General features: G+C 41.0%; 1 protein-coding gene across 6 annotated transcripts; it reads right to left on the bottom strand.

The window, feature by feature from the left end:
* Positions 1–19186: 19186 nt before the first annotated feature.
* EHHADH (enoyl-CoA hydratase and 3-hydroxyacyl CoA dehydrogenase) lies at positions 19187–69187 on the bottom strand. 6 transcript variants are annotated; one of them, XM_059391365.1, is made up of 7 exons: positions 69043–69187; positions 63875–63978; positions 56771–56943; positions 52801–52912; positions 44026–44130; positions 28835–29176; positions 19187–22342 (listed from the first exon to the last, which is right to left on the bottom strand). In XM_059391365.1, exons 1-7 carry the CDS (start codon positions 69114–69116, stop codon positions 21081–21083), a joined length of 2172 nt encoding a protein of 723 aa, XP_059247348.1. In that variant the 5' UTR covers positions 69117–69187; the 3' UTR covers positions 19187–21080. The 6 variants fall into 6 exon arrangements, with proteins under 6 accessions (XP_059247348.1, XP_059247349.1, XP_059247350.1 ...); XM_059391366.1 differs by having other exon boundaries at positions 63875–63973; positions 69043–69147; XM_059391367.1 differs by lacking the exon at positions 69043–69187 and adding an exon at positions 68904–69034.
* Positions 69188–72089: the final 2902 nt, after the last annotated feature.

The raw sequence follows: 72089 nt of genomic DNA, 5'->3' as shown, positions 1-72089 counted from the left end.
ACAACTCTGAGGCACACTGAGCCAAACCCAAGAGTCAGAGGCTCACCTGACTGCCAGCAGGTGCCGGCCTCCAAACTATTTTTAACTTCAGCTATTCCAAATAGGAAACTAAGGCTACAATAGCTATGTTGGATTTCCAGTCTAAATATGATGGAGTATATACGGAAAACAAAGAAGAAACACACTGGTATTCTTTTTTTTTTTTAAGATTTTATTTATTTATTTGACAGACAGAGATCACAAGTAGGCGGAGAGGCAGGCAGAAAGAGGAGGAAGCAGGCTCCCTGCAGAGCAGAGAGCCTGATGTGGGGCTCAATCCCGGGACCCTGGGATCATGACCTGAGCCAGAGGCAGAGGCTTTAACCCACTGAGCCACCCAGGTGCCCCAACACACTGGTATTCTTTTTTTTTTTTCTAAGATTTTATTTATTTATTTGACAGAAGGAGAGAGATCACAAGTAGGCAGAGAGGCAGGCAGAGAGAGAGGAGGAAGCAGGCTCTCTGCGGAGCAGAGAGCCCGATGTGGGGCTCGATCCCAGGACCCTGGGATCATGACCTGAGCTGAAGGCAGAGGCTTAACCCACTGAGCCACCCAGGTACCCCACACTGGTATTCTTAAAGAAAAAACACACTGGTTTTCTCAAATCAGGATCTCTTGTTCTAGAAACATCACTAATAACTATTTAAGAAGAAAATATTCTGTATAAATATTAGAAAGGAAGAAGCAAGAGTATCTGTTTTACAGATGACATGATTGCAGACCTAGAAATCGAAGGAGATCAAAAATTACCAAACGTGGGGCACCTGGGTGGCTCAGTGGGTTAAAGCCTCTGCCTCTGGCTCAGGTCATGATCCCAGGGTCCTGGGATCGAGCCCCGAATCGGGCTCTCTGCTCAGCAGGGAGCCTGCTTCCTCCTCTCTCTCTCTCTCTCTCTCTGCCTGCCTCTCTGCCTACTTGTGATCTCTGTCAAATAAATAAATAAATTTTTAAAAAAAAATTACCAAACGTAATGAGTTCAGCTGCAGAACTGACACTAAAAAATGTGTATGTATGTATATACTGTATTTATTATATATGTATAATGTCAGTATATATACTGATACACAACAAGGAAATACAATAAAAATGGATTTCTATTGTTGCTCTTACAACAAAAGCAGATTGAATGCACAGGGGTAGACTTGTTTATCTAGAGAAATTATAGAGAGAGTTAATAAATTGAGTGTTATGCCTGCACTTGATTAGGAAAATAAATACAATAGTCTGTCAAGCTTAGGATGTAGATTTATGAAAGCCTCACAGATTAAGGTGCCTAAAAATGAAGAGTATGATTCCTCTGGTATAATAACAAGAAAAATGCTTAACAATGCTTATCTTAAAAAGCATAATGGTGGCAGACTTACCCTACTTAATATTTTGCTTTAGTAAATTTTGAAACATAGTACAAAGTGAGAATTATAAAGGCAATAAAGCACTATGTTAAAAGCATAATTAAGTTGTTACATCAGAAAAAATAGAGATATAACAGGTTAATTCAAAGAGTTTGAGTAGGACACATCAGAAAAAGTGCTGTGAGGAAAGGCATCACTAACAAATGCTATTAAGACCATCAGATACTGGCATAAAAAAGCATTCACTTACGCAGTGGTTAAGAACCAAATTAGAATCAGCTCAACTATGGCAAGTTCTTAAAATTCCTAAGACTCCTTTTCACTCTTTGCACAATGGGACTGATAACACCTATCTTGAAGGTAGTTTTGAGGAGCAACTTAGTAACACAGTAGAACACTTAGCACAGTGCCAGGAGCCAAGTGAATAATATTATCATGAATCAGAGCGTTACATATAAATGAGAACAAACTGGTTAAATGATCTAGAAATATAAATGAAAAACACTTATCCTAGTGGTGGAGAAGAAACAAATTTCTGATCATAGAAGCATGAAGAACATTATCAGAGACAGGATGGACATACAAAAACTCAAAGGAAAAAACCAACTCTTTTGAACGAAATGTATTCTTGAGAATAAACAGGTATTATTGAGCTCCTAAGGGAGGTAGCTTTGGGAAGTGTTGCCAGCTGGGGCAATAGGAGGGGGTGAGAGGTGCACGGGAGGGGAGCAGTGGTGCTGGACTGACTTTCGGGATGGCCTGAAGTCTCACTCTATCTGTTAAAAGGCCTTATCCCAGCAGTATGCCCAGGACTTGCTTTCCACGTGAGCCCAGAGGTGCTCTAACTCAGCGAAGGTGGCCCCCCTTCCTGTCTAGCATCTGCTTTGGCTAGGTTTGTCCAGAGCCCTGTGGTCCCTCCTCTTCCAGCTTGGGGTCCAGAACAGCTTTATGTGGACAAGACAGATCTGTGGTTCTCTCCGTTCACACTGCCAGCGGAGGCCCAGCTCAAGCCAGTCCAGCTGCCCCAGCCAGCCACCTCCAGCCTGCCCAGTTGTCCCATCCACGTCCTCTATACCCCATCACCCCACCAAACTAATGTCATTGCCCCACTTGCTTTTTTCTCTATAATTCCAAATCGCATTGTCATTCTCCCATCCCCACCCCAACGAATATACCTTCTGTATTACTCAGGGTTCTTCAGAGAAGCAGAACCAATATATAAAGAGTTGTTTTGTTTTGTTTTAATAAGGAATAGATTCGCACAGTTATAGAGATTGTGAAGTCCAGATCCAAGAGAAACAATGGTATAGTTCCAATGCAAGGCTGAGTCTGAACGCAGGGCAAAACCAACACCCCAGCTCTAAGATATAAGGCAGAAAGAGAATTCTCTGCCTATTTTTCTTCCTATTCGGGACTCAGTCGGGGAGGCCCACCCCCCTTGAGAAGGACATTTTTCTTTATTCAGTCTACCAATTCAAATGGTAACCTTATCCAGAAACACCCCCACAGACACACCCAGAAATAATGTTCAGCCAAATATCTGGGCCCCCCGGTGGCCCCATCTGGTTTACACAAAAAATTAACCGTCACAGCCTCACTGCGTGGTTCATACCTCTAAGCCTTTGTGGGGGACTGTTCCCTTTCTCGTCTTCATCTGGATTGTGACTTTACCCTTTATGAGCCGGTAAGTCCTCCAGGAAGCCTTCCTTGATATGTCCTTGCTGAACCAAAAGCCCTCTTCGAAACGTCACAGCAACCTATGTGTTTCTCCCCAACAAGGTTGTAAGTTTCTTGTGGGCAGGGAGACAGTCCTAGCTCTTGAACGTCTGTGTTCTTAGCACAGTATGGGCCCACAACAGTCCTAAGAAAGGTCTTGCACCTCTGCTGCTGTCTATCTCATTGCTGGCCACTAGTTTTGACATCACTCTTAGTCCTACAAAAGCTGCTCACATGAATCTAGACAGTAGTTCTCAGCCCTGATGCACATGGAAAACTCATAGGGACCTTATAAAAATACCAGTGCCAGGGCCTCATCCAAAGCCAATTAAGTCAGAATCTCGAGGGGTGAATCCAAGTGTCAGTATTTTTTCAAAGCTCCCTGGATTGATTTGCCCGTGCTGTCAGAGTTGAGAACCATCAGTTTAGGACATACTTCAGAGCCTGACCAAGAGCTGATCTTAATTCTGAGTCTGACTAGACAGACGGGGGAAGGGTACCCCTGCTGTTTTGGTTGCTGTGCAGGGCTTAGGGCAGTCAGGAAGCAACTCTGCTTCCCCCAGGGCCTCGAGCTCCAGGCTCCTACCCCCAGGAGGCTGAACACTTACAGTTATCACCTTCACATGTTCTTGAAGGCTGGCTGTTTGAAGCCCTTTCTCTGGGAACTGGCTTTGAACTCTGCCTCCCTCCCTCACAGGTTTGCCTTGACTTCTGGGGGGGATGGGGCACTTCCGTTGGCCTCAGGTCACTTGAGCCTTTCCAGAGTTTGATTTATTGTGTCATTCTGTTTTTTTTTTTTTTTTTTTTTTTTTAAAGATTTTATTTATTTATTTGTCAGAGAGACAGCGAGCGAGAGTGAGCATAGGCAGACAGAGTGGAAGGCAGAGTCAGAGGGAGAAGCAGGCTCCCTGCGGAGCAAGGAGCCCGATGTGGGACTCGATCCCAGGACGCTGGGATCATGACCTGAGCCGAAGGCAGCTGCTTAACCAACTGAGCCACCCAGGCGACCCTATTGTGTCATTCTGTACCAGAGAATTTTCATTGACAGCTCTCTTTACAACAAACAAGCGAGGATGTGTTCTCCTAATTTTACAAATGAGGAAACCCTGGGGTTTGTTACTTATCCCAAGTCACACATGTGGAACTAGAGTTCAATTCAGTTCTGGCTGGTTCCTGACCCCAGACTCCACCAAACCAGCAGATCTCAACAGCCATAGAGGTTATATATGTGCCCAGCCTGGGATTAGCATAATATGCAGGCAAGTCTCTAAGTATACCAGGTATTGTATGTACATGGAAAAATGATTGTGACTTGCATATACCCAGAATGTTTCCTACAGTGCACTGATGCTATTGTAGCTAATAAAATGGTTTCATTTAAAAGCATGAGTGTTACTTAATAGCCTAAATCATAGTCTCCTTTCTCAATCAAGAGATATGGAAAGTACAACTCTTACATGAGCACTTGCAAATTTTTTTTAAAGATTTTATTTATTTGGGGCACCTGGGTGGCTCAGTGGGTTAAGCCTCTGCCTTCAGCTTGGGTTGTGATCTCAGCATCTTGGGATCGAGCCCCGAATTGGACTCTCTGCTCGGCAGGGAGCCTGCTTCCTCCCCTTCTCTGCATGCTGCTCTGCTTACTTGTGATCTCTGTCAAATAAATAAAATATTTTTTAAAAAGATTTTATTTATTTATCTGAGAGAGAAACCACACACAGTGAGCAGGGGGAGTGGGAGATGGAGAAGCAGGCTTCCTGTGGAGCAAGGAGCCCAATGCAGGGCTCAATTCCAGGACCCTGGGGTCATGACCTTAGCCAAAAGCAGACGCTTAACGAGTGAGCCACTTAGGCACCCCAGCACTTGCAAATTTTTTTTTAAATTTTAAATGGGACCCTAATGCTGGAAAGATCTGGATGCCCACTCTGTGAAGGGTGCAGTGGTATAGCTCATATTCCCTGGGTCTGCCATGGCCAACCTCTTTCCACAGGGTTCCATAGTCTCAAAGAGTGGTCTCTAAAATGGGAGACTATAAAATAGTCCGTTGGGTAAAGGAAGAATATATCTGAAATTCTATTTATATTTATTTTTACCCTTACCATTAAAAACATCCATGTATGGGGGCTCCTGGGTGGCTCAGTCCATTGAGCATCCAACTCTTGATTTCAGCTCAGGTCATGATCTCAGGGTGGTGAGATCGAGCCTCATGTCAGACTCAGCACTAAGTGCTGAGTCTGCTTGAGATTCTCCCTCTCTCCCTCTCCCTCTGCTCTACTCTGTACTCAAGCGCTTGCTCTCTCTCTCTCTCTCAAAAAATTTTTAAAAATATCTATGTATATTTATGTTTCACAAGGTATATACACATGTTTGTAATTATAAGTAAGTACATACTGCATGACTTAAAAGTTAAGAACACAGACCCTGGGATCAGACTGCCTGGGTTAAAATCTTGGGTTTGCCTATATATGTCCTTGGAAAAGAATCCTTTCTCTGCTTCAGTTTCCTCATCTATTAGACGGAGATAATAATACTACTACAGAGAGTTGTTGTGAAAATTAAGTGAGTTAACACATGCAGAATATTTAGAACAGTGTCCTGCAGTAGTAAGTGTTGCGGAAGCTTTTTTTCTGTGATTAAAATGAAATTGAATTTAAATACGGAATTTTAAAAAACAGTAATAAAATAAAACAAAAATTTGAAAAACACACAATGATTATTTCACATCTATTAAAGCATATTAAGGGTGCACTCTCTCAACCAACCAAGAAAGGTGTGATCTCAAAAGTTTGGCATTTATGGCTCTAACAATTCAACTACCTATTGTAGAGGGAGGCAAAGAAGCAAATGAGTCTGGGGGAGCAGATCAAGATGCCTCTCCAAGCTGCCCCCTCCTGCTTAAGCCAGATTCTGGCTTTGGGTTCTGGGCTAGACCTGCCAAATTGCCTAAAGGCCCAGGAGTGAAAAGAGGGTGTTCATATGCTGGGATTATTTCTCTTTGTGTTGTTCGCCTGCCAGGGAATGGGAGACAGGCTGCTACACAGAGCTTTCCTCTGATAACTGGGGATGAAGAGACCAAGCAACAAAGCTCCACTTACAGCAGTTTTCCACTCCCTCCAAGGAAGAAGAAAGAGGTCTGTGTGCTGGGGCCATGATCCCCCCGCAGCCTGGCTGGACAGCTGCTGATCCCTGGACCCGAGGTCCGGCTGGTCTCACCCCAAGGCTGAGATACCAGGAAGTGGGAACATCAGCTGCAGAGAAAAGAAGTACATTGAATTTTGCTTATGCTGTCTACTTTTCTTTCCTCTTTTGCTCTTTCCAGTGACGATTTCACAGTCGGTATCCTCCCGCAGCCTCAATGCCCTTAAGCCGGGAGATCTACTGGTCTGGCTCTCCTGAGTCCCCAGAATGCTGTCATCCAGATTCTCTGCTTCCTGAAGGGAAGTCCCTGGAGACCTTTGCGAAGTCCCAACCCCCACTCCACGCTCCTCTTCTCCTTCCTTGGGTCTGCTACTCAGAGAGATTCATAACTTATGCAAATACATGTAGATGAGTAGGCAAATGATTATGTAAATGATGCCTTTCCTTTCCTCCAACCCCGTTCTGGTAACAGTAGGAGAAAGGAACAATAGCGATTAAATTCTGACATTCGAGACAAACATGGATAAACCTTGAGGGCATAATGCTAAGTGGAATAAGTCAGACACAGAAAGACAAATACTGTATGATCTCACTTACATGTGGAATCTTAAAAAACCAAGCTCACAGAAGCAGAGCGTAGATTGGTGGTTGCCAGGGGCTGGAGGGGGAAGGTGATCAAAAGGTACAAACTTCCAGTTATAAGATGAATAGATTCTGGGATCTAATGTACAGCAAGGTGACTCTAGTTAACAATAATGTACTATACACTTGAAAGTTGCTAAGAGAATTTATCTTAAATGTTCTCACCACACACATATACGAAAGGTAATTATAGGAAGTGATGGATATTAACTAACATTATTATGGCAATCATTTTTCACAGAGCATCACCTTACACTTATGTGATGTTGAAAATCACTTATATCACAATAAAGCTGGAAAAAGTGATTAAAAGATGGGAAATAGAATCAATGTGTAAACAGTAAAGAAGCTGGAATTATCATCTAGAAAATAAAATGTAATGCTTTTTCACAGCAAACTTTTATTTCCACAGAGGATAAAGTAAAGGAAGTCTTTGATCCTTAAATTTCCATAAAAGCCTCAAATCCATAGCAAATTGTAAAATCTGACTATCTAGCTCATCGTGTTTTCCCACTGAAATGGTCTCTAAGGAAGTGGTCAAGAGGACTAATTGCTGTATTTTATCAGTAACTCCTACTATTACATTTGTGTATTACACACGGAAAAAATCCTGAATTTTCTGCCTAATAGACAAAATATCTTCATAGAAAGAACCATAAATCCACCTGTTCAATTTCTATTTTAAAAACTCTTGCCCTTATTTTAAACAATTAATAAAGCTGGCTTTTCATGAACCACAAGAATAAGTAACTGGGTTTTTAAGTTGAAATAGTATTATAATGTTCACTCTTGCAGATTGAATGACATTTGCAATTCAGGAGGCCTGCTGAAGCTTCCGGGAAAAGTTACTGGAAGCCAAGCACATGATGACTGCTGAATATTGAATAATTTCAAATGTTGTTGCAGCTGAAATCCTATCTCTGATTTCCACCTACTCAGACTGTCTATTATTGATGAAACTGACCCACATCATATCCACATACCAGCTCTAGAAGCCCACAGAATGTTTTGTCTAAAGTTATAAAAGCAAATGTTATTAAAGAACCATCCTTAAACATATGAATTATATTCCATTGCTTAGTTAAAAGTGAACCCGTGAAGTTGGAATTTTCTAGAAAACTTCTTAGCAGCACCATCTAGTGGGGAGTGCAGCAAAAAAAAAAATAAGAAAGAAAGAAAGAAAGAAATAGAAAAGAAAAAGAAAAAAACAACAAAAAAACCCCCAGTCTGAATACCTACTTCTTGGAATGATTTATTTAAATTTTACTTAATAAGGTTTGTTCCATCTTCTGACATAGAGTCTCAATGATGAGATAGTCTCCAGGACCACTTGGATCATTGAAAATATAGTGATATAGCACAACAAAGATTTTCTTCAATAGTTCAAATTTCAAATTTCCATGTATTCTAACAACAAATATTCTAGAATTTTAGATTTCTTTTTAGGTAATGTTATTTTCTTAAGTAAAGAGAATTTGTTAATTATACCATAAAATGTAATTTGATTTTTAGCCTTTTTGTGGCATTTTTTAATTTAAGTCACAAATTAGGAAAAATTTTATTGGATCATGTGTTCTAAAGTTGGGGGGAACCTGGGTGGCTCAGTCAATTGAGTACCTGACTCTTGGTTTAGGCTCAGGTCATAATCTCAAGGATCATGGGATCAAGCCCAGAGCCCTGACGTGAGCTCTGTGCTCAGTGTGGAGCCTGCTTTGTCCTTCTCCCTCTCCCCCGCCCCTGGCCCCCCACCGTGCACGTTCTCTCTCTCTCTCTCTTTTTCTCCAAAATAAATAAATAAAATCTTTAAAAAATAATAAAAATAAAGCTAGGGGTAGGTAGACAAGACAAAATTCAGGTTGCCAATGGAAATTTGGTTCTTACACCACTTTATGTTAGGGTGTGCTAGATATTATTTATTTATTTAATTTTTTAAAAAGATTTGACTTATTTTTTTGACAGAGAGAGACACAGTGAGAGAGCAAACACAAGCTGGGGGAGTGGGAGAGGGAGAACAGACCTCCCGTGGAGGCTCGTGGGGCTCAATCCCAGGACCCTGGGATCATGATCTGAGCTGAAGCCAGATGACTGAGCCACTCAGGGGCCCCCTAGATACTTTTTAAATAAACAGTTAATGAGCAATCTTTGTTTCCAAAACACCTGCTTTCTGGGAACTTGCATTTGGAGAGGGAGCAGAGAAAATAAGCAAAGAAACAAAGAAATATATAATATGTCAGTTATTAATTGAACTATGGAGAAAATGCAGTGTCAAAGAGATAGGAAGCATTGGGGAAAGGAATTATTGCTATTGTATGTGCAGTAGACAGAGATAGTTCTAATAAGGTGACATTGAAACAGAAAAAAAAGAGAGAGAGAGAGAGCAACCTATGCAAACAGCTGAAGGAAGTGAGTTTCAGGTTGCCAGAAGAGGAAGCGGAAAGGCCCTGGGGTGGGAGCTTGCTTGACATAGCTGAGAACACCAAGGAAGCCAGGTTGGTGAAACAGAATGATTCAAGCAGAGAAATAGGAGAGAGGACAGAGAAGTTATGGGGCTTTGTGGCATTGCATTTTTACTTGCCGGTAAAGCCACCAAGATTTGCTGATAGATTAGATATGGAGAGTGAGAGAGGAGAGTCAGAGAAGATCCTAAGGTTTATGATCTGAGTAAATAGCCAGAAGGGACTAACTGAAAATGGGAAAGAAAAGCCTATACGTGGGGGAGGGGATTGACAGGTATTAAGAGCTCAATTTTAAACATAATAAGTTTTAGACATCCATTAGATATCCAAATGTAAATTTCAAGTAGACGAGACAAACAGGAGAGAGGTCCATGCAAAAGGTGTGAATTTAGGAGTTTTCAGTGCATAGATGATATTTAAAGTTGTGCAATTGAGATCACCAAGTGAGTAGGTGTACACGAACAGAAGAAGAGGTTTAAAGACTGAGCCTCAAGGCCTTCCAACATTTGGAGTTGATGGAGATGAAGAACCAACAGTGGAATCCAAGCAGGACGCTAGTGAGGTGGGGGAAATCAAAAGAGTGGTGATATCATGGAATTGGGTAAAGCAAGCTTTGGAAGGAAGAGGGAATGAAAGATGAATCAAGTAGGACGAGAATCAGTATTGACCATTGGATTCAGCAGAAGAGAATTGGTGACCTTGACAAAGGCAGTATTGGTAGAGTGGTAGGGATACAAGCCTGACTCGAGTAGACTGAAGAGAGCATGAGAGGCAAACAATGGGAAACCAAGAGAATCATCAGAAATAGAAGTTTTGCTATGAAGGAAAGAAAGTGTTGGTAGCTAGAAGGGGAGAGAGAATCAAGATTTTTTAAGACAGGAGGAAGTGTTTTTTTTTTTTTTTTAATATGTATTTGTAATGGAACAAATTACAGCTTGCTTATAGGCTGATTGGAAAGAAGCCACAGAGAAAGGGAAGTCAGAGCAAAAGAAAGAAGAAACTCTGCTGGGAGAACGGATCTGAGTAGGTGAAAGGGGAAGGGATCTAGAGTCAAGTGGAGGAGTTGGGTTTGGACAGATCGCTCGTTCACAGAAATAGGAGGGAAGACAGGATATATGAGCACAGATGCAGGGAGGTGGGTAGATGTGTTGATGGCTGCCTGTGGAAGCTCTCTTCTGATTGCTTCTATTTTCTCTGTGAAGGAAGCAAAGACATTAGCTGAGAAGGAGAATGGAGAAGGAAGGATGGAACGCAGAAGAATAGAAGGTATAGTCAACCAGAAGGAGAATGGGGAGATGGATGCATGAGGAAATGTAATAGGATAACTTCCTTGAGGCTAATGGCATTAAATTTTTAGTGACCATCTCCTTCTCTGAATTCCAATACTAATATTCTACATTATTCATTTCCCTATGACACGTGTTCCATTCTATTATCGTTTATCTGATTTTGAGAGTCCTCTCTCTTTTTTTTTTCTCTTCATTATTCCTCACCTGTTTCACACAGGGGTCTGAGATGACTTACATGCAGTAGAGAAATATTTTAAACTACATAACTGAGGGAGGAGATAAATGTTTGGTCCAGCACTGCAGCCGCTGTTTGGGAAGATCTACTTCTGGAATACAGTGCTATCCAGTCTGCAGACTTAATGTACCAAAACCCACATCATTCCACCTGGACTGTCCTACTGGTAAAGGTGGTATTTGGTGCCCATAGTTACTTCTGATTTATTCCTCAATTTATTCTGAAACTGGCTGGTGAAGCCATTCACTAGAGACCCCCTTTGAAGACCCGAAGAATTTAGGTCAAGACGACAAAGGAATATTCAGAGAACATTTTGAGACTAGAGGAGATTCCACAGATGCAAATTGTGAATTGAGTCCTTCGAGGACTCAGGGGAAGGGTTTGCAAGGCTGAAGGAGACAAGGCATCAAGTCAGGAGATGTACAGAGCTGTATGGGGGTGAGAATTCAGGGGTGAGGTGAGAGATGGCTGGGAGTGTGGGCTTTGGGCAGTGAATGATCCAAAGAGGGATAAGGTGTGATGAGAGCAATGTGAAAGCATGGCAGAGCTGTGTATTGGACGCTGTGGTGCATTGCCCAGGTCTTGCCTTTCTGTCCCTTCAATTATTCCCTCAGCTCCCGGGAGTGCTGGCTGCCAGTCGAGGCCAGGGACCAGAGTTTCTCCAAGGATATTGACCTTAGATGAAGTTAGATGCGTTATTCAAAGCCATGCCTCGCTGGGGGCAACTTACATTCGAAAGCAAGGAGGGCATACAAAGCCCAACCCTTTGCCTCAATTCAGGGAGCCTGAGGAAGCTTTGCTGCACCTGCCTTGCAGTTCAGCTCCTCCTTCCTTTCAGTCTGCGTGGGAATCTCTACTCCAGAGTCTCTTTCCTGGGGATCGTGGCCTATGACAGTTGCTGACAGGTCCTAGGAAGCAAACTCTAAAATGGGACTTTGGACATGCCTTATAAACCAGGCAACTGGCAATGAAAACATTATCACTGGTGGAAAGTGGAATATTGAAAGCTTCTAGCATGCTGTAGCTGTGAAAAAGTTAAAACTTTCATCAGTGGAGGGCTCCATGCTGGCATTGAACCTATCTAACAGAAAAAACAAACAAACAAAACCCACGAACTTTCATCAGTGGAGAAGTTGAAGTGGAATTCCCATAGAAGGTAATGAGGGCCGTATCTCGGGCATTTGAGAGGTTTATAGGAAGTTGTAATTACATGGAGTCAGATGGCTGTTACTGGGGGCTACCACTGCACTAGAGACACACAATAAGAGGTGTGAAGGTCATTAGTTACCAATGGAAGATGAACAGCGAATGTCGGAGGCCTCCCCTGGCAGCATGTGGGAGACTCCTCTACTATAGTCACAGGGCAGAAACACAGAGGATCAAGCCCAGGACTAAATTATAAGGGAAATGGAGTTCCACAGAGGGTTGCTTTCTTGTGCCAATTCTCCTTTGCCAAAGTTAGGGCTGTGATTGGGAAGAAGTGTGACACTGTGACTTGGAACGAGGACATGTGGGTTAATGAAATTGAAACTATCAAATTCCATGGAAGAGGCTCGTCTGTCCTTGCTAAAGACCTGTGACTTCTCCTCCCTACCCCTACTTGCTCTAAGATAAGTCAGAGGCTTTTGTTCTGCAAGACACATGCCTAGCTCAGGAAATACCTTCCCTCCTGGCCAACAGAACAATGATTATAGTTGAGTCACAAAATAACCCATTTAGGGCAGTGCTGAGACTAAGGAAGGAAAAGTCTTATATCCCCCAAGGAGTTACAGGACTAGCCAATAGGTATCACTAGAAACCAGGAGAGTGCATTTCGGAGTGAGCTCTGAGTGTGCTGGATCAAACTGGGGGGCAGACATGAACTATGGTAGAGCTTATTGAATGGAAGCACTCTCCATGATAGAGAATTTAGTGCCCAGGTAAAGACTCTGGGACACACTACTAATACACTGCTAAGCTGGATCTTGGAGGTTTGGAGAAAATGATGGCATAATCAGTGAAGTAGGTAGAACTTTCATGGCCAATGGTGGAAGAAGGAATCAAAAGACTCAAGAGAAGAAACTCGGGGTGAGAATATATATGGGCAATGGCAAATTGCCAAATAGTTAGATGGTTGGTTGGGTCCTAGAAGGAGACATATAGGAAGACAGGGGACAGCAAAAACTGGGCAATTGAGGAACAGAACTATGGGATTGGGCACAAAGTGTGAAGAGCTGTGCATCACATGTTAATGTCATCCAGAAAACCTCTACCATAGAAGATGAATTAAACAAACAAGTAGGCGGAGTGGCTGGGCTGGCTGACATCAGTGAGCCAGTGTCCTTGACCGCTTTGGCCAGGCACACATAGCCTATAAACAGAGTGGGCTGTAAGGATGGAAGTTATGCCTGAGCCCAACAAAACAGCCTCCCACTCACCAAGGCTAACCTAGCTGCTGAATGTACGGCTAGTCCCAGGCACTGTCCTATCCTCAGACAACCAGCCCCTCACAGTAAGCCAATTACATTGGAAACTCTTCAGTCAGCAGATCAGCGATTCATCGTGCCTGAAATCGACATACAGTCCATGTGTGGATTTTCCTTTCCAGACTGCAGGATTGCACTTTCCAAGGACTTAGAAAGCATCTGATCCCATGACACGAGAGCCCACAGCATACTGCATCAGACCAAAGGACAAACTTTACAACAAAGGTGGTGTGGAACTGAGCATACGAGCATGGATTCCCTACCTCATTTGTATACGACACCACCCAGAAGCTATTGGCCTTCCTAATGGAATAACAGAATATCTCTTTCAAGTCAGCCATGGGGTGCCAGCTTGGAGAGGACATCCCTGAAGGATGGGGTATAATCATCCGGGATGCACTTCACACCCTTAATCAATAACCGTTATGTGGTGCTACGTTTCTAATAGGTAGAATGCAAGGTTATAGGGACCAAAGAGCAGAAGTAGAAGTGGCCCCATTTGCCATTACTGCCAGTGACCCACTTGGAGAATCTTGCATCTAATATCAGCAACTAAAGCTCTAAGATCTGAAAGTCTGTTCCTAGAAGGGAAGCACTTCCACCAGGGACTTACTAAGAGCCCTTGCACAACGCACATGCCTCTCGGTCACTTCTGGCTCTTTGTGCCAAGGAAAGGAGTCACCACTCTGGCACAGGTAGTTGTCCCCAGTCACAGGAGGACTGTGGATAAAACAAGGAGGACTACGGATAAAACATCATCAAGGCTAAATAGAAAATTTGACACACATAATTTAATTAACAAGCTTGATCTTATGAGAGAATCCCATATTTGTCAGAGAATGCACATTATTTTCTAGCACATCCAGAATATTCATAAAAATTAATGATCTGTGAGAGCAAAAGAAATCTATTAGACCAATACCAAAGAGCTGATAGAGAGTATATGGACCCAAACATTTCTGATCATGCAGGTTCACTGTCATAGTTTGGGTTCCCTGGGAAGCAGACTCTAAGACAGAGATTAGGGAGTGCTCTTGGGATTAACACCTGTGAAGCAGAGAGGAGGAATGAGCAGAGGGAGAGCTTGCATTTCAGTGCAGTAGCAGTGAAGACCCCAGGCCAATATCACTGGGAACTCTAGAGCTGGCAGCCCTTTGGAGCTGGGGCAAGAGGACCAGGCATTTACACTCCTGCACTGAGCAGTCATTGGATGCAAGCTCCCTTTGGAGCAAGATGTGACCTTGAGCAAGGCAATCTCCGAAGAAGGCCATTTTCTGGCAGCACTGCTGGCAGCTAGGAAAATAAATCTCTCATTCCTAAAGGAGGGTCTGGATAAAGGATCACATAAATTTTAGTATACATCTCTATTATGTAGGATGTTTATAAATTGTATAGTTCACTATTATACTGATATGTATGCACATTAGAAAACAATAAAATAGATATTTATAAATGAGGACACCTAGGTGTCCAGTTCTTGATTTCACTCAGGTGTTGAACTTGGGGTCATGAGTTCAAACCCTATATTGGGCTCCACACTGGGTGTGGGCCTACTGAAAAAAAAAAAGGAATTTATAAATGATGAGATAATGATGAAATAAGTCATGTTAAAACACTTTGTTAGGTGATGGTTTCATCATATTATTAACTAATATAAGACACAATACACACTTAGGGCAAGCTTCATCATGAATGGTAGATTATATATTAATATTCCTAATAATCGTCTCAATCATTTCAAAGCTTTTCGGTCAAATTCTTGCCGAATCTGACTAAATAATTCTACCTTGTGAAGCGCCTGACAAAAAACTGGTATCAGACCTACCAGCTCTGCAGTTTTCTTGTTGTTTACCTTTGTATTATTTGCATTATTTTCAATTTTGCTTTCTTTCAAGGAATCTTTTGTGAAGGTTAGTTTAGTTAAATTAAATAATTAAATCCAAATGTCCACTTATCCAGCATACATAATCTGCAGTATTTCTCAATATGCTGACAGCATGGGTGCCTGGGAGGTTCAGTCAGTTGAGCATCTGTCTAAGGCTTGGGTCATGATCCCAGGGTCCTGGGTCATGATCCCAGGGTCCTGTGTCAGGCTCCTTGCTTGGTGGGGAGCCTGCTTCTCCCTCTGCCTGCCTCTCCCCCTGTTTGTGCTCTGTCAAATAAATGAACAAAATAAAAGAAAAAAAATGCTGACAACAAACGAAAGAGGGAGGAAGCCACTGTCCCCATCTCTATATGTTGGAACTTGTCCTCTCCCCGCAGGATGACTTCATTCCTGACATATGACTGTCGTGAGATGCAGCCTGGTGAGGCCAACAGTGTCCATATAGATGTGAAAGATTAACAAAGATTAATTTCTTATTTTTTTAGACAAAGATAAGTAGCAGTCATTTCTAATATTTTCTGCCTGAACCTCTGTGAGTCATCTTTTACACTTCCTCCGGTAAGGGTGCCCCATTTTGGAGATCTCTGATCTACTGAGCAGAAAGTCCATACACTCCTGATTTATCACCACCCTTTTGGTCAGTGCTGAGAGATACTGCTTGTTTAATTCAAGATATTGCTTCTTGAATTATTCTTCTTTTCCTTCATGCCATTGTGGCTACCCTTTCCTTCCCATAATGCACGCATTCTTTGGGTGTTTTTGTCCCTCATTAGGTAGAGTCCATCTGAGATTCAAATAAGCCTGTGAGACTATTTCCTGCTAAATGTTGATCTAAAGCCCTATTCTCAGGTTCTTATCAGACCTCTCCATGAACTGCCTACGACAATTCTATGAGAAACAGAACATAAAAATTTATGAGCAATTCAATATCAAGTTGAAAAATCACATCACACTGGTGAATTTTTTTTTCTTGAAATAAGAAATCCTGTTTAATGAGACTGGATTTGTGAGCCTGCCTTTGCATCAGAATTACCCCTGGCACTGAGAAAAACAAAAATAAACCAAAACAAAACCCCCTGACTCATGGGCCCTACCTGTGATAATTAAAGACCTACAGTAACACTGGCTTACTTACACATGATAGGAATTGATTTCTCTCTCACATAAATGACTGTTGGAAGGCAGAGTAGCAACTCTGCTCGAGGAGGGCTTTGGGGACCAGGCTTTTTACAGCCCTCTATTCTGTTATCCCTAAGGCATGACCTTTGTCCTCATGGCCCAGGATAGTGGTTAGACTCCAGCTGTCACACTGTTCCAGACAGCAAAATGGAGGGAAGGGACAAAAAAGAAACCGGCAAAGGAAGCACATCAGGTGATTTCTAAGGGAGGGTCCCCAAAGCTGCCATGGGATGCTCCTCTGCACCTCCCATTGTCTAGATCTCAGTCCCATGTTCACAACTGGATGCAAAAGAAGCTGACAAATGTATTGCGTATTGTGAGCAGACTCATGCTCAGCTGAAAAATTGAGAAGTGTATTACTCCCGAAGAAGAAAAACACTGGGGGACAGCCAACAGTCTCTGCCAAAACACGCAAATGAACAACTGTCTAGGCCTTGGCAGTTTTCGGGAATCCAAGGGCAGTTGTGGTTTGGTTGGAGAAGGTTTTGACCTAGCCACCCTAAGGATTTCACATTATGGCCAGAATTAGCAACTGTCTCCTTTTAGAGGAGGTGGGATGACCGTGACTGCAGCGGAAGAGCTAGATTGTGCCAGCTCAGCTCGCCTTATCAGACGCATTCAGGCTCTCATTCTGCTCAGCTCCTTTAAGTTTGGTGAAAGAGAATAAATAAATATTACAATTGACATGCTCTGGAACACTGTAGACAAGAATGAAAAACTCCTGTTCATCTCTTATGTTCCTCTTTGTCGGAATGCTAGACCAAAAACAAAACAAAAAAAAAGTACAAAGACAAACAGACAAGATGAAATCTTTGTAAAATTTTGGTCCCCTCGGAGATACCAAACTAAAGCAAAACTTCCCCTTTACTTTCATCAACTAACTCTTGGTTAGAAAGATACTTATAGCAATAAACAGAGGAAGGAGTTTTTGACTTGAAAACAATAGTGGGTGTTGCACAACTCTAGGGGGTGCTATTCTCATTATTTCTATGTGAATGGCCCACCTCTTGGAACACAGTATGAGTGGTGTCCTATTTAGAAGCAGTGCAACTTGTCTGTTAATCTCAAAAATCATAAACTCGCAAGATAAGCAGTTGGCATTGGTAGTCCCAAGAATAATCAAAGACTTTTCTCTTCTTGCAGAAAGCTGTTTTTGGTCCAGAGGACTTCTTTTCTATTAATCTCATCAATGGCTACCAAGAAGAATCAGTCAATCTAGTCAGTCTACAGTATTTCTGATTTCTAGGTGTCTATTTTAAAGACAAATGGAAGACTCTAGAAATATCAGGTTCCTAACTGCTATGGAGTATGATTTGCATACATAATTCTGAGACATGATTAATCAGGGGAGTTAGGATCCCACACTTTTATCTCTCTCACGCACACCTGTTCTTGCTGGAAGTGAATAAGTAGATAGCAACCACAGCTGCACAGTGGCTTTACTGATTTAAGGAACACTGTTAGTCTCGTCTTTAAAGCTGGAGTATTACTGCAAAGCTTCAAGGTTACTTCTAATACATAGTTCTCATCAATTACCATTAGAACACATTTTTTAAAATGTCATTCAGAAGCTGCTTAAAAAAAAAAAAAGACAGGCAGTTTTAGAGTTATCAATAACAACAACAACAAAATAACCCTTCGAAGCAAGTACATTTTCAGGATGAAATAGAATATACTGGATAGATTTCATCATGTTACCCACTGTTGTAGGTAGGACCCAAGAAATTAAAATTAGTTTTGCCTCTTTGATATAAAATAAAAATAAATTAACTCCTATTTCTTCTTCCCATATTATATAATGTTAATCTTTAAAACCTTTTATTGGGTCACAGACACTTTTGAAAATATGACGTAATACATGGGACCTCTTCTAAGCAATATACTCATATACATACACACAAACATCAGCATCAGATTTCAGGGATTTTTAAAAAAATTTTCTTAAGATGGGGTACCTGGGTGGCTCAGTGGGTTAAAGTCTCTGCCTTCGACTCAGGTCATGATCCCGGGGTCCTGGGATCGAGCCCCGCATCGGGCTCTCTGCTCAGCAGGGAGCCTGCTTCCTCCACTCTCTCTGCCACCTCTCTGCCTACTTGTGATCTCTGTCTATCAAATAAATAAATAAAATCTTAGAAAAAAATTTTTTTCTTAAGAATTGTGTTTATCTGAGAGAGAGAGACAGGGAGAGTGAGAGAGAAAGAGAGAGAGAGAGAGAGAGAACATGAGCAGGGGGAGGGGCAGTGGGAGAAGCAGACTCCCCTTCAGTGGGAAGCCTGATGCTTCCGGGGCTTTATCCTGGGACTCCAGGTTCACGACCTGAGCCAAAGGCAGATGGCTAACTGACTGAGCCACCCAGGTGCCCCAGATTTCAGGGATTTTTGACTCACGAATTCTATTCATAGACACTCTAGTTTCAAAGGCCCAATCTAGAGGGTAGTGGAGGGCAAAAGTGAGTTTTAAGAACTCAAAATCCACTCAGGGTCTAAAGAAGAAACGGTGTGTGTGGTTGTGTGTGTGTGTGCACATGCATACACAGGCCAGTCTTTTAACACTCATTTGAAGGTAAGTCATTTTGCAGACTAAGTTTACCACTTCCTGAAATTTTTTTTATTTTCTTTCAATTCAAGGACCAATTTATATAAAATCCAGCAATACACAATTTAAAAATGATTCTAAATTAATTTTAAGGCACACTCCAGAGGTTTTTTTGTTTGTTTGTTTTTGATAATGGAAAACTTATGCTATATTCATTTAAATTTCCTCTATCAGAACTTTTGATAATTTTGCTTGGATTCGCAGGAGAAAATAGTTTATTTACAACACACTGAAGAACAAGCTGAGTCCGTTTGTTTACCTACTTATTGACAACTTTGAGTTATAATTCACATACCATACAATTTACCCATTTATAATTAAAGAACTCAATGGTTTTTAGTAGATTCACAGAGTTATGTAACCATTACCGCAGTAATTTCAGAACATTTTCATCAACCCAAAAAGAAACCAGTCCTCATTAGAACCCTCCCCATTACCTAGCTCCTAATGATTCCTGCCTTAGGCATCCTCTAATCTGCTGTCTCTATAGATTTGCCTATTTTATTTCCCATAAATTTCCATACAATGTATGGCCTTTTGTGATTGGCTTCTTTCAGTTAGCATAAAATTTTGAAGGTTCGCCATGTCATAATATATCTCTATACTTACTTTATTTCTTTCGATGACCAAATATTCTATTCTTTGGCCATTACACACTTTGTTCATCTGTTGCTGGAGCTTTAGCTTGTTCCCAATTTGGGGCTATTATGAATAATATTGCTATAAACATTTGTGGACCTCAACTTTTAACCCCACAAAAAAGTAAAAAGAGAAGAACTCTTATAACAAAACTTTTCAGAATCTGTTTTGCAGTAATTTCAGATTCAACAATTTCCATACCCAGCATCACAAAGGCTCATCATGGCAGGGAGGCTGGCATCATGACTCTAACATAGATTCAGAGGAAGTTAGACATGCTTTCTAAGATAAGATCCCTTCTTACATGAAGTCAACAATGGCTACTTTCTGTTACTTCTCTATGCATAGGAAAGAATGACAGGTTGTGGACATCCTATGGTCCCCAGGAAGTTACAACAAATATTGCTGAGCCCCTTGCAAAGCAGCAAGCACGATTTTGCACAAACAACAGCACTGTGGACAGAAGTCATACACCGAGTATAGGCTGCCACGCTTCTCTGAGTTCCATACTCTAGTATGAAGCACTTGACGCCCTCACTACTCCCACCCGGGTTCTGCCTACAACGTTAGCACTGTTAGGTTTTTGACACCTTGCCTCTCTTTCTGGTTACTCCCTCTGCCTCTCCATGGGTGAATTCTCTACTCACTCACAGAGACCCTTCCTGCTGACTTGAACCTGCCAACTATCTCCACTCCATCTTTGAGACTAGGGGCTAAATTTCACCACAGCTTTCCCTGCTGAATTCATGCCGCCTCTGGATTCTGGGTTTGCCAAGTGCTGTGCAAAATGGTCAGGAGCTGCGGAGTGAAGGTTTGTTGAAGGGCCCGTAAGTTTTCCTATCAGTGCCGTGTGAGTGAAGTGGATAGGGGTCAAAATGAATTTATGGCTTAGTGGCGTTTATCAGGGATTCATCCTGTTTTTTGTTTTTTTTTTTAAGATTTTATTTATTTTTTTATTTGACAGAGAGAGATCACAAGTAGGCAGAGAGGCAGGCAGAGAGAGAGGAGGAAGCAGACTCCCTACTGAGCAGAGATCCCGAAGCGGGGCTTGATCCCAGAACCCCGGGATCATGAGCTGAGCCGAAGGCAGAGGCTTAATAACCCACTGAGCCACCCAGACGCCCTGGGGATTCATTGTTGACATTTCCAACAATCAAAGCACTTGGAAACCTCAACTTAATCCTGAGTTTCTCTCCTTAGCTATTATGGTATTGATACAAGTTTATTCACTGGGATCGAAATGATTTATCCAATAAAGATGGACTCAGAGGCATAGGAAGCACATTCCTAAAGATCTGATCCATTAGAATAATCAGACAGAAGGCACAAAGAGAAGGTTCAGCTGCTTTGTATTTCAGAGCAATCTTACTTTGGATCTTTTGATTTAATATCAGTGAAATTCCATGAGCATTTCCTGATGCAAGCACGTGAGTCATAACCTGGAAGGCTGAATCATAGTCTACTGCTAGGGGGTCCTGCTAAGCTCTGCCATTCTTTCAGAGGAGGGTTGCCCAGGTAAGCCAATTTTTTCAGATAGTCACAAGGCTCTAGTTGTGGAATATCAGGATTCTGCCTGTAGTATTTCTGCAACTTTTCTAGCACTGTGGGCAACCCCACTGTGGAGGCGTAGAACATGGGCCCACCCTTGTGCCTTGGCCATCCGTACCCATGTAAATAGACAACATCGATGTGCTCTGGAGTGGCAGCCATCCCTTCTCCCAAGATACGGAATGCTTCATTGATGAGTGAGTACAAACAGCGCTCGAGGATCTCATCCTGGCTAATGACACGTGGCTCGATGTGATAGGTTTGTCTGTACTGTGACAGGAATTCAGAGAGCCAGGGGTCAGGTTTGTGAATCCTACCCAGTGGCTTATCATATAGATACCAACCCTTTCCTGTCTTCTGGCCAAACCGTCCTGATTCACAGAGCATATCAGGAATTGGGCAATATCTCTCACTGCCTCGCTTTCGGGCAGGCGTTCCTGAAGGCAACATAGGTCCAGTAAGACCTTGCCCTTGTCGAGATTTCCAACCCACATCCAATCCAGCAAGATCTGACACTCTAAAAGGTCCCATTTTGAAACCAAACTCTTCCAGCACCTGATCTATCTCCTCTGGCTTACTGCCCTCTTCCAACAAGAAATATGTCTGATTGTAATAAGGCTTCAACATTCGATTGCCAACAAATCCAAAACAGTTACCTACAACTACTCCAATTTTTTTCATTTTTTTTGATAAATTCATAACTGTGGCAATGGTAGTAGGGGAAGAGTACTGGCTGGGAATAATCTCTAACAACTTCATGATGTGAGCTGGTGAGAAGAAGTGAGTGCCAATGACCAAGTGAGGGCGATCAGTGGAAGAAGCAATCTCGTCAATGTTCAAGGCTGAAGTATTGGTGCACAGAAAAGCTTCTGGCTTGCACACAGCTGATAGTTCAGCAAAGACCTGCTTCTTCAAGTTAATTTCCTCAAATACTGCTTCGATGACTAAATCTACACCACCTAGCTCCTTCAGGGATGTGGTTAACCTGGGTTTTGGTCCTAACCAATGGTGGCTGCTACGCTGCATTTTGGATGCTTCCTTTTCCAAGAGGGAGGTTATTATCTGATCAGCAGTCTCTAGCTGCTTCTTGTCCAATTCCACAGCAATCACAGGGATCTTGGCCTTCGCAAGAGCAGTGACAATGCCTCGGCCCATTGTTCCCAAGCCTGCAGATGAGAGTGAAGAGAAAAAAGAATGGTTCAGTGATATTGGGAACTGAAAAATTACTCGGTAAATGGAAGGCTTCTGTGGCAACAGGGCATTTATAGAGATCGATGCGAGGAATACAAATGGACTGAATATTAGTTAAAATTAGGCTCTGTGTTAAATGCTCCAGAGGATGTGACATTGAGTAATATTCACAAGTGCGCGCACACACACACACACACACACACAATATTAGGACTGATAAACAAGTTCAGCAAGGTTGTATAATACAAGATCTATATATAAGAATCAATTGTATTCTATATACTAGCAATGAATAATCAGAATATGAAATTAAGAAAAAAATTCTACTTATACTAGCATTAACAAAAATAAAGTACTTCAGAATAAATTTAAGAAAGAATTGTAAGACTTATAACACTAAAACCCACAAATCATTCCTGAAATAAAGAAGACCTAATAAAGAGATATACATCCCCTGTTCTCATAGGTCAGGAGACCGAATATTGTTAATATGGCAATACTACCCAAACTGATCTGCACCACCAATGCAATCCTTATCAAAAATTCAACTGGCTTTTTGTAGAAATCAACAAATTAAATTAAGCCAATCCTAAAGTTCATACATAAATATAAGGAATCATGAATCACCAAAGACATTATTAAAAAAGAAGAACAAAGTTGTTGGAGGATTCACTCTTCCCAATTTAAAAACTTATGACAAAGCTAAAGTATTCAAGTATTCAAGTGTGGTATAAGGGTAGACCTACAGAATTGAGAGTCCTGAAATAATTTCGTAACTGTGGCCAACTGGCCAAGATAATTCAATGGGGGAAGAATAGTCTTTTCAACAAATGAAGCTGGGATAACTGGGTATCCGCATGCAAAAGTATGATGTTGGACTACTGTGCACCATAAACAAAAATTAATTCAAAATGGATCAGGGACTGAAGTAGGAGCTAAAACCATAACTCCTGTGAGTAATTCTCCATGATTTTGGATAAGGCAATGGTTTCTTACGACATCAAAAGCATAAACAACAAAAACAAAAAAATAAATAAATTAGATAACATCAAAATCAAAAAATTTTTGTGCTTCAAAGGATACCATAAAGAGAGTAAAAAGAACCCATGGAATCATCTATCTAATAAGGGACTTGTATTAAAATATATAAACAATTCTTACAACTCACAATAAAAATACGATTTAACTTAAACATTTTTTCTGAAGAAAATACACAAACAGCTAATAAGCCACGAGAAGATGCATCCTTAATCATGAAGGAAATGCAAATCAAAACCACCATGAGCTACCACTTCACACCCATTAGGAGGGAGATCATTAAAAAGAGAGATGTACAAGTGAGGATGTAGTGAACTTGAAATCCTGACACACTGCAGGAAGATTATAAATCTTTTCCCCAGACTGGGGAAGGGAAAAGGAAAGGGAGTATTACTTTAAGCAAAGGCAAGAAGAAGAGAACATGTAGACAAATTATTTGATGGCAATTCAATATTTCTTCCCCTTACCATTTCATTTTTCTTCTGGGCACATGGAAAACTATTCTAGATCCTTCATTTTTTTAAAGATTTTATGTATTTATTTGAGAGAGACACACAGCGAGAGAGAGGACACAAGCAGAGGGAGTGGGAGAGGGAGAAGCAGGCTTCCCGCCACACAGGGAACCCGATGCAGGGCTCGATCCCACGATCCTGGGATCATGACCTGAGCTGAAGGCAGACGCTTAATGACCAGCTGAAGGCACCACCCAGGTGCCCCGATTCTGGATCCCTTGTATCCTGATAGGGCCTGTGAGTATTTCCGGTCAATGAAATGGGAAAGGAGTGTAGTGTGGGATAGCGATTGGGGCCCAGGACCTCCCACAAGATCCTTAATTACTTTCGGGATGTAGAGGTTTCAGAGAACAACTGTGAGGCCTTGGAAGAGACCCTTGAGCAGGTGTTGGCAAACTAGAGGGTCTGTGTGCCAAATCCATCCCACCGTCTATTTTTGTACTACCTATGAGCTACGGATGTTTTTGCATTTTGAATAATTAAAAAAAGAACAAAAACAAAAACAACAATATTTTGTGACACATACAAATTATGTCAAATTCAAATTTTAGTCTCATAAATAAAGTCTTACTGGAGCACAACCACAGTCATTTGTTTCCATATCATCTATGGCTGTTTTGTGTGCAGAGTTGTTTTGGTGCTGCAAAAGAGATCATACAGCCCAGAAAGCCTAAAATATTTACCATCTGGCCCTTCAAAAAAAAGTTCACTGACCCTTGTTCAGGAGAATGGCAGAGTCATTATTTAGAAAAAACCTTGTCCTAGAATGGCCTTATAGAGCAAGCAGGAAATAAATCTTTATTGTGTTAAGCCGCTGAGATTGTTATCTGTTACAGCAGCAAGTTATCTATTACTTCATCAACCCACTGTGGATGAAACTGTTTTGTGAAAACTATTTATATATTATTCTTCTGTACTTCTCATTGACTAGCTTTGGGGATTGGTTGGTTTTGTTTTGTTTTTTGGGGATTGGTTTTGAATACAGAACATTATCAGACATCAGAAATCCTTGTTTCTCTGGAATATATTTAAGCTTCAAACTGTATTAATTTATTTAATGTAAGAAATATATTAAATTAGTTAAAAACATTTAATTTTCCAAAATTAATAAACATCTGCATTTCACTCAGTAGCCAGAAGGCTGGATAGCTCTCGCTGCTATAGCAACTTATATCCAAAACTTCTGCCTGGGTAAAGGGTTCAAATGGGGTTCAAAACCCTGGCCTCCTAGCTTTCAGTCCCAAGCCTCACATAAGAGTATTTTCAAGAGTATAGAAATTATAATCTCTCAGAGACAATGAGGACTAACAAGATGTAATGTGAAAATACGTTGTAAAGTGTCACATAAGGTAGGCAGGATCTCAGAAAGGACCACAGAGCAGTGAAGAAAAAGCACCTGGGAGTATCAAGCACAGTTCTTCTGCGTTCACCTCGTGGAGCGGACCTGAATGACCTGGAATCCGAATCACGAAGTGGACCAAACTAATGCTTTTTGCAAGTGTCCCAGCCATAGCTTTAGATTCTTTTCAGCTCTATAAACGGACACATCTCATTTAATCACTGGAACAATAAAAACATGAAAACACAATGTATATTTATTTCAGAAAGTTTTTAGCTCCGGGCACCTGGGTGGCTCAGTCGGTTGGGCAGCTGACTCTTGGTACTGGCTCAGGTCATGATCTCAGGGTTCTGGGATCGAGCCCCACGTCAGGATCTGTACTCAGTGGGGAGTCTGCTTCAGGTTCTCTCCCTCTCTTTTTGCCCCTCCCCCTGCCCACACACACACTTTCTCTCTCCCCTCTCTCCCCTCTTCTCTTTCACCCAAACAAATAATTGTAAAAAAATATAAATAAATAGTTCTTAGCTCCTAATTTCTCTTCTCATGAACTTGTGGTCTCAAAGATCTTAAAAAAAGGGGAGAGCCTGAAAAACCAAGATTTTCATTGTTGATAGTTATGTTTCCAAAGGTGCATATTGTATTTATACTGAATTTAGTTCCCTAATTGTTCCTCATTAAACACATGGAGGGGCAAGGGGTCCTGCTTCCCTAACAACTCATTGTCTTTAACTGCCAAGGAATTAATTCTAGTCAAGGACCTCTTGACTAGAATTGACAGAAGTAAAGAAAGAACAAAGGATGCATTCATTGAAGGTTCTGCAGTTTTGGTCAACTGCAGTCTTCTCCCTTTTGGATGGCTCTAGAGCTCAGGCAAGGAGGGGGGACATGAACTTGCAGTAGTGCTGACCTGTTCTGAGAAGCCTGGAAATGGGCTCATGGAAGAGCACACTTGGGGTTTTTCCAGGAGCAGAGTGAAAGGACGGTAGATAAGTCATGGAGTTGGAGGGCACCGACAAGAGAGTGGCTGAAGGGATGACCCTGGAAGTGAAATTTAGAAAGAGAAGAAAGTACAGATAAGGGGAGCTGATCAAGTAATGGATAGAGTTGGCACAACCAATGAAGAGATGTGAGAAGACACAAGGTTGTGGGGGAAAGGTCAGAATTTAAATTGCAGACGTGGAGATACATTAGGGTATAGGCAAGAGCCAAGGAAAAGTCCTAAGTAGGGGTCACGGGAAGTGAAATGAGGTGAACGTCACCGGATCTGAGGAGGCAAAGACACCAGAAAGCCGCAGGGCTGGATGCATTGTCCCCACAGACGATGGCAACAATTGGGTGACAGCAGGATTTGGGGGAAAGTGTGAGCCAGCCAAATTTTTCAGCAAATGGCTGAAAAATGGTGTGGTAGGAGTAATAACAGTAACAAGGAGGGAGAGAGCCATCAGACCAGGTGGCAGAACCACGGAAGAGTGTCCTGAAAGACACAATGGTCTGGGAAGGGAATTGGGAAGAGATACAGGCAGGTTGGGAGGTGGGGCGTGGACTGTGAAAGAAGCAGCAGCATTTTTCTGAGAGGGCTGCAGAAGGAGTGGGTGCCCGCGTAAGCCAGGTCTCCGGCAGGAAGCAGATCAGGCTGTAGGAGCGTTCCAGAGGGCACAGGGAACAGCAGGAGGCTGCATCACAACGTGGAGACAGACGCGATGACGAAGGGGGAAATAACTAAACTCTCTCACTTTTTTATTTTTAAGAATTTTTTTTAAAGATTTTATTTATTTATTTAACAGACAGAGATCACAAGCAGGCAGAGAGAGGAGAAAGCAGGCTCCCCACCGAGCAGAGAGCCCGATGTGGCGGTCTACCCCAGGACCCTGGGATCATGACCTGAGCCAAAGGCAGAGGCTTTAACCCACTGAGCCACCCAGGCGCCCCAAACTCTCTCACTTTATTTGTATCCAAGTTATCTTCCGTGGATTTTTAAATGCTTCTTCAAATATTTTTCTGAACAATATGGGGTCTACTTAAAAAAAAACTAAAAACTTTTAGACATTTCATGCTGGACATGAATCGGAAACATTTTTTTAAAAGGCTCACAGCAAGGAAATAGGGAAATTCTCAAACAACGGCTGATGAACTCAATACCGATAAATTTCATCTTTGTTGTTACATTGCATTAATTATCCTTGGTATGAAGGAATATAGAGAAGAAGCAGAGTAAGTGCACAACAACTACAAACAAACATTGGTGCTGCTGAAAAAAAGCACAAAAAAGAAACATTCATAGTTCTCTGTCACACTCTCTATCCACCTCCTTTAAAAATCACAAGTGAGGGGTGCCTGGGTGCAGTTGGTTAAGCAGCTAGCTGCCTTTGGCTTGGTTCATGATCCCAGGGTCCTGTGATCCAGCCCTGTGTTGGGCTCCTGCTCAGCTGAGAGCCTGCTTCTCCCTCTCCCTCTGCTGCCCTCTCTGCCTACTTGTGTTCTATCTGTCTGTCAAATAAATAAAATCTTCAAATAAATAAATAAATAAATTCTTCAAAATAAATAAATAAATAAAAATCACAAGTGAGTGGGGGGATGGGGTACCTGAGGGATGGGCGTTAAGGAGGGCACATGATGGGATGAAGACTGGATCTTATACACAACTGATGAATCCCTGAATTTTACCTCTTAAACTACTAACACAGTATATATTAATTGGTTGAATCTAAATAAAATAAAATAAATAAAAATCACAAGTGAAGAGTCAATGCTGGAAAGATCACAGCGTGACTGATACGGTAGCCTGAGAGGATGCAGCGTGGGCTCTTTCCCTCCAAACAGGGTTGTTGCTAGACAGCTGGGTAAGGGTTGAGAAGGTTGACACTTTATAGTAAACTATGGACTCCTCCTTTGGAAGACTGTACATCAGCTGACACACATAACATTTTGCTCACCATTTCATGGGGTTTAGAATCCACCAAAGAGCACTCCTGGGTCAATACTAAGAACAAGGGAAGCTTGGGAAGGTAGCTACAAAAAAGGCAATCAAAGGGCTAGCTTCTGAGGACAGAAGACATTTTGTTTGGGAAAATCCCAGAGGGAAAAAGTAGGGAAGTCACTGTTTCAGGATGCAGAGAGATTTGAGGTTAATAGAGTCGAATGGGAAGTGAATGAATCCAGGCACCAAGAAGGCAGAGCCTTCATTCTAAATACCTAGCTACAAGAGTGACAAACCGTACTTTGGAAATGTGGTACAAATAATAATCATTGCTGGGAGATCCAGGAGCAAGAGATTCATGCAGGGGAGAAGAGGCAAGGAGTTAAAAAAAAAAACAAAAAAACAAAAAACAACCCAGAGTCTAGAGTCAGACAGACCTAGTGTCAGACCCTCACACCGCTTGTGTTTAGCTCACTGGTGAGGAGGTTGGTGTCTCTAGGCCTCACATGTAAAACGAAGATCATTCCCAGGCTGGGGTAAACAAGTTAGCTGCACAAGTGAAGTGCTTAGTATACAGCCCAGGACCTGGTGGCCCTAAGCAAACATCAGGATTTCTTATGTGCAGATATGGAGAATGACTTTAACCCCATCATGTTCTTACCGACAACGCCAACTGAGGAGATGGGCTGTGCCGTTGCTGTTTTCCAGGATGCTCCCGAGGGGATTGACCACTTACTGGCATTCCTCTCCGCAAAGAAAACATATTGCAGGGCTCTAGCCTGCCCTGATTTCTGAAGGTACATGAACAGCTCCTCCTCCTTCTTGATGCCCACTTCATAGGGATACTGGACGGCAGCCTGGATCGCACGGACACAGGTCTCCTGAGAAAGGCACCCAGGATGCTGCTTCCGCATCTTCAGAAGGGCTTCATTGAAAATGCTGTCCATGTTGGGGAAGCTCTGAATTGGCTTGTTGCAGAGTCTACGGGATTCCAGAGGCTGATCTGGAAGGAAGGAGAAAGAAAATAGGACCTTTGGAAATGTTACTTATACAAAGGGAAAAGGAGTATGTAATAATAATAATAATAATCTGTTCCAATTCAAAGTACAAAATTAAATGCTCTTCATCAAGCTATTTACTATAGCACTAACATCAAAATATCTAATGTACCTTAGTCCGGTAAGATAGAATTTAGCAGATTCAATGCAATTTTCAAGTTACCTCACGTAGGCATAAAAGTTTCATTTTCCTTCTGTTTCAAAGTCAAGACAGTGCTATAATAGATCAAATTTTATACTCTCAGTGAGTTTAAGGAAAATATTTCTGAGTTAAGAATGACCCTGCAACTGCACTACAAAATAGATGTAGTGAAAAGAAGGGCCATCTGTACCCCAATGTTCATAGCAACAATGGTCACAGTTACCAAACTATGGAAAGAACCAAGATGCCCTTCAACAGATAAATGGATAAAGAAGATACGGTCCATATATACTATGGAGTATTGTGCCTCCATCGGAAAGGATGAATACCCAACTTTTGCATCAACATGGATGGGACTGGAGGAGATGATGCTGAGTGAAATAAGTCAAGCAAAGAGAGCCAATTATCATATGGTTTCACTTACTTGTGGAGCACAAGGAATAACATGCAGGAAATGGGGAGATGGAGAGGAGAAGTGGGTTGGGGGAAATCGGATGGGGAGACAAACCATGAGAGACTGTGGACTCTGAGAAACAAACTAAGGGTTTTGGAGGGGAGTGGGTGGGGGGTTAGGTGAGCTGGCAGTGGGTATTATGTATTGCATGGAGCACTGGGTGTGGTGCCTAAACAATGAATTATGGATCACTGACAAAATTTAAATTAAATTAAATTTTTTAAAAAAAGAATATTTTAGATTCAAAATAATCTCAATTCCATTCCTAATAGTAACAAAGACTTAGAAGACCTGGAAAAGAAGTCAGTGTCTCTTAGTACAAGAGGAGACATACAAATCAGTGGAAGAGAATTGAGAGTTCAGAAATAAATCCTGACAGAGCCAACTGATTTTCAGCACAGGTGTCAAAACAATTTAACGCAAGGGGAATTTTTCCAATAAATGGTGCTAAAATAACTGGATAGCTATATGCAAAAGAAAGAAAGAAGAAATTAGAGCCTTACCTAGAACCATATATAAAAATTAACTCAAGGTGGAACATAAATCTAAATTAAAGAGCTAAAACTATAAAAATTTCTAGAAAATAACACATGGAAAATCTTCATGACCCTGGGTTAGACAAAGTATTCTTAGTATGATTCATGAAAGAAAAAAATCAATAACCTGGAGGTCATCAAAATTCAAGACTTTGTACTTGAAAGAATAGTATCATGAAAATGAAATGATAAACTACAGATTGGGAGAAAATATTTGTATGGTAGACAAGGGTGTGCTGCACATGCCCAGTGTCTACTTCCTGATCCCTAGAACCTGAGTATATAACCTTACATAGCAAAGGGATTCTACAGATATAATTATTGGTAAAGAACTGAGGTGTGGAGATTATCCTTTATTGTCTAGATATTCCCAGCCTAATCATATGAGTCCTTAAAAGAGGAGACCCTTTGCTAGTTATGGTGAAAGAGACATTGATAATGAAGAAACATCAGAGAGACACAACATGGCAAAGATGTGACCTATTGGTGATGATATGGCTTTGATGATGGAAGAAGGGGGCCAAGAATCAAGGAATTCTCTGGGCCATTACCTTGACTTACAACCAGCAAGAACATGAGGACCTTGGTCCCACAACACAAGATACTGAATTATGCCAACAACCTGAGTGAGCAGGAAACAGATTCTCCTGAAGAGCCATCAAAAGGAGTATGGCTTCAGACACCTGCATTTTAGGTAAGTGAGACCTACCCAGCAGACTTCTGACCTATTGATCTATAAGATAATAACACTGTGTCATTTAAACTGCTAAACTTGTGGTTATTTGTTAACAAAGCAAGAGAAAACCAATACAATTTGTAAATCAAATATCTAATGAAGTATTTGTAACTGGAGTCTGGGGAGAATTCTTGTGACTCAACCGTAAGAAGGCAAACGACTCAGTTTTTTAAATGGGCAAAAACTTGAGTGGCTATTTCACCAAAGAAGATATAGGAATGGCTAATACATATGTGAAAAGGTGTTCAATAGCATTAGTCATTAAAGAAATGCAAATAAAAATCACACTGATTTTAAAAAAAAAAACCCATAGTGAATGTGGTAGATTGTCTCTAAGTAATAGGTTGTCATTTCTGAGATTAAGTTACAAAAAGACTCAGGTTCCTCTTGTTCAACCTCTCTTCCTCTCTCACTCGTTCATTCTGGTGGAAGCCAGCTGTCATGTGTGAGTGGCCCTTTGGTGAAGCCCACGTGGGAAAGAACTGAAGAAGAACTCTTTCAGCCAACAGCCAGTGAGGAGCTAAGACCCTCAGCCCAACAGACCACATGGAGCCGAATCCTATGAACGTGAATCAGGTTGGAAGCAGATCATCCCTTAGCCAAGCCTTGAGGTGGAAAGCGCCACAGAAAATACCTTGAAAGCAATCTTGTGTGGAATCTGCAACCAGAGAACCTAGTTCACCCCACCTACATTCCTGACACAGAGACTGCCAGGTAAAAGAGGTTTGATTTTAAGCAGTTAAATTTGGGAGTAATTTGTTGTGTAGCTAGAGATAATGAAGACACACCCACTAGAATGACTATTACCAGAAAGACATCACTACGAGGTGTTGGTGATGATGTGGAGTAGCCAGAATCCTCAGCCATTGTTTGTGAAAATCTGAAACAGGGCAGGAAAGCTACTTTGGAAAACAGTGAGGCAGTTCCTTGAAAGGATAAGCTTATTGGTTAACCCAGCAATTTCACTCCAAGGAATCTACCTAAGAGAAATGAAGACATAAACCTTGTACACAAATATCCATAACAGTATTATTCATACTAGCTCATCAACTGATGAAGGGATAAAGAAAATGCAGTATGGATATGCACCATACTGTTCAGCAATAAAAATATTATTGGCAAATTGCTGAAGCATGCTACAATTCAAATGAACCTCAGAAACATCATGCAACCTGAAAAGAAGCCAGATCAGAAGATTATATATGATATGATGCTATTCATGGTAAATGTCCAGGAAAGGTAAATCCACGGAGACAGAAAGATTAGTGGTTGGCTAAGGCCAGGGGTGGTAGTGGGATAAAGCTGCAACAAAATATGAGGGAAATTTTCGGGGTGGTGACAAGTCTTAAAATTGACTCATGGGGATGGCTGTGCAACTATATACAGTGAACTGAATTATGCCTCATTAAAACTGTTTTTAAAAATGTCTAGAAATGAATTTATCAAAAAATGTATAAGACCTTTAAGAAGATAACTATACCATTTTATTGGAGAACATATAAAGTCTCTAAAAAGAGAGAGATTCCATGTTCCTGGATATAAACATTTTGTAACATAAAAATATAAACATTTCCCATATATATTATATATGAATTTCTAATTTCTAATCAGAACACTTGTGGTTCTATATTTTTAAAAAATTACTCAACAGGAGTGCCTGGCTGCTCAGCTGGTAGAGCACATGACTCTTGATCTCAGGGTCGTAAGTTCGAGCCCAACATTGGGGTGGAGCCTACTTAAAAAACAATAGTAATAAAAGCAAAAATAACTCAATAGTATGATTTTTTTTTTCAACAGAATGATGATTCTAAGGTTTGCATGAAAGGATAAATGTGTATGAGAAATGTATCAAATAAGACATGATGTTAAACTTTCTTCAGAATATACTTAGATAAAATTCCTAAAAATCTGTTATAGCCTCGTGTAATGTTATCAGTCATAATTTCAAGATGTATGTCACAGAAATAACCAAATTCTCTTGTCAACTGCAATATAATAAACTCTTTTGTCAGTTGCATTATAATAAACGCATTATCAGATCTTCAAATAAAAAGAATGAATGTGGAACATTATATTACCAAAACTGCTGTCTACCTATGCCAGAAACTGGTTTTTTTAAAAGATTATTTATTTATTTATTTGACACAGAGAGAGAGACCACAAGCAGGCAGAGAGAGAGGGGGAAGCAGGCTCCCTGCTGAGCAGAGAGCCGGATGTGGGGTTCCATCCCAGGACCCTGAGATCATGACCTGAGCCAAAGGCAGAGGCTTAACCCACTGAGCCACCGAGGTGTCCCAGAAACTGTTTTGGTTTTTTTAAGTGCTACCATCTCTTCAAGAATACACCATTACATCAAAAATGTACACCTCAGTTAATTAGACAGAAAACCCACCAGAGGATATAAAGTAGTTTCAGTATAAAAAGGCATGTGCACATGAACCTGTCTGGCATTGATGTGTTACCACGTATGTAAGGGAGACTGAGTAAGGTCTGGATTGAATCACGTACACATGTAAATTTATCTTTGAGGCACTGCATAATCTCAAACTTTTAAAAAAATTTATTTATTTATTTATTTGACAGAGATCACAGGTAGGCAGAGAGGCAGGCGGAGAGAGAGGAAGGGAAGCAGGCTCCCTTCTGAGCACAGAGCCCGATGCAGGGCTCGATCCCAGGACCCTGGGACCGTGACCTGAGCCGAAGGCAGAGGCTTTAACCAACTGAGCCACACAGGCGCCCTCAAACTTTCTTTAACCTAGGAGGCAACAATATTTCCTTAATGCCTGATGACTAAGTAGAATAAAAAATCATGGATTTTTAAATTAATGCTTTCCCATATGATGTTGAGAACAGGAAAGGAGGGGAACCCAATGGTTAGCTATATGGCCCCTGCTTGCCCTGCTATAGTTGGAAAGATATGAACTCTACCCAACAGGTTTCCAATGACTGGCTCAGTTATCCAATGTGTTAGCCTGATCCTCACTTTCTAGGAAGGCAAGTTCAGCAGAGAAGGACGGAGACCTTTCCAGGGCCTACAGCTGATTTCATTTCCTGGTGGTCCAAAAGGGAAGACAAGAGTGGTCAGTGGGGAGCTGAGGTGAGAGGGAACAAGTATGTGGAGGACAAAGTGCATGAGGAAAGGGGACTGAAGCACCAGTACTGTGGCATGAACAGGCAGCTGAGGCAGTCTGTTCGGGATCAGGGCACATCTTAGAGCTGGGTCTCTGTCCTTGTGACACTACCAGAATTCCCATCTGGTTAGGACAGATGGGAGTTATCCAAGGAATAGTACACATCAGAGTTATCCAAGGAATTCAAAAAATTCAGATGTGCAGGCCCCACTGTAGACCCAGCTCAGAATATTTCAGGGTGGGGCCTACACACAAGTATTTTTAAGACTTCAATATGTGATTTTGAGACATAGCTTCTCGAAAGTGTAAGAGCAGAGCATTAGGTCAGTGCTTGAGTCGAGGACAGCTGCAGCTCATGGCAAACTTCGTCCGGGGCCAGACACAGAAGAGGAAGAAAGAAAAAAAAAAAAGAGAGAGAGAGAGAAAAGAAGAAAGGAAAGCCTGCTTAATGGAGTGCAGTAATAATTATTGCTGATCAGGATAATGCTTTTATCCTGGGGATACTCAGAATCTCTCGGACTGCAGGGCATTCTGGGAACTCCCCATGGCACCTGTCCAGACCAGTCCAGGGCCAAGCTGAGCCCATCCACTGGAGAGCTGGGATCTGGGCGCAAAAACAGATGCTTCTTCCCTGCTCAATTTCCTCTCTCTTTCCTGCCGAAGCTATAAAGGATGCTATTACCTTACAAATCTGTTCTATTAGAACAAAATATATTCAGAATTTCCCCTTTGGGTCTACAGGTATGGTGTTTTCAATGTGTGCTTCTTACACACTGGATTGTTTTAACGTCTTGGTGGTTTTAAATTCACTCAGCTGTATCCACATAATAAGAGAGCCAGGTATGGGCAGGTCAGCACCAGGAAAATGAAAAGAGGAACTAATTAGTGATTCAAGTATGCTTATAATTGAATTCTTTCCTTGACCCATTCACATTTTTTTCTTTAATTCTTTGAAGTATTGTAAGGCAGGCAAATATTCAAGTTTTGACTTAAAAAAAAGAGAAATAAGTGAATCACCCTCCTAAAGGAAGAAAAGGAGGTGATTATTTTCCCACTTTCTGGGAAACTGACAGGAAAAGATTTTCTCTGCCTAGTTTAAAGAGAGGCACAACATGCAATTTACAGAAATGGTTACCTAAGACATGGAGGACGGTCTCTTCTCCAATTCTGACAAACAGTAAGTAAGCTGTGTTTGTCACAGAAGCTCTGCAAAGGACAGACAGGACAACTGTACTTTTTCAGTCTTGCAGGAGGTCACCCACAGAACTCAGGTATTACAAAAAAAAAGGCAGCTCAATTTAGACATGCGCTTAGGCCTTCTCTGGGAGGCAAGGTCACTCTGTTCTTGTGAAATGTGTGTATAAAGGTTCACAGAGAGCAAAAATAAATTATAAAAAGCCAAAGATAAAATGGAAAGAAAGACGATGATACCATTAAGATTTGTTTAAAGTCACAAAATCAAAATGAACACACAGACCAAAGTCTGTAGGCAGAATTAGAATCACTAAAAATGGCTAACACCGTGCGGTAAGAGTAACAGAACCCGTGTTCATTACAGGGACAAAAACGGTGTTAGGTTCTGAGTCGAGGCCCCCAGGTGGATGTCTCCTGTGCCCCTCTTTGGATAACAGCACACGCTTTCAACTTCATGCCAGGAACGTGCACGTGGGAATGGGGAGTTCTTACTCAGTTTGGGAATAAACAGGCTGCTGGCCAAATTCAAGTGCAAATAAATAGCATTTTACGGAACCCTCTCCTCCCCAGTTTAGCCAAAGCAATCTGGTTTGACCAAGTAATTCTAAATTCCTCTGCTAAATCCATTGCATTGCAGTAGTCTGAGGAGCTTCATATAACAAGAGTGTTAAGATGCATGACGCTAATTAACTTTCACAGTCAACTTTCCTCTCTGGGATGCATGTTAAATTGTAGAGAAATCGGCAACTTCCCAAATCTTCCCATGAATACATATACATGATATATATTATGTGGGGTTTGAACTCATAACCCTGAAAACAAGACTTGAGCTGAGATCAAGAGTTGAATGCTCAACGGATTGAACCACCCAGATGCCCCTCAAGTCATATTTTTAGATACGTGCTAACTTCCCATAACCCCCTTCTACTCTAACTGCTTCCAAACTGCTGATTACAACACTGACTATTAGAAATTCCTTTCCTGGGGCGCCTGGTTGGCTCAGTGGATTAAGCCGCTGCCTTCGGCTCAGGTCATGATCTCAGGGTCCTGGGATAGAGTCCCACATTGGGCCCTCTGCTCAGCAGGGAGCCTGCTTCCCTCTCTCTCTGCGTGCCTCTCTCCCTACTTGTGATCTCTGTCTGTCAAATAAATAAATAAAATCTTTAAAAAAAAAAAAAAATTCCTTTCCTTCTCTCCTTTCCTATTGGATATGGAAACTAATTAAGTTCCTTCATCTTTCCCTTGTTATTATTGTTTTACACATACACGCACACACATAAATGTATATAAATATCCTTATTATTATTTTTAAGTCAATATTTCAGCTGAAGAAGTTGATCAGGGGTTGGGGGTAGGACATAGGAATGGGGTGGGAATAGGCTTAATTAATGGAGTATTTTTACAAATAGGAAAGGAGAACCCAAATTTTACATGTATTTTAAAAATCGAAGTATAGGGGCACTGGGGTGGCTCAGTTGGCTAGGTAGGTGGCTCTTGATTTCAGTTCAGGCCAAGCTGGGCTCTGTGTTCAGTGGGGAGTCCGCTTGAGGATTCTTTCTCCCTCCCCCTCTGCCCCCACACACACACTCTCTCTCTAAAATAAATAAATACATTCTTTTTAAAAATTGAGGGATAATTCACATACCATAAAAGTCACCATTTTAAAGTTTACTGTTCAGTGGTTTTTAGTATACTCACAAATACCCATTATAAAATATAAATATTTATTTTAAAAATATTTTTGTGGAGCCTCTCCTTCAAGTCAATCCATCATTTTTGTTCTGGCAAATAACCACATACTAATAGCTATATTTAAAAGCAAATAAAGACTAGAAAGGAGAAGGAGGAGAAGGGAAGGAAAGCCTGGAACAAACAGAAAGGAAAAGCACAATGAAAATGAAAGGCAAGATAAATAAATCTGCCTACGCTGTGCATTTTATAAGATAATAAATGGCAAATGTACATATGATTCTATGAGATAGACCTTTGTTGAGCTGCACTATTTCCCTACCTTGTATCTCTGGTATTTTCTTTTTACAAAGCAACACCAAGGAGTCATAGAATTCCAAATAGTAGAACTCATTTTAAAAGCAACAACAGGGGCGCCTGGGTAGCTCAGTCAGTTAAGTGTCTGACTCTTTTTTGGCTCAGGTCACGATCTCAGGGTTATAAGAGTGAGCCCCTCCTCAGGCTCTGAGCTGGGAGTAGAGCTTGTTTGAGATTTTCTCTCTCCCTCTGCCCATCCCTGCTCCCAGCCTCATGTAGTCTCTCCTTCTCTCTCTAAGAAAAATAAGTAAGTAAAATCAAACAGTAAAATTCCCAGAGTTTCCCATGGGGATTCTAAGACTTAACCCCCAAAAGAGACATAGTGGAGCTTCCCAGGTTGTAGCAAGAACAAAAAACGAGCCCAACCCCTACAGTCTGTTTAGTCTCCGAACTGGGTTTGAAACCAACTAATTTTACGAGTCTTTTCCTTTTCTTGATAAAGCCCAAAAAGCTGATTTGAAAGGTCTGTAGGAGGTCAAGACTATAGTCTAGGTCTCCTGACTTTGGTCCTAAGCCCCGTTCTACAGACTGCCCCTCTTCCACACTGACCAGACATCACTTTTTCCTTTGGGTAAATTTAATGACTCAGATATTAGGAAAAGATACACATTTTTTTAAAACTAGTATATATTTTTTAAGATTTTATTTCTTTATTTTACAGAGAGAGATCACAAGTAGGCAGAGAGGCAGGCAGAGAGAGAGTGGGGAAGCAGACTCCCCGCTGAGCAGAGAGCCTGATGCGGGGCTTGATTCCAGGACCCTGGGATCATGACCTGAGCTGAAGGTAGGAGCCCCAATAAACATTTTTTAAAATATTTATTTCTTTAAAAATATGCAATAATATTTCTTTACATGCGCAAGTTTGTGTACAGGGGGATGGTCAGAGGGAGAAGAAGAGAGAGAAAGAAGCAGGCTCCCTGTTGAGCTTGGAGCCCTCCTTGGAACTCTCAATCACACAACCCTGAGATCATGACCTGAGCTGAAATCAAGTCAGAAGCTTAACCAACTGAGTCACCGAGGCACCCCAAGATAAATAATTTTTTTAAGTCTTGGGGCATCTGGGTAGCTCAGTGTGTTAAAGCCTCTGCCTTTGGCTTGGGTCATGATCCTAGAGTCCTGGGATCGAGCCCCGTGTTGGGCTCTCCGCTGGACGGGAAGCCTACTTCCTACCCTCTCTCTCTTCCTGCCTCTCTGCCTACTTGTGATCTGTTAAATAAATAAATAAAATCTTTAAAAAAAAATTAAGTCTTCATTATGTGCCACCCAATACAACCACTGACAAAAATTTGTTTATTTCCTTATGTAAATATTCATATGAAGACACATCCAATTGTGCAATTTCCTATCTGGTTGTTTTCTATAATATTACATGTAAGCATTTTCCCAAGTTCTTCAACTTTCTTTAAAAAATGGAAGTTTTAGGGGCACCTGGGTGGCTCAGTGGGTTAAAGCCTTTGCCTTCGGCTCAGGTCACAGTTCCAAGGTCCTGGGATGGAGCCCCGCATCAGGCTCTCTGCTCATTAGGGAGCCTGCTTCCCTTCCTCTCTCTCCGCCTGCCTCTCTGCCTACCTGTGATCTCTGTCAAATAAATAAATAAAATATATTTTTTAAAAGTCTGAGATTATGCAGTGCCTCTAAGATAAATTTACATGTGTACGTGATTCAATCCAAACCTTACTCAGTCTCCCTTAAATATGTGGTAACACACCAATGCCAGACAGGTTCATGTGCACATGCCTTTTTATACTGAAACTACTTTATATCCTCTGGTGGGTTTTCTGTCTAATTAACTGAGGTGTACATTTTTGATGTAATGGTGTATTCTTGAAGAGATGGTAGCACTTAAAAAAAAAAACAGTTTCTGGGAAACCTCGGTGGCTCAGTGTGTTAAGCCTCTGCCTTTGGCTCAGGTCATCATCTCAGGGTCCTGGGATCAAGCCCCACATCCGGCTCTCTGCTCAGCAGGGAGCCTGCTTCTCCTTCTCTCTCTGCCTGCCTCTCTGCCTACTTGTGATCTCTCTCTCTGTCAAATAAATAAATGAAACCTTGAAAAAAAAAACCAAAAAAAATTTTAAAAATATGGATGTTTTAATGGCTGAATGGGGTTGCTTCATTGTTATCTACCATCTTTTATGTAAACAATCCCCTAAAATGAGATTTTTGAGTTGTTCCCAATATTTAACAATGATATCCATACTATGGAATACTATTAAGTAATAAAAAAGAATGAAATATTATTACATGAAACAACATACATCATTTTCAAAGACATTATGCTAAGTGAAAGGAGTCAGACACAAAAGGCTACATGCTATATTGTGATTCCAACTATACGAAATTCTAAAAAAACAAAACTATAATAACAGAAAGTAAGTCAGTGGTTATCTGTGGCGAAGGGGAAGGGAAGAGAATCTGTATGAAAGAGGCATGAAAATACTTTTTTTTAGGGTAATAGAACTATATATTGATTGTGACAGTAGTTACACAACTATAGACAATTACAAAAATCCTTCAAACTCTACACTTGAAATGGGTGGATTTTATTGTGTGTAAATTATACCCCAATAAAGCTTGAAGAAATGAAAACAGAAGCAAAGATTACTATGAAATTTCTTGAAAAAAAAAAAACTTTTCATTTTTACATATTTCCTTTAAATTTTTGGCTATATTCATACTCTATACAGCTATAATTATAGAATCGATGTAAATTTATATTTTAGACATTTTTATACACAATTTTACATATTTCTGTATAGTCTTCATAATTATGATTTAAAATAGTTATACATAATTATCCAAAGCCAAAAATCATTTCCCTACTGTTAACAGGTAAACTAACAAATTTTAAAGCAGAGGATTCCAAAAAAAAAAAAGGCAGCTAATTCCTCCTCAATATTTGGATGCCACCAAGTGGACAAACTGTGCAATGTGGCCGAGACCAAGTAAACCATTTTATAAATTCTATAAATTTAAAAAAAATCAACTTAATGTTTAGTTTTCTCATTTAAAGATTATTTTTAAAGTCAGATTTTAAAAATTAAAACAGACCATTTACAATTTACTAGACTACAATCCTCATCTATCTCTTTTATTTACTTAACTCTCAAATCTTGATCTGGGGAAATCAGTTTAGGAAAAGAACTTCTTGTCGAGACCTAGTTCTTTACAAACTAAAGCCGTGGGTGTCAATGCTAGACATGGGTCTATCACAAGGCCCAAACCAAAAACTCGTGTATGGATCTCCAAACGCAAATAACCTTTGGTGTCAGCCAACCTAGTGACTTTTAACACGACAATAAAGCCTCCCGGGAGGTACGATGAAATTGATGACAAAAAGTTGGAGACAATTGTATGGAAGGCAGAGAAAGATACCAGGAGACTCATTCCCTTTTGGGCAAAGACTTGCTAATTCTCTTTATGAGTCACCAGGATTTTCGCCCCACAGTCCCTGGCCTCTCCAGTTCAAGCTTTTACAGTTGCATTGAAACCGCAACTGGCTAGAGCCACAAAAAGAAAGATTATTTCAGGGAAGTGTTTGGTCCCTGCCAGGGTCCACAAAAGAATGACTTTTTCAAAAGAATGCCTTTGAATGACACTGAGCCATTGCCTACCACCAAGCAGAAAGATGAACACGCAGCTCTACCTGTGACCCAACACTGCTCCCAATTATTTTTTCCAGCACTCTTTAACCCTCCCCATCTTGCTGCCAATCTCCAAAAAGTGAAAAGGAATAGTTGAAAAAAAGAAAAAGGGAAAACTCTAGGAGCGCCAGTCCCAAGAACTCTTAAAGGAATGCCATGAATCCACAAAGTAAGAAACCAGCCAGAGAAAGAAAAGATAGCTCACTGAGACCTAACTATGGTTTCATTGTGGCAAATTACAGAGGCTTGTTTCTTTCTCTTTTTTTTTTTCAAGATTTATTTTTTTATTTGAGAGAGAGTAGGGTGAGAGGCAGAGGGAGAGACTCTTCAAGCAGACTCCCTGCTGAGAGTGCAACCTGATCTCACAACCCCGAGATCATGACCTGAGCCAAACCAAGAGCTGGGTATTCAACCAACTGAGCCACCCAGGCATCCTGGCTGGCTTGTTTCTATTTGCTGAAATGTTTGTTTGCTTGTTTCCTTCCTTCCTTCCTTTCTTTCTTCCTCTCCTTCTCTTTCTCTCTAAGATTTTATTCATTTATTTAACAGAGAAAGAGAGACAACTAGATCAGGAACACATGCAGGGGGAGTGAGAGAGGGAGAAGCAGACTTCCCGCTGAGCAGGAGCCTGATGTGGGGCTCGATCCCAGGAACCAGATCATGACCTAAGCCAAAGGCGGATGCTTAATGACTGAGCCACCCAGGCGCCCTGTTTGTTTTCATTTTTATTCTATTTCTTACAGAAAATACATTATTTCAATACAAATTCAAAAAGTACAAAAGGGTAAACAATGAAAAGTGTAAACAATGAAAAGTCTTCTTCCAACAGCTTCTCTGGCTGACCAGCCCTATTCCTAGAGGCAACCATTAATCATTTCTTGTGAATCTTTACAGAAATATCTCATGTGTAGATGAACAGTTACATATGTACACTCTCCCCATATAGACATTCAGTCCCATTCCCCTTTCCTTTTTGCATAAATGGTGAACCACTATACACAATGAAGTATAGGGTTTTTAAAAATTTTTTTATTTATTTTTATGAGAGAGAAAGAGAGAGAGCACAAGATGGGGGAGAGTCAGAGGGAAAAGCAGACTTCTTGCTGAACAGGGAGCCTGATGCTTGATCCAGGATCAAGACCTGAGCCGAAGGCAGACACTTAACCAACTGAGCCACACAAGGCCCCTGATTTGTAGTGCTTTTCACCTAATAATACAATTTGTCAGAGCATTCATAACATATCAATATGTAGAGTTTCCTATTCATTTTAAACCTTTATCATATTCTATCACATGGATATACCATAAGATATTTAAGGAATCCCTTATTAAAATGAAAGCTTACCAGAGGAATGTTGAAAAAGAAAGCCAAAGTTGGTGGCATCACAATTCCAGACTTCAAGCTCTATTACAAAGCTGTCATCATCAAGACAGTATGGTACTGGCACAAAATCAGACACATAGATCAATGGAACAGAATAGAGAGCCCAGAAATAGACCCTCAACTCTATGGTCAACTAATACTCGACAAAACAGGAAAGAATGTCCAATAAAAAAAGACAGTTTCTTCAAAAAATGGGGTTGGGAAAATTGGACAGCCACATGCAGAAGAATGAAACTGAACTATTTCCTTACACCACACACAAAAATAGACTCAAAATGGATGAAAGACCTCAATGTGAAACAGGAATCCATCAAAATCCTTGAGGAGAACACAGGCAGCAACCTCTTTGACTTCAGCTGCAGCAACTTCTTCCAAGAAACATCACCAAAGGCAAGGGAAGCAAGGGCAAAAATGAACTACTGGGACTTCATCAAGATCAAAGCTTTTGCACAGCAAAGGAAATAGTCAACAAAACCAAAGACAACTAACAGAATGGCAGAAGATATTCACAATGACATATCAGATAAAGGGCTAGTATCCAAAATCTATAAAGAACTTATCAAACTCAACACCCAAAGAACAAATAATCCAATCAAGAAATGGGCAGAAGACATGAACAGACATTTCTGCAAAGAAGACATCCAGATGGCCAATAGACACATGAAAAAGTGCTCCACATCACTTGGCATCAGGAAAAATCAAATCAAAACCACCTCACACCAGTCAGAATGGCTAAAATTAACCAGTCAGGAAACGACAGATGCTGGTGAGGATGTGGAGAAAGGGGAACCCTCCTACACTGTTGGTGGGAACGCATGCTGGTGCAGCCACTCTGGAAAACAGCATGAAGGTTCCTTAAAAGCTGAAAATAGAGCTACCCTACAACCCAGCAATTACACTACTGGGTATTTACCCTAAAGATACAAATATAGTGATCTGAAGGGGGGCACGTGCACCCAAATGTTTATGGAGCAATGTCCACAATAGCCAAACTATGGAAAGAACCTAGATGTCCATCAACAGATAAATGGATAAAGAGATCTCACACACACACACACACACAGGAATACTATGCAGCCATCAAAAGAAATGGAATCTTGCCATTTTCAACAACGTGGATGGAACTAGAGGGTATTATGTTGAGCGAAATAAGTCAATCAGAGAAAGACAATTATCATATGATCTCCCTGATATGAGGAATTTGAGAGGCAGGGTTGGGAGTTTGGGGGGCAGGGGAAAAAAATGCAACAAGATGGGATCAGGAGAGAGACAAACCATAAAAGACTCTTAATCTCACAAAACAAACTGAGGGTTGCTGGGGGAGGGAGAGGGTGGTCAGGTTATGGACATTGGGGAGGGTATGTGCTATTGTGAGGGCTATGAATTGTGTAAGCTTGACGATTCACAGACTTGACCCCTGGGCCAAATAATACATTATATGTTAATAAAAATAATTAACAAAAAAATTTTTTTTAAATGAAAGCTTAGCTTCCTTCCAATCTTGTGTTATTTTCATTATATTCTTCTTACCAGAAATTTTCTGGACTAATTCGATTGCTTCCTCAACTGGGTCTGAGTTCACCATTTTGTCTAGAATACCCAGCTTGAGTGCTTCATCTGCCGAAATATGTCTTCCTAAAACAAAACAATACAAAGAACAATGTGAGGTTAAAGCAAAAGCATGACTCTCTCTAGTAGGAAGGTTATCTGTCCTAGGTACAAACATCTGTTATTAAATGAAATAAATAAGCAACACACTGACTTTTATGGTAGAAAGGTCACTGTATAAGTAACCAGAAAACTTAATTCAAGCTTCTACTACTGTTTGTGTGATGGTCAAGAATTGTACGGAAACCCCACTTCCCTCTAGGCAAATGGGAATAATTATGCTTACCTCGGTAATTCTGAGTATCAAGTGAGAATAATACATTTTCTTTATATTCCATAAATCACTATACAAGTATTTTGTAAACTATACATCTCTAAAGAAGAAATTATTGATTTTTGAGAATAATAATATAACAGCAGCAAAGCAGCCATACCTCTCTTCCACCAATACATACCGACATACATACCAACGCTGATTACAAAAAAAAAAAAGACAGCCCTGAAACAAGAATATAGTTGGGTAAACAGAAAAATTATTAAGTTGGTGCTGTTTATGTTATAATCAAAATTACACGGGGGCGCCTGGGTGGCTCAGTGGGTTAAGCCGCTGCCTTCGGCTCAGGTCATGACCTCAAGGTCCTGGGATCAAGTCCCGCATCGGGCTCTCTGCTCGGCAGGGAGCCTGCTTCCTCCTCTCTCTCTCTCTGCCTGCGTCTCTGCCTACTTGTGATCTCTCTCTGTCAAATAAATAAATAAAATCTTTAAAAAAAAAAATTACACTGGCTAAACGGGGCGGACGTCTGTCATTTTTTGCCTAGTCAGCAACTTTGTGGAGTTCCTATAAAGTGAGTTTTAGAGTCCTGCCCTTTACTACAGCAGCTAAAAGGGAAGCAGAAGTGATCAGACAATTGTTCCTTCAGATCCGTTCAGAGAGAGTGTGGCCCATGACCCCAAGTTTGGTGAAAGCAGGGCTCGGAAGTGGGGTGTTAGCCTGCAGTAAGGACACAAAGCAGCAGCTAGCGACATCTAGTGTCTGATGGCAGTGGTAGCAGGAGCATCTACCGTCAGGCGGTGTCCTGAGTTCTTCACCAGGTATAAATATGTAATTTAATCTGAATATTCTGAAGTAGCAGGTTAAGGGATACGAGGACCCCTTATCACAGAGTCAGAAGAAAGGAGACAGTAACACCTTACTTGCTTTCTTGCCAGTACCATCTTGCCTTGTGGAAAGTGATCATCAAATCAGTCTTGAGGGTAACAATGCCACAGTTCATACAGCATTAGTGGATATCATCTTTGAGACAAACCCTCCATTCTGGGTTCTTAGTAGTGCTTCAGAGAGTTACAAATGGGTTTTCTTGATCAGATAGACAGTTCAGTGATTTCTGGCAGGGGCCACTCTGCAACATTATTTAGGCGATATTCTAGAAGTGCCTTTGAAAACAGGCTCCCTGATTTCCTCCTGGGGTGAGGAGTGGATGAGTGGCTGCAGGTGTCAAGTCTCCTGTGTGTAAGGTCACTGGGGCAGGGGGTGGGGAGAGATGCCTGAGTAGCTCAGATGGTTGGGTGGCTGCCTCTGGCTTGGGTCATAATTTCCAGGTCCAGGGATCAAGCCCTGTGTCAGGTTCCCAGCTCAGCAAGGACTCTGCTTCTCCTTCTCCCTCTGCCTCTCCCACTGCTTGTGCTTTCTCTGTCTCTCTCTAAAATGAATAAATTAAAGAATCTTTTAAAAGAAATAAAGTGTTAACTCCATTGTTGGTGTTACGATTCCAGATATCAGCTTAGGCTATATTTAGTAAGCCTTTTTTAATGTTTCCCTGACTCATTCTTAACTTTACAAGGGAGTCTAAAGTGGAGACCCTAAAAAAACAAAACAAAACAAAACAAAAAAATAACACTTGGGTAAGGCGTGAGTGAATCAGCCTGCCCAGGTTAAGGGCACCAATGGCAGACAAAATGAAAAATGGAAACCTAGTACAAAAAGGTTCTTTGGGGCAAGTGTGTAGGTACTGTGAGCTAGCCAGGAGGTGCAAATTTCTTCAGCTGTAATGATTGCTTTCAGCCTGGATTTCACACAAGTGGAGGTGTAGCACGACTGTTCTTACAAAGTCAGTGAGATTCTGGGTTCTTTGATTCTGTTTCGAGGGCCTAAAGACCCAGCTCTGCATGTATAACCCGAATATTCAGGCTCAAACTTAAACTTGCTTTTTCTCTTGCTGCCCTCAATGTAGACAACAACCAAGGTCCAAGGGACTTTAATGAGACCCTTGCCAAGAGCTACTATAAGGAGACCCAGGGTAACTGAAGCTGAGACTTCTCTTCTCCAAAGTGGGGAATCTTGATTGTTTCCAGTGTTCTTCATGGCTTCTTTTCCAATCGTTAGAAAATCTTTTTCTACATGGAATCCTTTCCAATGTCATTCTTAAGGTCCCCCTAAAATTGTACAATTTTAAAAGAGGTATATGATTCTGATGTTAGTTTTCTTCTAATTCACTGTGACCTTTTCTATGCAAATCAAAATCCATCATATCCTTACTGTTCGTACTTCTTCTCTTCATCAAGTTAAAAATAGTGGTATTTCTATAAGCAGCAGTGCTTTAGAAAAGGCAATCCTTGTTCACTTCATTTTTGTCAAAGAAGCCAGATTTCTTCCTGATTTCCCCCAAGATATGCTTGCTTTTGAGACTTAATGATGGTAACAGAGACACAAGATTCCTCAGTATTCCCCCAATGCTTCAATTTTCGTAAACCTTAGACTTTACAGACTCATTTCACACTATTACAATTTCCCCCATATTTTATTTGCTTTTCTTCCTTTCTATTTGATCTTTCGCAGAATGAACGGCTTACGCTACTTTGAATTCTATAGTATATTGGATTGTAAGCACCCTCTTATGAATTTTACATTAGATAGTTAACATACTGTACATTCTTAAGAATATATTTATGATACTGTTGTAACTTAAGACAATTTCTAATTTAATTTATTGAAAATCAAGAAATTTAATACTTTTAGTTTTTCTAGCTACCCTTTCATACTCTGTACAGATTTATAACCCCTCCCCAGCATTTAAAAGAAAAAAGGCAGCATTTTTTAGGCACATAGACTCATACTATTTTCTAATTTGGATCATGTACACACAGTTTTGTATGGTGGCTTCTGTGTCAGAAAAAAAATAATGGATTTCAATTAGCAGTTCCCAAACTTTTTAAGCTTAGGACCATTTTGCACTCCTAAAGATAATGGAGGACTCCAAAAAGCCTTTGCTTATGTAGATCGTTTCTATCAATATTTACTGTATTAGAAATTAAAACTGAAAACTTTCAAAATGTTTCTTCATTAAATCACTTTAAAACAATAAGGATAGGGCACCTGGGTGGCACAGTTGGTTAAGCATCTGCCTTCAGCTCAGGTCATGATCCCAGGGTCCTGGGGTCATGCCCCGAATCAGGCTCTCTGCTCACCAGGGAATCTGCTTCACACCTCTCCCTCTCCCCCTGCTTGTGCTCTCTCTCTCTCTCTGTCAAGTAAATAAAATCTTAAAAAAATAATAACAAGGATAAATGTTAATGTTAACATTAATGTGAATACATTTTAATGCAAAATAACTATTTTTTCAAAATTTTAAAAGTCCAGTGAGAAGAGTGTCATTGTTTTATATTTTTGCAAATTTCTTTCGTGTCTGGCTTAATAGAAGACAGCTGGGTTCTCATATATGTTCTGCATTCCATCTGCTCTGACATCACATGGCTTACAACCACCTCTGGAAAGTTCTACTATACGTGTGTGACGGAATAAGAGTAGAAAAGGCAAGTCACATCCAAATGTTATGAAAGTAGCTCTGACTTCATGAACCGCCCCCAATGGTCTTGGGCATTCCCCGGCGTACCCGGACCCCACTTTCAGAATTTTCTGATATAGATTATCATTTTAAAGATTGTATAGAATCTTAGAATAGGCTTGTTGTTTTAAAAACTGTACAGAATCTTAGACTAGGATTCTACATCCTAGGATTCTATACAGTCTTTAAAATGGGGGCACCTGGGTGGCTCAGTGGGTTAAACCTCTGCCTTCAGCTCAGGTCATGATCTCAGGGTCCTGGGATCGAGCCCCACATTGGGCTCTCTGCTCAGCAGAGAGCCTGCTTCCCTCTCTCTCTGCCTGACTCTCTGCCTACTTGTGATGTCTCTCTCTCTCTCAAATAAATAAATAAAATCATTAAAAAATAAAATAAAATAAAATGATAATAATGTAAGGATAATAAAACATGACAAGCATGCAGGATGCCTGGGTGGCTCAGTCGGTTAAATGGCTGCCTTCGGCTCAGGTCATGATCCCAGAGTCCTGGGATCGAGTCCCATATCGGGCTTCTTTCTCAGCAGGCAGCCTGCTTCTCTCTCTGCCTTTGCCTGCTTCTCTGCCTACTTGTGAGCTCTCTCTGACAAATAAATAAATCTTTAAAAAAATATGACAAGCGTATCCAACAGTCATGTACTAGAACTGCGTATGATCTGATTTGATACACACCAGCTCTGCCTCGGAACCTTGGTACTAGGATAGTATACCAATGTTCCCTATAGTTAATGTTTATTTGTGACTGGAGTAATTGTAGTTATTTTGAAAGTAATCTTTTGTTTTGTTTTTATCTTTTGGGAGCTCGCAGGATTCCATTTCCTGGAAGTTTAAAATCTTTACCAAAGATATATCAGGCAATTGAAATCTCATCATTTTTTCCAAGAAAATGGTGAGCTTGCTGAAATGTGACTTCTGGCTCCATTTCATATCTGAAGAGTTTCTTCTGTTTTTTCCTTTGGTTACCGCTTCTCACCTTTTTGCTTCATGCTTTGGGAACTCTTGTTATTCAAAGCAGAGGCATTGAATACATACCTTCTCTATTTTTATGTTAGATTCTGAATTTCAAAAACGGATCTCTATTTATCCTGCACTTGCTGATTGAGTTGTCTGTCCGATCAAGTCCTCTTTTCATTGCTTTGAAAAGAAGTTATTTGGCCTAGTGTTTTGATTTTAGACAGGCGGTTCTTATTGAACAAATGCAGTATTTTCTAAGTTAGATTATTTTCTAAGATTTTCATTTTCTTTCATCTGTTTCACATTAATGTTTCAGTCTTCTAACACCACGGAATATTTTCAGAGGCTTGGGGCTCAGTGTTAAGTTTTTTTGTTTGTCTGTCGGTTTGGGTCCCTGAATTATATTTGCTGATATATATTATTGCTGCTTGGGAGCTCTGGCTACTAAAATTTACCCTCTATATCTTGTTCAAATATGGAGAAAACTCACCTGAACTTAACCCACCTGAAAAGCAGGTAGGATAAGGATGCCACTCACAACATCCCCCTTACTATTCTAGGTACTAAGAAGTATCTCCTCAAAGTCTATAGCCTGAGAGTACCCCTGTCCTGGGAATGACCGTAAAGAAATTCAGGGCTGGAGCAAAGCTCTACAAGAACAGAGCAGAGACTTTGTATACTGTTCAGTGAACAATGAGGACAAACCCTAAAAAGAGAAAGCAGAAGAGCAGGGCACCGTATCCTTGTCATTTGATGGGACAGAGAACACCAGGCTACGAATCAGAGTGGGCTCAAGATTCTCTTTTGTGGTTACTGGGAAAGATTCAGCTGTTTTCAGGTAGCATTTTAAAGGAAGTGTGGAAAAGCAATGGTGGTTGTCCTAATTGCTTCACTTTCCAGAATTAGCTATCTAACGGGCTCCAGAAGATCCAAAAAGGTTAGCTATTTACTCATTAATTTAATCTAAATCTGTTTACTTATTAACTCCCTATGGGCACAGTGCCTACCAAGTTGGTGTTTTGGTTTTTTTTTCAACATTAACAGCAGCAGGGGATCTTTGACTTTCAATAACAATTTTTTTTTTTTTTAGCATATTCTGTTAGAAAAAAAACTCCAAACCAAAGACTAACAGTCTTAATGGCTTCATTATCAAGAGGTACTGTATTAGCCTCCTCTACAAATTCCCACAAACGTATCAGCTTAAAACAACACACATTTCTTGGCTTAGCTTAGTTCGGAAGTCTGAAATAGGTCAGCAAAACTGTGGGGGGGCTCTAAGAGAGAATCCGTTGCACGGTCTTTCCCCACCCCCAGAGGCTGCCTACATCGCTTGGCTTGACCACTTCCTCTATCTTCAGAGCCAGCTGGCAATATCTTCTCTCCTCTCTGACCTCCTGCCTCCCTCTTCTAAGGATGCTTGTAAGGAATTGGGCCCACCTGAAAAATCCAGAATAATCTCTCTTCTCAAGATTCTTAAGTTATTCACATCTACAAAGTCCCTTTTGAATGTGAGGTAACATATTCAATGGTTCTGGGGATGAGGACAAGGACACTGTGGTGGTGGTGGTGGTGGTGGCATTATTTGGCCTGTCACAGTTGCTGTTCATTAAATGTTTTCTATGTGGCAGGTACTCTACCAGAAGCAAGTCCTGTAACTTCATTATTCTTTAAAGCAACAGTGTGGTATTGTTACTGATAAGAAAATGGAGGCCGAGAGGAGATCAGAAGACCTCTCCCCTAAACCCCAGCCACTTTGTCCAACTGCCTACTTGACATCTCCACTTGGATGTCCCATAGTCCTCTCAGACTTAACATGTCCCAAGTAAGCTCTTGTGATTTCTCCCTACAACCTACTCCGCCAGCAACAATCCCCATCTCAATAATGGCACCATCCTTTCAGCTGCTCAGGCCACCAGAATCACTCCATCTCCTCTTTCTTGTACCTCTCGCTTCTGATGGGTCATGAAATCCTGCTAGCTCTCCCCTCATCACATGGGCAGAATTTGACTATGTCTCACCATATGCATGGCTACCTACCCACTCAGGTCTCAGCTCTCCTCATCTCACCCTTGGATGATTAGAGCAGGTTGCTAATCAGCCTTCCTACATCTGCTCTGATGCCTTTCTGCCTCATTTAGAAGAATAGCCAACGTTCCATTCTATCATCTTCAAAGTCCTATATGATGTCACTTCATCTCCTACATCTCTTCCCCTTACTCACTTCACTCCAGCTCTATCAACCTTCTTGCTGTTCTTTGATACTTCAAAGCATACTACAGCCTCCTGGGCTTTGCATTTGCTATTTTCTCCATGTGGAATACTTTCCTCTAGATATTGGCATAATAAGCTCCCTCACCTCTTTAAGGTCTTCACCCAGATATCATTTCATAGGAAAGCCTTTTTAACCCCTCCATCCCTAACATTTTAAAGATTTTTTTTTAAAGATTTTATTTATTTATTTGAGAGAGAGACAGTGAGAGAGAGCATGAGTGAGGAGAAGGTCAGAGAGAGAAGCAGACTCCCCATGGAGCTGGGAGCCCGATGTGGGACTCGATCCCGGGACTCCAGGATCATGACCTGAGCCGAAGGCAGTCGTCCAACCAACTGAGCCACCCAGGTGCCCCAATCCCTAACATTTTATATTAAAATAATACCCCTCTATTCCTAACATTTTATATTCCCACTTTCTGTTTTATGTTTCTCTTTGGCACTTATCTCCATCTAACCTACTATTTACGTGACTTACGTCATAGGTAGGTATATGTGTGAGTATACACTTGTGGTAGCTAGCCTCCAAAGTGACTCCCAGTGAGTTTCACCTCTTGGTGTTCAAGTCCCCTCCCATGTTGAATAGGGAAGACCTCTATAAGCAAGATCATATGTACATTATGTATACATATATATTATATATATCTCATATATAGATGCATACATGTATATTATATATCTGTTATGTATATACATAATCAATCAGAAAAGATGGTGCATGACTCCAAAGCTAAGTCTTAAGACATCACAGCTTTTGCCTTGTTCTGTCTTGGATCACTGACTCCAGAGGAAGCCACCGCCCATGTTGTGAAGACACTCAGGCAGCTGTAGGGAGAGGTCCACATAGAGAAGAAATGAAGCCTCCTGCCAACAGTCAGCATCCACTAGCCATCCATGTAAGGGAACCCACTCAGAAGTAGATCCTTTAGCCTCACTCAAGTTTTCAGATGACTACAGCTCCAGTCAATGTCTTGACTACAACTTCATGAGAAACCCTGAGCTAGAATCGAGCTAAGCTGGTCCCAAATTCCTGACCCAAAAAAATATCGTCAACCAAACATGACTCTTTCTTCCAACCTTACCTCAGTTGGAAATCTCTTTAAAAGTCTCAGCAGCATTTGGTAAATCTAGGGTGTTTAAATGTTTTATAGTGTTGTACTGTTCACATTCCCTAGTGAAAGAGAACAATCTTTACTTGTAGCTAAAATCTTAATACCTGTGAAAGGAAAAATTCAGTCTTTTCCACACTGACACACGAAATCTTTCTGTGACAATTCTGGTTTTAATTTTTATTTATATTACAATTTCCAAATTGAGTCTGAATATAACGTACCTTATATGAATACCAGTGTCTGTGTGTGGACACTTGAACTATATAATTGGTGCTTTGTACACACTTTGATCTAGAAGGCACTTACATGTGGTCTTCATGGTAATGTCTGAGAAGCTTTCAGGGAAGATACTCTTTCCATTTTACAGATGAGAAAATCGATTGTCAAAGAAGTTGAAGTATCCTCTTAAGATTACATGAGTAAGGAATGGCCAATCTAGAATTTCTCTACATTCTCATTCAGTTCCTCACATTGCTCTGGACGGTTGTTGGCAGGGTTTGTACTGACCTGAGGTAATTAGGTCAAGTGCAGCAGGAACTCCAATGAGTCTGGGGAGAAGCTGGGTTCCTCTTGCACCAGGAAGGATTCCTAATGTGACTTCTGGGAAGCCAATTCGAGCCTATCAAAGTTTGAAGACATGAAGATCATAAGAATGAGATGACCTGTAAAATCAAGGCAACCATTCCCTTGGATTTCCCACACTCTTGAAAACACTGTTTCATAATATTCAGCAAATATTCTACAGGGAAAATGAGTCCATATTCTACTTAATTAACAACATAAACAAAGCTGTGCTTCATGCTGAAACACATCTCTAACTTCTTACACATTTTTTCTCTGACTCCATTATGAGCTGTTTGGGCCAACAAAAATGATATTCTCCAGAAACAGCTTTATGGAGCCCTAAAAGAGTGAGGCAGCCAAGAAATTAAAAAAGACAACCCACAGAATAGGAGAGAATATTTTCTAATCATATATGTAGAATACATAAAGAACTTTTCAACTCAATAATAAAAAGACAATCCAGTAAAAAAGGGGCAAAGGCTCTGTACAGACATTTCTCCAAAGAAGAGATACAAATGGGCCAATAAGCACATGAAGAGATATTCAATATCATTAGCCATTGGGAAAATGCAAATCAAAGCCACAAATTCACATCCAATAGGATGACTATAATAAAAAGACAGACAATAACAAGTGTTAGAGAGGAGGCAGAGAATACAAAACCTTCATATATTGTTAGTGGAAATATAAAAGGGTACACTTTGAAAAACAATTTGGCAGTTCCTCAAATGTTGAACATAGAGTCTCCATATGACCCAGCAATTCCACTCCTGGGTATGTACACAAAAGAAATGAAAACATGCCCATCAAAAAAAAAAAGTACACAAATTTTCATAGCACCACTATTCAAAAATATCAAGAAAATGGAAACAACCAAATGTCCATCAATAGATGAATGGAAAAAGAAAATGTGGTATATCCATACAAGGGAATATTATTAGGGTGTAGAAAGGAATAAAGTACTGATACAGGCTACAGCATAGGTGAACCTTGAAAACATTATGCTAAGTGATAGAAGCCAGTCATAAAAGACAACAAGCTGTATGATTCCATTTATATGAAGTGTCTAGAATGGACAAACCCATACAGACAGAAAGATTAGTGGTTGTCAAGGACTGGGGGAGAGGGTAGATGGTAGGTTACTCCTAAAGAGTATGAATTTTCTTTTTGGGATAATAAAATGTTCTAAAATCAACTGTGGTAATGGTTATACAACTCTGTTAATATGCTAATACACCATTCAATTGTACACTTTAAATGAGTGCATTACATGGTATTTGAATTATATCTCAATAAAGCTATTGCAGAAGAATAATCAGGCAACAACCTCAGTCCAGATAAGAGAGTGAGCTTGAGTCCTTTATCATATGCCTCTCCTGGCTATTTAAAAGTGGGTAAAGCTTGGGGCATCTGGGTGCCTCTGTTGGGTAAGTGTCTGGCTCTTGATTTCAGTTCAGGTCATGGTCTCTGGGTTGTAAGATCAAGCCCTGCATTGGGCTCATGTTGGGCATGGAGCCTGCTTGAGATTCCCTCTTTCCCTTTCCGTCTGTCTGCACTGCCTGCCCTCCACCATCTCCCCCCCCCCCCCACTGCCGACTTCCGCACCCCCCACCCTGCACACATGTTCTCCCTCTGTTTAAAAAAAATTTTTAAAAGGCTAGAGCTCTGTTAGTCATCTTCTAGGTTCAGGATGGGAAGAGGAAAACACTTTAATGCAGACTGTCATTTACCCACAATGTAATGACCACAGCTTCAAAATAAGTATCTGAGCCTCTCTCACACAAGGCTTTCCTAACAGTCAGTCATGATTTTTTTCCACCACTATTCATCCCCATCGCCGGCTGACTTATTGCTCATAAGTCAGTGTTAGATCTGCACTCCGTGTGCAGAAGGCACATTAAGAGGGACACAGAAAAAGGAGCACTTAGGATATATGTCTTTATTCATAAGCCTTTATAAAAATTAAAATGCCCTAAGTGGGGCGCCTGAGTGGCTAAGTGGGTTAAAGTCTCTGCCTTCGGCTCAGGTCATGATCCTGGGGTTCTGGGATTGAGCCCTGCATCGGGCTCTTTAGAGCCTGCTTCCTCCTCTCTCTCTGCTGCCTCTCTGCCTACTTGTCATCTTTGTCTGTCAAATAAATAAATAAAATCTTTTAAAAAAAATTAAAATGCCCTAAGGAAACAAATAAATTATGGTATAGCTATAAGACAAAATTATGTAGCCATTTAAAATGATAGTTTTAAGGACTAGTTACAATAAGAGTAACAGCAAATTTCTCATCAGAAACCATAGAAGCCAAGAGGCAATGGGATGACGTATTCAAAGCATTTCAGTGTTTTTACTTTCAGGTAAAAACCTACTTTCAGGTAAAAACCTGTCAAACAACAACTCTATACCTGGCAAAACTAGCTTTTGAAAATGAAAGTAATTTAGGGTGCCTGAGTGGCTCCATTGGTTAAGGGTCCAGTTAAGTGTCTGACTCTGTTTCGGCTCCGGTCATGGGTCATGAGATGGAGCCTAAGCAGGGCTCTGAGCTCAGAGGGAGTCTGCCTGAAGATTGTCTTCCTCTCCCCCCACCCCCAACTTGTGCACACAAATGAGCACATGCACTCTCTTTCTCTCTAGAATAAATATATATTTTTTAGAAGATAGCAAAGAAAAAAAAAAAGGTGTAAGAAAAAAAATACTAGGTAGGAAAAAGACCAGAAGAAAACAAAATAGGATGCTAATAGTAGTTATTTCTGTACTGTGGGTTTATGGGTGATTTTAGTTTACATCTTTACAGTTTCCTGTATTTTCTAGTCTATTAACAATGATCAGTATTATCATTATCATTATAAAATTATGTTACTTATAGCGGCACCTGGGTGGCTCAGTCATTAAGCGTCTGCCTTCACCTCAGGTCATGATCCCAGGGTCCTGGGGTTGAGTCCCACATTGGGCTTCCTGCTCAGCAGGAAGCCTGGTTCTCCCTCTCCCACTCCCCCTGCTTGTCTCCTCTCTTGCTGTGTCTCTCTCTGTCAAATAAATAAATTAAATCTTTAAATCTTTAAATAAATAAAATCTTTAAAAAAAAAGAGAGAGAAAGAAAACTATGTTATCATAGACTGGTATCACAGACTTCATCTACATATCTAATAGCCCAAATTGTATCTATCTACAGAAACAAATGGATTTACAGTTTTATGCTATTTTCAAATCAGAAATTGTCTTCTTAGGGACTGATAATTATGAGGGACCACAAAACTGAAACCTATGAGATAGGACATAAAATTTTAGGGGAACCTGGGTGGCTCAGTCAATTGGGTGACTACCTTCAGCTCAGGTCATGAGCCCAGGTCAGGGTCCTGGGATAGAGCCCCACACTGGGCTCCCTGCTCAGTGAGGGTCCTGCTTCTCCCTCTCTGTCTGCTGCTTCCCCTGCCTGTGCTCTCCTGCTCTGTCTCTGTCAAATAAGAAAAAATAAAATCTTAAAAAAAAGTTTTTTTACAGTACACATACTCAGGATGATAGTCAAAATATTTTCTATCTCATACTGCATGAGCATGGCTCAGAGGAACCTGGCCTGAACCATACTACTGGAGCAGAGTCCTGGTGGCTGAGTAGTGACCCAGGACTTCCCCTTTAGGTGGTGGATCATAGGGAGACCCAAGGGATAGGGTGAGGGGAATCAGTTGGACAGTCATGGGGCTCAGGGTAATAGCTATTCACCCATTGGAATGGACATATTTTCAACAACTACTTCCACTGTGCTGGGGCACAGCAGCAGAAAAAACAGTGCTAAAAATACATGAGTTGTTACCCAGTGAGCTCACCTTTTAAAATGACCACCCCTGAGGCATGCACAGCATTTAGATTTTGCCTTAAAGAAAAATCCCGCACACCAGGCCCCATAAGGAGTTTTAGCTGTTACCTCTGCATGGGCAATCCTATAGTGACAGCCCAGGGCCAGCTCCAGTCCCCCTCCTAAAGCCAGGCCTTGAATAGCTGCCACCACGGGCTTCTCATTTCTCTGTATTTCATCTACTACATGTCCCAGGCCAAGGTCAGACATTCTTGGTGTACCGAAGCTGTGGATATCAGCCCCTAAGGACACAGACAAAGGAAAAGAAAGCTGAGAAAGATTTGGGCTCTGTTATATAATGATAAGGTAACAGACAACTCTCAAGGAATCTCAGACTCTTAGGGTCCATGAAACATTTTATCTTTTGGGTGGACACACAGTGAAGAAAGAACAGCCTAGGAAATGTAGAACAACATGAGAGAAAATCCCCAAATCTTTATCAGGAATCCTGTAATCTTCTGAAGTCTGTCTTTCTATATGACAGGTAGCTACCCTACCTTTAAATAATTAAGGGGCACCTGGGTGGCAGAGTTGGTTAAGTGTCTGACTTGGTTTCAGCTCAGGTCATGATCCCAGGGTCCTGAGATCGAGCCCCGCATCAGGCTCCCTGCTCAGCATGGAGTCCGCTCTGCCTCTCATACTCATGCTCTCTCTCTAAAATAAGTAAAAATCTTTTTAAAAAAAATTTTTAATAAAAATTTAAAAACTCAGGGGGCACCTGGGTTTAGTCGGTTGAGCACCGACTCTTGGTTTTGGCTGAGGTCATGATCTCAGGGTCATGAGACTGAGCCCCAGGTGAGACTCCACATTCAGCAGGATCTGCTTGAGATTCATTCCCTCTCACTCTTCCTCCTCCTCTGCCTCTCCCCCTGCTTGAATGTGTACTCTCTCTCTCTCAAATAAATCATACATAAAAATCTTTAAAAAAAAAAGTTTAAAAGCCCAGAGAAGGGGAACAGAGATTCTGAGGTTGAGCCAGCCCTTCCTAATCTTTTGCATAGTATTGCTCACCAACCCTATTCACAGCAAGTTAGACCCATTGTTAAGAGTATGAAAGCAGGGGCGCCTGGGTGGCTCAGTGGGTTAAGCCGCTGCCTTCGGCTCAGGTCATGATCTCAGGGTCCTGGGATTGAGTCCCACATCGGGCTCTCTGCTCAGCAGAGAGCCTGCTTCCCTCTCTCTCTCTCTCTCTGCCTGCCTCTCCATTTACTTGTGATTTCTCTCTGTCAAATAAATAAAATCTTTAAAAAAAAAAAAAAGAGTATGAAGGCTTTACAACATAAAACTTCAGCAGGAAACACATACATATTTATGAATTACATGTTCATCAACCAGCTTGGAATTATGTTTTCATAATAGATTTTTTTTGTGATCAAGAAAACTACCAACATTTATATGTTTTCCTAATCATAAAAATAACACATGTGGGGCGCCTGGGTGGTTCAGTGGGTTACACATCTGCCTTCGGGTCAGCCCCAGAGTCCTGAGATCCAACTCTGAGTCGTGCTCCCTGCTCAGTGGGAAGCCTACTTCTCCCTCTCCCTCTGCTGCCCCCTCTGCTTATGCTCCCACTCTCTAATAAATAAATAAAATCTTAAAAAAACAAAACATGTATTACAGGAAATTTTAAAAATATACAAAGTAATAAAGAACATAAAGACCACCTCAAAAATCACCACACAGAGATAATAATGTAATATTTTGGAGGAATTCTTAGTTGTTTCCCAGTGCATATATGTAAATGGCTTTGTGACCTTCAGTAAGCTATTTATTTAGCCTTTAATCTCAAAACCTTTCTTAAATGACTTTGAATTAAACAAAAATTTACTGTAATATACATTTAACAATACTGAGAGCATTCTATAACAACACTTTTCATATTTTCCTTTTTTCACATAACATTATAAATACTGAGCATTTTCCCTATAGCATTATCTATCCTTTAAAAACATTAAGCAAGGGTGCCTGGGTGGCTTAGTCAGTTCAGCATCTGCCTTCCGCTCACGTCATGATCCCAGGGTTGTGGGATCACGCCCATGTCAAGCTCCTTGTTCAGCAGTGAGCCCGCTTCTCCCTTTGCCTGCCACTCCCCCTGATTTTGCACGCTTGCTCTCTCTCTCTCTCTCTGTCAAAGAAACAAAATTTGGGGGGGGGGGGGAAAGGGCAGCTCTTTCTGCCCATGGGTCCTGTCCCTGGGCTTTTATAAAATCACCTTTTTGCATTCAAATAATTAAATAAATAAAAACTATTTATAAATTAAATAAATGATATATGTCTATTATTGATATATTATATATTATACATAATTTATATATTATATTTGATAATATTTGATATTATATTAATGTATTAATATAGTTATACTATAAATATAATATTTAAGATATATAAATATGAATAATATATAAATATATGACATATAAATAAATAAATATTTATTTATTTATTGGTACAAGTTAAAAAGTTAAAGCAATCACTTCATATTCAGCCTATTCATGTTTTTGTTTCTACCTGCTCCTTACCTAGCATTATGGTTTTTTCTTACCCATTCATCATATTCCTATTCTAATCCAGTGTTATTACAATTGTTCTTATAAAGATTCCTTTTGCCTTAAGAAAAACAAGATCTATTTCACCCTGTAACTTTAGATTTAAACAATAATCATATCCTGATAGCAATTAGCACATACTGGATAAATACTTTACACCTAGTTTAAGTGTCTAACAATCCCCATTTTACAGGTCAGGAAGTTAAGGCTTTGAGATGTTAAGTGGCTAGTTCAAACATATGACCAGTTAATTACTGGTAGAAAAAGGATTTGAACTTGGGCAGTTTAACTACATAGCCCATATTCTTTTTTTTTTTTTTTTTTTTTAAAGATTTTATTTATTGTTATACTATATCCCTCCTTCCACTTGCAGCATAAGGTTAGTATTATTATCCCATTTTACAGAAACCAAGGCACAGATAAGAGTACAGTGATTTCACTGTTTAACTGTGTATTTCTGGCATATAGAAATGTAACTAATTTTTGATATTGATTAAATATCCAGCAAAATTCTCATATTAATTCTAGTAGTTTTCTAATAGATTATTTTTATTTTCTGCAAACACTATCATATCTTCTGAATAATGAAGTTTCATTTTTGCCTTTCCAATCCCTATACCTCTCATTTGTTTTTTTGGCCTTACTGGGCTGGCCAGGGCCTGGAACACAATGTCAAACAGAAATGGTGATAGCAGTTAGCCATGTCTTGTTCCTTTCTCAGAAGGAGAGCTTTCAGTTTATCATTTTATCTGATGTTTGCTGTAGATTTTCCAAAATGGATTAAGACATTTTCTTTCTATACCTAGTTTACCAGGAAATTTTATTTTTAGTACATGTCAGATGTTATCAAATGTTTTTTCCTGCATTTCTTGAAAAAAAAGAATCACATGTTTTTTTCTTTTCCAATCTTTTAATAGAATGAAATCAATTAATCTTCTAACGTTCAACCAATCTGGTATTTCTGGGGAAAAAGTGATGTCTTCTACTTTTTATTCTTTGTTAGATTCAATTTTATAAATATTGCTCAAGATTTTTTATATTTAGGTTTGTGGGGTGCCTGGGTGGCTCAGTGGGTTAAGCCGCTGCCTTCGGCTCAGGTCATGATCTCAGGGTCCTGGGATCGAGTCCCGCATCGGTCTCTCTGCTCTGCAGGGAGCCTGCTTCCTCCTCTCTCTCTCTGCCTGCCTGTCTGCCTGCTTGTGATCTCTGTCTGTCAAGTAAATAAATAACATCTTTAAAAAAAAAAAAAAGATTTTTTATATCTAGGTTTGTGAATGAAACTGGCCTTTCAATTTTTTTTTCCCATTGCAAATTTCATTCACAAATTTTGCTTTTTCATACAGGCCTTGACAGGTGTTGGTACCAAAGTTATGCTAGTCTCACATAATGAATTGGAAAGTGTATTGGATTGAACCTATGACACTTACTTTATTTGGAAATAGGATCTTTGCAGATATAACTGAGTAATAATGAGGTCATACTGGATAAGCATGGATCTGTCTCAGCTCAGGGAAATCTGGACACAGGGGAGAGGGCTGTGGGAGAGAGGCAGGGAGAGAAGTGAGATAGTAACAAGCCAGGGAACACCAAGTGCTGCCAGCAACCACAGAAGCTAGAGGACACCAAGGAAAGATTCTTCCCTAGAGCTTCCGGAGTAAGAATGACCTTGCAGATATCTTGACTTTGAACTTCTACCCTCCAGAACTATGAGAGAACAGATTTCTGTTGTTTTCAGTCACCTAGTTTAAGTCATTTGTTACCGTAGCCCTAGGAAACTAATATGGAAAGTGTTCCCTCTTTTTATATTCCCTAAAAAAAATTTTTGTGTAAAATTAGAATAATATTTTCCTTGACTTTTTAGTTAGGGCTTGCCAAGAGTCAACTGCAGCTAGAGTTTATTTTGTGAGATTTTTGATTACTGGCAGATTTGTGTTATCTTTTTTAATGGCTACAGCATCTGTAGTGATAGCCCATTCACCATTTCTCATGTATATAGTGTCTTCTCTTTCTTTTTCTTGATCAGTCTTCTCCAGAGGTTTGTCAATTCTACCAGTCTTTGGAAGAACTAATTTTGACCTAATCTTGAATCACATTTGTTTCTATCTCATTAATTTCTCATTATTCCCTTCCTTCTACTTCACTGGGTCTGTTTCATCGCTTGTTTTGTTAGTTCCTTGATACAGATGCTTAGCTCATTATATTTCAGTCTGTTTTCTTTTCTGATAAATACCTTTTCGCTTATAAATCTCCTGTTAACTTTGCTTTAGCTGTATCCTTCAAGTTACATATGTCTCATTTTCTCTATCATTTAGTTCAAAATATTTTCTAAATTCTATTACAATTTCTGCTTTGGCTCAGAGATTATTAAGAAATGAATTTAATTTCTAAGTGTATGGGTATTTCTAGTTATAGTTTTGTTATTGATTTCTAGTTTAATGACATTGTTGTCAGTGAATATATTCTAAGTGAAATTTATTGAGACAAATTTAATGAAAGTCTAATGCTTTTCTAGGAGAATAATTTTTTCTGTCATTGAGCTCTAACTACATTCTCTCTTTTCTACCTCCTTTCTTACAAAGAAATAATCAAGTTCTACATAATTGGGATCCCTCTCTCCATGCCACAAAGCCACTATCTTCGGCTCCTGACCTCAACTTTTCAAACAACAAAGTAAGCCATTTAATAACTGGTTAACGTTCGGCACAGTATTTGAATCTCTCTCAGGCTCATCTTTCTCTTCCATGAATGGAGATTTACTGAGAATTAAAATATAATATGTATAAAAATACTGTTTTCATTATTAATAAATAAATAACCTATACAAATGGCACACAGTAGGCAAGGTAACTGGTAACTACTATAATGATTAACATTTCTACATTTCTTTATTGTTATGATTCCAATACTTATTTCTTCTCAGGTTTCAGTGAACATACATTAAATTCCCTTGGCTGCAGTAAGATCACATACACCTTCCTATCCACGTGACTTTTGTCAAAGGGCATAAACATATTCAGTGGGGAAAAGAAGAAAAGTTGTCACAAATACCACTGAATCCCTATTTCAGATTCTTTTGCCATATGTTTTCAATATTTTTGCCTCTTCATGGAATAACCCAGTAAAGACTGTCATGATCCCTGAGATGGCTGACCTTCAAAAGAAAAATGAACTCCATTTCAAGTCACTGTGTGAAATAAAAAATAACATTAACTGAACATCTTCTGATGTAGGAAGGCACTACACTTCCAGATATACCTCTTATAACATCACAAAAACCTGTTAAGATAGATATTACTATCTGCTTTCTTTTTTTAAGATTCTATTTATTTGAAGCCAAACAATGGAAAGAGCCTAGATGTCCATCAGCAGATGAATGGATAAAGATGTAGTACACACACACACACACACACAGGAATACTATGCAGCCATCAAAAAAACTGAACTCTTGCCATATGCAATGATGTGATTGGAACTAGAGGGTATTATGCTAAGCAAAATAAGTCAATCAGAGAAAGACAATTATCATATGACCTCCCTGATATGAAGAATTTGAGAAACAAGACAGAGGATCATAGGGGAAGGGAGGGAAAAATGAAGCAAGACGAAATCAGAGAGGGAGACAACCATTAGAGACTCTTTTTTTTTTTTAAAGATTTTATTTATGTATTTGACAGACAGAGATCACAAGTAGGCAGAGAGGTAGGCAGAGAGGTAGGCAGAGAGAGAGGGAGAGGGAAGCAGGCTCCCTGCTGAGCTGAGAGCCCGATGTGGGACTCGATCCCAGGACCCAGAGATCATGACCCGAGCTGAAGGCAGTGGCTTAACCCACTGAGCCACCCAGGCGCCCCTAGAGACTCTTAATCTCAGGAAACAAACTGAGGGTTGCTGGAGTGGAGCAGGTTCAGGGGGATGGGGTAGCTGGGTGATGGACATTGGGGAGGGTATGTGCTATGGTGAGCACTGTGAGTTGAATAAGACTGATGAATCACAGACCTGTACCCCTGAAATAAATAATACATTATATGTTAATTTTTTTAAAAGATTCTATTTATTTGAGAGACAGAGAACAAAATGAGAGAGAGAGAGAGAGTACACAAGCTTGTGGTGGGGGGCAGCGGGGAGGGCAGAGGGAGAGGGACTAACAGACTTCCCGCTGAGCAAGGAGCCTACTATGGGGCTCAATCCCAGGACCCTGGGATCATGAGCTGAGCCAAAGGCAGATGCTTAACCAACTGAGCCACCCAGGTGGTCCTACTATCTACCTTCTAAATAGAGAAACTGAGGTTCAGGAGATAACAGGGATTTGCCCAAGCTCCCATAGGGTGGAGCTATATCCAACATACCTGCTAGTGGCTAGTATTAGTATATATTAGCAGGTATAACACCCAGCAAGCCTGGCACTATATGTCTTCTAAAGGCTCAATCCAATATAAAAGAGAGTAAGATCAGAATTTCCTCTGGGTCTCCTTGTGACTATGTCTCTACAATGTTTGTCACTCCCACTCAAGTCTCCCATATCCTTTACCCGCCCTATGGCATTACCCACAGAGACGGCTCATGCACTATCAGTATCAGTTTGTGGCTGGTTTCTGGAGACAGCAGGAGAGGGTTAGAGACTGGTTACCTGCAGAGAATTTGCCATCTGCTCCACAAATCACAATGGCTTTTACTGTATGGTCTGTTAGAGCTTTCTGCAGTCCCGCTTTTATTCCATGGAGTACAGCTGTACTAAAAGAAAAAAAATACATGAGGCATTATAATTTAATTTCTACCATCTCAGTGTTTTTTTCCTTTTCTAACAATGAAAAATGAAACATACACACAATGGATAAAAACCTTAGTTACTTACTATTCAGCTTTCACTAATTTAATCAACTGATAATATGTATGTCAGGGCGCCTGAGTGGCTCAGTTGGTTAAGAGTCTGCCTTCAGCTGAGGTCATGATCCCAAGATCTGGGATCGAGCCCTACATTGGGCTTCCTGCTCAGTGGGGAGCCTGCTTCTCCCTCTCCCTCTGTCCCTCTGCCCCACTCATGTTCTCTCTCTCTCGCCCACTCTCTCTGTCTCATATAAATAAAAATCTTAAAGAAATAATATATATTTCAACTGTGAATTAAGTACAAAGCTAAATAAATGAATAAACTTTTTTAAAAATGCGTTTTCCTGAACTTTGTTGTAACTTTGACCACTTAGAAGCAGCACTTATCAATTTTAAAATATTATTGTACACACTCTATGTACAGGAAAAGGAGTTTACAACATTCTAGGAAACAACAAAATATTACACCATATGCTGTAATAAAAGTACAAAGAAAGTGATGTGGACATTTACAAAGAGAAGAACTTACAATTTGTCATCCTAGCAAAATATAAGAAAACTGAAATAGTCTAAAAGAAACAACCTAAGAGATGTGTCAGGGGCTTCAAGTCACCCCAAATATTCAGCCCTTTCCACTTTCTTTCAAGTATGACGCATCTAGTTTTTAGCTGGATACATGACTGCCCAAAGTGAAGACTACATTTTCTGGCCTGTTATGCAGGAAAGCGAGTGTAAGGCATTAAATCCTGGACAATAAGATGATACTTTAAGAGTCCTTAAAGGATTGGGAATGCTTTTCTCTTTTCCTTTTCTGGCAGGAATGGGGATGTGATGGCTAGATCATGAGCAGCCATCATGGACCAAGAGGTGGAAGCCATGTATTGAGGATGGCAGAGCAAGAAATAAACAGACGGGGTCCCTGATGACTGTGGAGCAGTCATACCATTCTAAGACACTGCTGTGAAAGAAATCAACCTTTCCTTGTTTAATCCACTACTCTTTTGAGTTGTCTGTCTCTGAGAGCTGAAACCAATACTAACTAATTTAAGAGGCAAAGGCAAAGTCTGGGAAAGAAAAGGCATGTAACAGACTGCTACATTTCCTTAATGAGGGAGTCATCTACAGAAGAGAGTCAAGATTAAATGAGTCTGCTGAAGGAAAAGAGAGCTGAAGGTAAATCCTCTGGATACACCCTCATTGAAGAAGTGGGAGAGGCTCAGCAGAGTGATTTAGTACCAAGGGAGCAAAGATCAAGAGAGGAGAATTTGCCAAGAAGTAGAGGATCAATGAGTGTTAAGGGTTGGGGAAGGAGGAGAACCTGGGAAATGTGATGAGGAATTGCTTAAAGGAAAAATGACAGAACCAGGGTCCAATTTTGCACTGGAATTCTAAGCATTCTGGGTAAAATATCTATTCTAGTATATATAGGATGAAAAAGAAAAAAAAAACAATTTTTTTTAAAAAACCCAACAAACTGCTAGAAAAGCCAAATTGCTCAGATCAACAACTATGAGTTAAAATATCAGGAAATAAAGGAGATACTGGTATATATTAACTCCTTTTTGCCTAGTTACTTTTCATCATTTAACCTAGATGACACCAGACAAAACCCTTTGGCTTTGACTGGTTAATTAGAAACCAAATCTACCAGGAGTACCTGGGCTCTGTTGGTTAAACACCACTCTTGATCTCGGCTCAGGTCATGATCTCAGGGTCATGGGACTGAGACCCCCCACACGATCCCCCCCACCACCACATCCAGCCCCATATGGAGTCCTGAGCTGCTTTGGTGCTCAGCAGGGAGTTTGCCTGAGATGCTCTCTCTCTCTCTCTTTCCCTCTGTCCCTCCCCCTATGCTCGCTCACTCTCTCTCCCCCTCTCTCCCTAAAATAAATAAATAAATCTTAAAAGACAGAGGAGGAGGTGAAAAAGAAGGAGGAGGAGGAAGTGGGGGAGGAAAGGAAGGACAGAGAAGGAAGGAAGAAAGGAAGAAACCAAATCTGCTAATGAGATTTGGACCCAACCAGAACACTCAGAAGTTCAAAAGGCAAATATTTCCTCTGGGTAAATAATGGTTGCAAAAGTAGCCAAAATCAGTGCCACTGAGGACAAGAGTCTAGCTTCCCCCCTTTCAACCAAACTCTACTCTTTTACCTCTTACGGTCTCGCTAATTTTGCAAAAATCAAACACAGGGAAATGAAAACGGCTATAAACAGGCACAGCTTTACCAGATTCAATCCGACAAAGGGACCACAGCCTTGCAGCAATGAGTTTACATGGGTTAAGAAATAATTTTCTCTGGCGCCTGGACAGCTCAGTTAGTTAAGCCATTGCCTTCAGCTCAGGTCTTGATCCTGGAGTCCTGGGATGGAGTCCTGGAATTAAGTCCTGGATCCGGATCCCAGCTCCACAGGGAGTCTTCATCTCCCTCTGACCTTCTCCCCTCTCATGCTCTCTCTCTCTCTTAAATAAAATAAATAAATAAAATATTTTTTTTTTAAAGAACTTCTTAAAAAAGCAAGACAAAAGAAATTATTCTCTCCCTTTAATATTGTCCAAGAGTGGAGAAATTTGAGTCTAGAGTAAAGATAACATTTTCATGGGTGCTGAGCAAAGCTCTTAACTTCTGTGGCTTTAGGAGGTCTTTCATGTGACAGTTTTTTTTAAATCCAAAGGTCATCATATTAAGTTTGTAGCTTGTGACCAGCATTTTTTAAATCAAAGAAATAGAAGAGAAAAATAGAATATGACAAATCATACACCATGTAAGGATAAGGGTTCTGTTTTGGGAGGTTCGGAGCGGGGGCTGTTTGTTTGTTTGTTTCTGCCCAGTACAGAGCTTGAAATCACAACCTGCTCCCCCAGATTATAAGACCTGGGCTGAAATCAAGAGGCAGACACCTAACAGACTTCAGCCACCCAGGCGCCCCATAAGGGTAAGTTTTGTTTGTCCTACACTTCAGGATCTTCAGCATAGGTAAATTTCACCACAACATCAGGAGGTAGATACAAACTTTTCTCTTGCAGGGTGGGGGTGGGGGGTGGAGAAGGGGCAGGCTAAATACGAGAAATGTTTAAAATTGCTATGAGAAAATAAATAAATAAATAAAATTGCTATGAGAAAATACTTCTAGTTATGGGTATAAGACTGTGAAACTTTTCCCCCAAGTTCGTGATGGGCATGGTTTGCCATTATGAGCAGAGGTGACGCAGAGTCCTAATGTCTACTACCTCTAACTAAAACACAGACAAGTCCAAAATGGATATGTAGTCATATCACTTATATTTTTCTTCATCAAAACCAAAATAACAGATATTTTGCTTTTTTTTTTCTGAGAATGGCAAGAAACTGGAGATATTCTTGTTATGATTTTATTCCTGCACCTTTTTTTGTATTATTAAATGCAATAACTTGTATTAAAAATAAGAATTATTCTAATAATGATAAAATTGAATCTGATGACACGAAGATAAAAAATCAGTTAAAATTAGCAAGCCTCCTCATTCCAGTCTCTCTCTCTCCTTTTTTTCTATTAACATGTAATGTATTATTGGTCCCAGGAGTACTGGTCTGTGAATCATCAGTCTTACACAATTCACAGCCCTCACCATAGCCCACAGCCTACCCAATGTCCATAACTCAGCCACCCTATCCCTACCCCCAGCCCCAGCAGCCCTCAGTTTGTTTTGTGAGATTAAGAGTCTCTTATGGTTTGTCTCCCTCCCGATCCAATCTTGTCTCATTTTTCCCCCTCCCTTCCCCCCACCCCACTTCTCAAATTCCTCATATCAGAGAGATCCTATGATGTTTGTCTTTCTCTGATAGTCCAGTCTCTTTTTTGCTCCAGTGGTATGTCTTAAGGATATTGACCAAAGGTCTTTCTGCTTGTTTTATATATTCTTCGTAAATTATAATTTCTGCTAATCCTACTCTCTGAGAATGGGTGCCTCTTTCCTGGTCTGATGGATCACTATCCTTTTTTTTTTTTTTTTTTTTAAAGATTTTATTTATTCGATAGATCACAAGTAGGCAGAGAGGCAGGCAGAGAGAGAGGGGGAGGCAGGCTCCCTGCTGAGCAGAGAACCCGATGTGGGGCTCGATCCCAGGACCCTGAGATCATGACCTGAGCCGAAGGCAGTGGCTTAACCCACTGAGCCACCCAGGCGCCCCGATCACTATCCTTTTAACAAAGATTCGCAAGAACCAAATGTATATAATTAAACATTTTTTAAATAAAAACCAGAAAAACCACCAGTTTTGAAAGCACGGCTGTTTAAGTACACTGCACACATCTGTGTCAAAGTTTACCAAGGAAGGTGCTCCACGATAAAATCAAAGAAGGTAACTGCACAGTCGTTTTTTGGGAAATGCTACTTAATGCGCTTTCTCCAAACATATCTTCCAATGAAGCACCAAGGCCTTCGGTTTAGAACAGATCAGGAGAAAGAACTTTGCATTTCTCTGCCACATCACAGTTCACCTGTTCTCACTGCCTTGGCATTAATGAGGACCCTTGTTAATTTTTTCTCCCCTCCACCCCCAAATGTGAAGCCACCTTCTCATCAGCTTTTTAAAACTTTCAGTCACGGCCTGGACTTGGGGCTGGGAAGTGAGGGATCAAGGTCGGGCCAGCATTGGTACCTTTGGAACAGAACATACACTCGAGAAGTCAAAGCTGCTAACAAGCAGAAGGGCTGAGCACGAAGCTGGCACGGAGGATCCGGTCCGGGCCCAGCTCCCCCACTTAGCCGCCATCTGCCCGCCTCTGAGCCTCAGTTTCCTCACTAGGGAAACAGCATCCGAGTTCGCAGCGACGTTCACAAAGCTCACCGAAGCCCCAGGCCGCGCCGCGCGCCGCCGTTCCGTCCGTGCCAGCGTTCAAACCAGCCGCGGGCTGAAAGCAAGCTTCGGAGCGGGCAGGCGGCGTGGGGCTCGCCGTCCGCGGGCCGGAGGCGACCGAGCCGGTTACCTGATGGCGTTCACCGGCGGGTTTCGGAGGCGGATCAGCGCCAGACAGTTCCGCAACCGCGTGTACTCCGCCATGTCTCCAAGCTCGCGAAAGTCGCCTCCGTCTCCCGCCGCTAGGCTACGCCGCGTTCCCCCCCACCCCGCGCGGGGCCGGCCTCGCGAGGAGGGGCGGCCGCAGGGCCAATGCGAGCCGGGCGCCGCCTCCCGCCGCCAGTCCTCCCACCTGCTTCTCCTCCGGCGCGACCCCAGCCCGGCTCTCGGCGGGCGCTGGTGCTCTCGTTCTCAGCGCTGGCTGGTTCAGAGAGGACGCTGGAAGAAGGCTGCGACCGTAAGCAAGTCCAAATTTGCAACGCTGCCTTCTCTGGACAACTTCTGGGTTCGCCAAGCTGGCGGAGCTGTTCTCATCAGTTTTCATCTTCATGATCCTTCTCTTTTTTTTTTTAAGATGTTTTTTTTTTTTTTTAATTTATTTATTTGACAGAGAGATCACAAGTAGACAGAGAGGCAGGCAGAGAGAGAGGAGGAAGTAGGCTCCCTGCTGAGCAGAGAGCCCCATGCGGGACTCGATCCCAGGACCCTGAGATCATGACCTGAGCCGAAGGCAGCGGCTTAACCCACTGAGCCACCCAGGCGCCCCTTCATGATCCTGCTTAACAGGGATAGATACCTGGGGTCTTGCCATCCGGGCGATAGGACACAGGCTTGCGACATGAAATACAAGCACCATGAATTTGACTTAAACCGGTATGGGACCAACCACTTACAGAACAGTAATTTTATCTGGCTCACTATAACGGCGCAGCCTAGTGAAATGTGTGCGTATCTTGTCTGCCCTAACCTCCTTTCTTTCTTTAAAAAAAAATCCCCCCAGTTTTGTTGGGATATAATTGACATACATCACTATAAAGTCAAAGGTGTACCCCATAATGACTCATATCGATTGGAAAATGATTGCCGCAATAAATTTAACAACCGACATCTCATATAGATAGAAAAATAGACAAAAGGGGGGTAAACCTCTTTTCTTCTACTGCCATTCCTAAGCATCGTGATTTCTAATCATTCAACCTCGAATTGAGCAGCTATTAAAATAACCCAGACCCAGCCCCTTCCCTCCAAAAGCATACCACCAAAATAAGGTTTTTCTAGATGCCATCAGCTCTGGTGATCCTCCCAGTCCCAGTCAGCCCTTCAGGCAGTCTGGAAGTCTCAGAGGAAAACAAAATGAAACAATAGAATGCTTTTGTTCACTGGTGTTTCACAAATCTCAGCAATGATAAGGGACTGTTTTCATATTCTTTTACCTATTGGGAATAAAAACAGGTTCTAAGTCTCAAGAAAGTAGGATTGGCTTGAAGCCCTGGGAATAAGCAGCAGTTGGAAGGTACCCAACCCATCACAGACAGCCAATCTAGCAAGGACAGCCCTCATTTCTAATATCCAGCCAATCACATACAATGCAGTGCATGCCTCTCAGTGGCGGACAAAAGCCAGCTTCTACAGGTGATATCCATCTCTGATGCCTCTGAAAATTTGCCAACTTCTCAACTCCATCTTGCTCAAAAACATGATGTAAGATCAACAGTCGGCTCTGCCTGGGAGAAACTTCATGAGCAACCTAGCTTTCCTTATTCCAGGAAGTGACAGATTCAGCTTCATCTTCTTATTCCAGATACTGGTCTCTAGGGGAACAACTCACAGAGGCCTCCTAGCAACCTTGAGTGTCTCCACGAAGGCCATGTAGGCAAGACTGAATAGCTCTTAATGCCCTGAAGTTCTTCTTGGATCAAGAGTTGATAAGCATGGTGTGGAGTTGTCTCAAGGCAGGTTCTCACATCTACCTTGGAGGTGTGAGCCATAGGTCATTTCTTATCTAGTTCCCCAGTTTTAGTTGACTGCAGAACTTTCTCCCTGGTGCAAGCTGCTAACTTCTATGTGAATCTATAGAGCCGCTCGACAGTAATTTAGAGTTGGGCTCTTCACCAGGGTAAGGACAAAGGTAAGCAAGCAAGGCACCCAGTGGGCAAAATGTAAGAGGGCACTCACTCTCAGTATCCTACACCTGCCCACCCCGCCCTTTTCCTCAGTAACAGAGGGACTCACTGTTCCTGTGATCTCTTATCTAGCTTCTCCTGGTTGGGGTCATCCTACGGGACCAGAGATAGGGAAGGTGACACCAAGTGAATCTTTCACTTGTCTGTGTAAATAATAAACTGTCTAAATCCATTCAGTCTCCTTACAGATCAAACCTATGGAAGTGTGGCAAGCCAATCTAGCAAGCGCCACCATGCTGCCAATGACAGACCACCTGACCATTTGATAGTCTCCTGAGCATTGCGATGAATTGTTATGTTCTTGAGTTGTCTTCTCATTTGTCCCAAGAAGTGCTACTTCACAGGATGTCATTTCTCTTGGCTAGTGTACTTCGGCATCAACTGCATGTTGAATATTAGCTTTGCTTAATTATGACTCTTTCACTGTTGTTGTGTTGCAACTAATGAAAATAGATCAGTTAATCAGAAGGGATGTGTGTGTGTGTGTGTGTGTGTGTTTAAGTAAATTCTTTGCCCAATGTGCGGCTCAAACTCAGGACCCTGAGATCAAGTGTTGCATGCTCTAGAAGAGGTTTTAAAATTATAAGACAAGGGGCGCCTGGGTGGCTCAGTGGGTTAAAGCCTCTGCCTTCGGCTCAGGTCATGATCCCAGGGTCCTGGGATCGAGCCCTATGTTGGGCTCTCTGCTCAGAAGGGAGCCTGCTTCCTCCTCTCTCTCTGCCTGCCTCTCTGCCTACTTGTGATCTCTGCCTATCAAATAAATTTAAAAAAATATATAAGACAAATAAAAGAATGTAAATATAGAACTTTTGTGTGCTAGATCATGCAGATATGTACTCACAATAAGAGATGTCTATCTACTTGATTTGTGTTGTAAAACTTTATTCAATAGTGGCCTGAAGCCATCAGGGCTGACTTCTCTGGTAAACCAATCAGATTATTCTGGAACAATTGCTTTTCAGCTGGAGTGATAAAATCTCTCACATGTTCTCTT

Source organism: Mustela nigripes, chromosome 2, assembly GCF_022355385.1.
Source record: "Mustela nigripes isolate SB6536 chromosome 2, MUSNIG.SB6536, whole genome shotgun sequence".
Classification (NCBI taxonomy): domain Eukaryota; kingdom Metazoa; phylum Chordata; class Mammalia; order Carnivora; family Mustelidae; genus Mustela; species Mustela nigripes.
This window is presented reverse-complemented; position numbering and strand designations above follow the sequence as displayed.

Coding starts and splice junctions, on each gene's coding strand:
- EHHADH (XM_059391365.1), bottom strand. CDS start 69,116: ATGGCGGAGTACACGCGGTTGCGGAACTGTCTGGCGCTGATCCGCCTC. Junction 44,131..52,800: donor ACTTGACCTAATTACCTCAG/GTCAGTACAAAC, acceptor GTTTTGTTTTAG/GAAGACATATTTCGGCAGAT. Junction 22,343..28,834: donor CTCCTCAGTTGGCGTTGTCG/GTAAGAACATGA, acceptor TCTCATCTGCAG/GCTTGGGAACAATGGGCCGA.